This window comes from Panicum virgatum, chromosome 3N, assembly GCF_016808335.1.
Source record: "Panicum virgatum strain AP13 chromosome 3N, P.virgatum_v5, whole genome shotgun sequence".
Taxonomy (NCBI): Eukaryota; Viridiplantae; Streptophyta; class Magnoliopsida; order Poales; family Poaceae; genus Panicum; species Panicum virgatum.
The window spans coordinates 57,689,562-57,759,152 of record NC_053147.1 but is presented as its reverse complement, the minus strand read 5'-3'; the positions used below and the strand labels follow the sequence as shown (position 1 = coordinate 57,759,152).

General features: G+C 46.6%; 4 protein-coding genes and 5 long non-coding RNA genes across 17 annotated transcripts; 4 read left to right on the top strand and 5 right to left on the bottom strand.

The window, feature by feature from the left end:
• Positions 1–10,130: 10,130 nt before the first annotated feature.
• LOC120666312 (heptahelical transmembrane protein 4-like) lies at positions 10,131–14,480 on the bottom strand. 2 transcript variants are annotated; one of them, XM_039946128.1, is made up of 3 exons: positions 13,927–14,480; positions 13,485–13,791; positions 10,131–11,003 (listed from the first exon to the last, which is right to left on the bottom strand). In XM_039946128.1, the coding sequence occupies exons 1-3, from the start codon at positions 14,256–14,258 to the stop codon at positions 10,350–10,352; spliced, it is 1,293 nt and encodes a 430-aa protein (XP_039802062.1). In that variant the 5' UTR covers positions 14,259–14,480; the 3' UTR covers positions 10,131–10,349. The 2 variants fall into 2 exon arrangements, with proteins under 2 accessions (XP_039802062.1, XP_039802061.1); XM_039946127.1 differs by having other exon boundaries at positions 10,131–11,006; positions 13,927–14,478.
• A 15,101-nt stretch (positions 14,481–29,581) lies between these two features.
• On the top strand, positions 29,582–41,110 carry LOC120666310. 4 transcript variants are annotated; one of them, XR_005671653.1, is made up of 4 exons: positions 29,582–30,568; positions 36,990–37,480; positions 38,427–38,646; positions 40,835–41,110. It is a non-coding gene; the product is annotated as an uncharacterized LOC120666310 (long non-coding RNA). The 4 variants fall into 4 exon arrangements; XR_005671651.1 differs by having other exon boundaries at positions 36,987–37,480; XR_005671652.1 differs by lacking the exon at positions 40,835–41,110 and adding an exon at positions 38,732–38,872 and having other exon boundaries at positions 36,987–37,480.
• On the bottom strand, positions 30,761–34,600 carry LOC120666311. Of its 2 annotated transcripts, XR_005671656.1 has the most exons (5): positions 32,851–34,600; positions 32,062–32,194; positions 31,677–31,902; positions 31,116–31,309; positions 30,761–31,027 (listed from the first exon to the last, which is right to left on the bottom strand). It is a non-coding gene; the product is annotated as an uncharacterized LOC120666311 (long non-coding RNA). The 2 variants fall into 2 exon arrangements; XR_005671655.1 differs by having other exon boundaries at positions 32,062–34,600.
• LOC120666309 (LIM domain-containing protein WLIM1-like) lies at positions 37,016–39,075 on the bottom strand. Its single transcript, XM_039946126.1, has 5 exons — positions 38,802–39,075; positions 38,520–38,616; positions 38,374–38,411; positions 37,837–37,920; positions 37,016–37,431 (listed from the first exon to the last, which is right to left on the bottom strand). Exons 1-5 carry the CDS (start codon positions 38,940–38,942, stop codon positions 37,210–37,212), a joined length of 582 nt encoding a protein of 193 aa, XP_039802060.1. The 5' UTR covers positions 38,943–39,075; the 3' UTR covers positions 37,016–37,209.
• Positions 41,111–41,987: 877 nt separating the features above from the next.
• Positions 41,988–45,921, bottom strand: LOC120666308. Of its 2 annotated transcripts, XM_039946125.1 has the most exons (3): positions 45,777–45,921; positions 43,820–44,053; positions 41,988–42,224 (listed from the first exon to the last, which is right to left on the bottom strand). In XM_039946125.1, the coding sequence occupies exon 2, from the start codon at positions 44,042–44,044 to the stop codon at positions 43,838–43,840; it is 207 nt and encodes a 68-aa protein (XP_039802059.1). In that variant the 5' UTR covers positions 44,045–44,053; positions 45,777–45,921; the 3' UTR covers positions 41,988–42,224; positions 43,820–43,837. The 2 variants fall into 2 exon arrangements, with proteins under 2 accessions (XP_039802059.1, XP_039802058.1); XM_039946124.1 differs by lacking the exon at positions 41,988–42,224 and having other exon boundaries at positions 43,557–44,053.
• Positions 45,922–46,063: 142 nt separating this feature from the next.
• LOC120663488 (alanine and glycine-rich protein-like) lies at positions 46,064–47,155 on the top strand. Its single transcript, XM_039942314.1, has one exon. The coding sequence runs from the start codon at positions 46,440–46,442 to the stop codon at positions 47,025–47,027; it is 588 nt and encodes a 195-aa protein (XP_039798248.1). The 5' UTR covers positions 46,064–46,439; the 3' UTR covers positions 47,028–47,155.
• A 9,479-nt stretch (positions 47,156–56,634) lies between these two features.
• LOC120666307 lies at positions 56,635–58,816 on the top strand. Of its 2 annotated transcripts, none has more exons than XR_005671650.1 (5): positions 56,635–56,935; positions 57,037–57,236; positions 57,501–57,780; positions 57,846–58,498; positions 58,601–58,816. It is a non-coding gene; the product is annotated as an uncharacterized LOC120666307 (long non-coding RNA). The 2 variants fall into 2 exon arrangements; XR_005671649.1 differs by having other exon boundaries at positions 57,024–57,236.
• A 3,812-nt stretch (positions 58,817–62,628) lies between these two features.
• On the top strand, positions 62,629–63,631 carry LOC120666306. The gene is made up of 2 exons (XR_005671648.1): positions 62,629–63,226; positions 63,312–63,631. It is a non-coding gene; the product is annotated as an uncharacterized LOC120666306 (long non-coding RNA).
• A 4,235-nt stretch (positions 63,632–67,866) lies between these two features.
• LOC120666305 lies at positions 67,867–68,918 on the bottom strand. 2 transcript variants are annotated; one of them, XR_005671647.1, is made up of 4 exons: positions 68,830–68,918; positions 68,647–68,698; positions 68,244–68,550; positions 67,867–68,142 (listed from the first exon to the last, which is right to left on the bottom strand). It is a non-coding gene; the product is annotated as an uncharacterized LOC120666305 (long non-coding RNA). The 2 variants fall into 2 exon arrangements; XR_005671646.1 differs by having other exon boundaries at positions 68,647–68,912.
• Between the last annotated feature and the right edge of the window lie 673 nt (positions 68,919–69,591).

The window sequence follows — 69,591 nt, the reverse complement described above, 5'->3', positions numbered from 1 at the left end:
CTTGGCCATTTGGATAGCATTCTTGACACATTAGAGCTAAGGCATCCCTCTCTCACACACACTTGCTTAGAGATTGCATTTTTGAGAGTGTGAGAGCTTCCTAGTGCATTGCATCAAGGTTTTGAGCTTTGTGGCATTAGGGAAACTTCAAGCAAGCATCATCAACTTGTTACTCTTGGGAGTTGCCGCTCCCTAGACGGCTTGGAGAAGTGGATTTCGTGGAGCACCTCCAAGGAGATTGTTGAGGAGCCCCGATTTCGGTTGTGAGAGGTTTTGTGCTCACCTCACCGGAGTGGTGAAGAGCAACTCTAGTGGAATCGAGGTGTGGAGCGGTTCCTTGTTTCAAGCCGGCTCAAGATCAAGAGGTTCTTGATAGAGGAGCGGTTGATTCTTGGAATCCACCTCAACGTGGATTAGGGGTGACCGGCAAGTCATCGACACCACGGGATATATTCTTGTGTCAAGCTTGGTTACTTCTCTTGCTCACTTTTATTCTTGTCTTTACTTTGAGCAATTTACTTTACTAGAGCTTGATTTGTGTCTTGTCACCCTAGGTTGCAAACCCATCTAGAGATAGTAATAGCATAACATAGGGCTTTCCTTTGTTACTAATTAAATTTCTCTAGTGTTATTGATTTTAGTTTTTAAACCGCCTATTCACCCCCCCTCTAGTCGGTGTTCTTGATCCTACAAGTGGTACCAGAGCTAAGTACTCCATTAATTGCGGATTTAACCATCTTGGAGTAGAACAATGACTAGTGATCATGGGATTCATGTTGGGAAGCCACCGTTCTTTGATGGGAATAATTATGATTATTGGAAGACTAGGATGTCGGCTCATCTCAAAGCCATGAGTAGAAAGTTATGGAGAGTAGTAAGTGATGGATATGTCATTTTGGACCCAAAGAGTTTGACACCCCTAGATGAGGAAAATGAGACACTAAATGATCAAGGGGTTAATGTGCTCTTTAGTGCTCTTGATGTTAATGAATTTAATAGAGTCAAGAGCCTCACAAATGCAAATGACATATGGAAGAAGCTCATGGAAATTCATGAGGGCACATCAACTGTAAAGGAGGCCAAGTTGTATTTGCTCAAAGGGAATTTTAGTGAATTCACCATGAAGAAGGATGAGAGTATAGCCGAGATGTTCAACCGGCTAAATGACATTGTGAATGACCTCAAGGGACTTGGATTTGAGGTACCGGATGGGGATTTCAACCACAAGTTTCTTAGATGTCTTCCGGAAAGATATGACACAATTGTGACCTTACTTGTAAGGTCAAATGTGAAGACCGCAACTCCCACACAAATATTGGGAGAAATTCTCACCCATGACATGTTCAAGAAGTCTCAAGATGAAGCTCATGGTGGAGAAATTGATGTGAAAAAGAAAAGTGTGGCATTCAAAGCTCAAGATAGCAAAAATGAAGAAGAAAGTGGGTGCCAAGAAGAAGAATCGGATGAGGAGATGGCTCTCTTTGTCAAGAGATTCAATAGAATGATGAGCAAGAAGAACTTTGGCAAGAGAGGTCAATCATCAAGAAAAAATCCTTTTGTGGACAAGACTTGCTTCAATTGTGGTGAAGTAGGTCATATCATTGTAAATTGTCCAAACAAGAAAAAGGACAAGAAAAATAATGAAAAGAAGAAGAAGAAGTTCATCAAGAAGAAAAAGAATGGCCAAGCATATTTTGTTGAATGGGATTCCGATGCAAGCTCCGATGATGATGATGATGATGATGATAAGCCATCTAAGGGAGTTGCCGGGATCGCCATCAAGGAGGCTCCATCACTCTTCTCTACACCACATTGTCTTATGGCAAAGGGTGGTGCAAAGGTACAACAAGATGGTGAACTTGATGAACTTTCATATGATGATCTTGTTGAAATGCTTAATGATGCCGATGAATTCATGACAAAGGAAAAGGCTAAGTTGAGGGACTTGAAGTTGAAGTTTACTTCTCTTCAAGATTCCTATGAGGAGCTAAAGACTTCTCATGAGAATCTCAAAGAAACTCATGAGAAGCTTGAGGAAGCTCACAATACCTTGCTTAGTCATGAAAGAAAAGCAACATTGAGCATTGGTGTTAGTTGTGATTTAATTGATGATAAATCTTGTGGCTCTAGCTCTACTAGTTCTTTGTGCACCAAACTAGACAACTCATATTGCAATAAATCTCTCATTATGGAAAATGATTTGTTAAAGAAAGAGGTTACTTGCTTGACTAATGATTTGAGAAAATGCTATGATAGTAGAGCAAAATTTAATCATTGTTGGGCAAGCCAAAAGTTCACCTTGAACAAGCAAGGGTTTGGATATATTCCTAAGAAAGGGAAGAAGGCTTTTGTGCAAACCAAAACTACCTTTGTGAAGAGTAGTGGCAAGCCATATTGTGAAAAATGCAAGAAGGTTGGCCATGTTGAGAAGAATTGCACCAACAAGAAAGTCATATCCTTTGATTCAAGTTACATGCTTATGAAAAATTCAAATGGCAATGTTAGTGCAAAATTTGTTGGGATACCTATAAATGGTGCTAAAAAGAATGCCATTTGGGTGTCAAAAGTCTTGGTCACTAATGTGGTCACTAACACTCAAGGACCCAAAAAAGTTTGGGTACCTAAAAGAGTTACTTCCTCTTTGTAGGTGAATTACAAGTCCGGAGGAAGACATTGGGTGCTTGATAGTGGATGCACTCAACATATGACCGGAGATCAAATGATGTTTTCCTCTCTAGATGAGAATGTGGGTGGCTATAGTGACATCATCTTTGGTGACAATAGCCGGGGCAAGGTCAAAGGAGTTGGTACAATTCCTATCTCAAGCAATCATTCTCTTTCAAATGTATTGTTGGTTGATTCTCTCAAGTTTAATCTCTTAGCGGTCACTCAACTTTGTGGTTTTGGATATAAGTGTAGTTTCACTAAAGATGATGTTGTAGTGACTAGCTTGGATGGAAAAGATCACATCTTTACGGGATTTAGACATGAGGATGTATATCTTGTGGATTTTGCTACTAAAGAGGCAAATTTGTCCACTTGCTTGTTCACTCAATCATCCTTGGGTTGGTTATGGCATAGAAGGCTTGGTCATGTTGGCATGAAGCAACTCAACCGACTTTTGAAGCATGATTTAGTAGTTGGCTTGAAGAATGTGAAGTTTGATAAAGATAAACTTTGTAGTGCATGTCAAGCCGGAAAGCAAGTTGCAAATACTCATCCCACTAAGAGTGTCATGTCAACCGAGAGACCATTGGAATTATTGCATATGGATTTATTTGGTCCTACAACATATAGAAGTATTGGTGGAAATTGCTATTGTCTTGTGGTAGTAGATGATTACTCAAGATATACATGGGTTTTCTTTCTTCATGACAAGGCCGATACATATGACACTTTCAAGAAATTCTTTACAAGGGCCGAAAATGAATTTGAGCTCAAGGTGAAGAAAGTGAGGAGTGACAATGGAAGTGAGTTTAGAAACACAAGAGTTGAGGAATGGTGTGATGTGAAAGGAATCAAGCATGAATTCTCAACCAAGTACACTCCGGAACAAAATGGTCTTGTTGAGAGGAAAAATAGAACCTTGATTGATATGGCAAGATCAATGCTCTCCGATTACAATGTTTCGGATAGTTTTTGGGCCGAAGCAATCAACACGGCTTGTCATGCCTCTAATAGATTGTATTGCCATAGATTTCATAACAAGACCCCATATGAGTTGCTCATTGGAAGGAAGCCAAATATATCATATTTTAGAGTGTTTGGTTGCAAATGCTATATTCTCAAGAAGGGAACTCGGTTATCAAAGTTTCAAAGCAAATGTGATGAGGGTTTTCTTCTTGGATATTCATCTAATAGCAAGGCTTATCGAGTCTACAACAAAACTCATGGCTTACTGAGGCGCGGACGGTCCGCAGGCTAAACTCAAGTTTGTTCCAGAGACGATGTTAGTCTCTGGTGGGTTGGAACTCTTAACTGCGGACGGTCCGCCACTGGGGCGCGGACGGTCCGCCAGGGCTTAACGGCTAGTTCTGACATGCATTTATTGCACTCTGACTCACTGGTTTATAACGGCGGACAATCCGGTTTTTGAAACGCGGACGGTCCGCGACTTCGCAGAAAAGAGTGTAACGGCTAGTTTTTTGAGGGGTGTCTATATATACCCAATGCCCGGCCATTGGGAGGTTCTCTTGGCCATTTGAATAGCATTCTTGATACATTAGAGCTAAGGCATCCCTCTCTCACACACACTTGCTTAGAGATTGCATTTTTGAGAGTGTGAGAGCTTCCTAGTGCATTGCATCAAGGTTTTGAGCTTTGTGGCATTAGGGAAACTTCAAGCAAGCGTCATCAACTTGTTACTCTTGGGAGTTGCCGCTCCCTAGACGGCTTGGAGAAGTGGATTTCGTGGAGCACCTCCAAGGAGATTGTTGAGGAGCCCCGATTTCAGTTGTGAGAGGTTTTGTGCTCACCTCACCGGAGTGGTGAAGAGCAACTCTAGTGGAATCGAGGTGTGGAGCGGTTCCTTGTTTCAAGCCGGCTCAAGATCAAGAGGTTCTTGATAGAGGAGCGGTTGATTCTTGGAATCCACCTCAACGTGGATTAGGGGTGACCGGCAAGTCATCGACACCACGGGATATATTCTTGTGTCAAGCTTGGTTACTTCTCTTGCTCACTTTTATTCTTGTCTTTACTTTGAGCAATTTACTTTACTAGAGCTTAATTTGTGTCTTGTCACCCTAGGTTGCAAACCCATCTAGAGATAGTAATAGCATAACATAGGGCTTTCCTTTGTTACTAATTAAATTTCTCTAGTGTTATTGGTTTTAGTTTTTAAACCACCTATTCACCCCCCCTCTAGTCGGTGTTCTTGATCCTACACCGCGGCCGGGGATCGGACCCTCCCGCCTCCCTCTCTCTTTTCCCTCACTCCAGAGCCGCTCCTGAGCCCCAGGCCGCCGGCCCAGGGCCGCCGCCGGCGTGTGCCACCCCCTCCCCTGTTTCTCAGCACGAGGGGAGGAAGAAGACAGGGCAAATATGCCCATACCCCCCTGCCCTTTGTCGTTTTTATTTAAGTACCCCTCGACCCTTTAGCCCTTTTGCTAATTAAGCCCTACCCTTTATAATATTTACAAAGAAAACCCCCCACTATATAAACTTATTTATAAATTAAACCATACCCTTTTCCAGAGTAACCCAAACCTTCCCCGAATTCTAATAAGTCCTTTCACTAATTACAAATAGGTCCCTAACTCCTTATTTAACCCCTAAACCTCCCTGTAACCTATCATTTCATGCGCCAATCAACCTCCAATCGATCCGAAACTTTACCACGACATTCCTAACATAGTTTTGGCCATACCTTTAGGAAACCGCCCTAAAATATTACTTCTATCTACATATCTTAATTGTTTCCGATTCGAGCTCAACGATAAAGCTTTTATTTCTTTTTCTTGATTGTGTGTTTGTTTGTATGCGCCATAGATCACGGTGTGAACGAGGGAGAGCCCATCGACGAATAGTACTGCGAGCAAGCGAACGAGGACCAGCTCCGCGACCTCGAACCTAAAGGACAGTACTTCGATCAAGACCTCCCGGAAGGCTTTGAAGACGGCAAGTTCAATCCCATCCTTTGATGCATGTTTTGTCCCAGTTTTTATAAACACGGTCTATTGGCCTATTTTACAAAATTGCATATGTTTTGCCTGCTGAAAACACAGTTGGATAGCCACCCCTTGATTTGTTATAACCATTCCTTAACTACCTAGGTTAATGTCTGAATGCATTTGGACGTTAATCGCTATTAGAACGCTTAGGACCTTAAACTCAATACAATTTGTTTTATAAAGGAAAATGTGTGAGTGTGTGGGAAGGAAAAAATGTGAAATTTCGAAAGTTGAGTTTAGACGGGATGGATGGCATTTCTGTGTGATTTGTCGTTTGGTGTGCTCGTGCCTGTGTGGCAGAGCAAGGAAGGGAGATATCCATCTTGTCACCACTAAGGACCGAGTTGGTGTGTCATCTCACCTAACTCCACTATCGTGCAAACCACTCGACCGTTGAATGAGCAACGGCTTAGCATAAACCCCACTAGTTAGTCTGATAGCCATCAGGAGAGCTGAGAGCAACGGGTGATCAAGGAGAAGGGATTAGCTCTGTGTGACTTATGCCCCGGTTAAAACCTCTGAGATAGATCAATGACCCCTTGGTGGATCCCGTGATGGCTAGTCAGGTCTAGCTAAGGTGGGTAATGGCTTTGTTGGAATCTGCACCGACACTAAGGTGATAGAGTTGCGATACCCCGCTTGTGGGTAAAGTTGCACACCTCTGCAGAGTAAAAATCTATTCGAATAGCCGTGCCCATGGTACTGGGCGAGTTACGGTGTGGTCACATAACTAGTGTTTCTTCTGGGAATGGATGGGTTGGCGTGAGATGTTTTGGAAAAGTGTCCGGCAGTTGTGCCGTGTGCTACGACGGATGAGGAGTCCGGTAGCAGCTTAAAACTTGGATCCTGTGTGGATCAACACTACGTGTTACTCGGTACAAGAAAACTGGTTTTGGAAATCCTTTCTTTCAAATGAACACCTGCATAAAATATTACTTTCCGCAAATTAAACCCTAGCCTTATCCTTGATTTACCCTGTGCATTATACTCTGTTTATTCCCCCTCCGTGGGTGTGGTTGGACTTTCTGAGTATGTTTGTACTCACTCCACTCTTAATTTTTACAGAGGAAGATCCAGAGTTCATTCCCGAGGACGTCGAGTAGGGTACCGTCCTGCACCCAACCTTGCCTGTGGATTAGGGTCACCCGTAGGAGGTTCCGCATGGCGCAAGACTCTGATGACCCCCTTTTTGTATTTAATATCGTTGTGTGGATGTGGATTGTTATCCTCGCGATAGTGGCGCTTCACTGCCCATTACCGCGTAGAGTTGTACGGTTATGAACCATTTGATGTAATAAATGTGTCATCAGCTTCCTAGGACTGATGTTGGTATCACATTTAAGTCTTCTCTTATGAGGGGACGCTTCAGTGGCGCTCCTGCCCGACGAACCAGAAGTGGAGGCGCCCGTAGAGGTCCCCCAGTCGCATGTCTCAGCGGCGGTGCTGGACGGAGGGGGCCCGTCCTCCTCCTCCTTGCCCTGGCGGCAAACTGAGACCAACGCTTTCATACAGCTACAAGTGGTGATGCAGGGAGTAGGAGTAACTCCAGATAGCATGTGGCTGGTGATTTCAAACAGAATGACAGCAATCGGTTTTAGCGGAGTCCCGCGGAGTGCATTCACAAATGGAATTCTCTTGTTGATACTTATGGGAAGATCAAGAAGGCGAAGAGGCGGCACAAGAGTTTGTAGGAGGATCAGAAACGCTGGCAGTATTTCCACGCCATGGAGGCAGTGGAGTTCGTCCGCGCCAGTTGCAGCCATGAAAGGGAAACCTGAACCTGATCTTGCAGGCTATGGATCTTATTGAAAGGGGCTGCGCTTAATTAGACATAGTAGTATGTTTGAAACTTTGAATAAAGATTTTATAGCTGTATCTGTTTTCGAACTCACATGATATGTAATAAGTTGATTACCAGTACGTAACTACCTGGTTTGTTAGCATATCGTGTTTCACACGGTCCCGGGACGGCAGACAGCCAGCTTCTTGCAGGATTTCTGCGCTCTCCGATCCGATCTGATCAGGGGGACACATTTGCAAGCAACTATAGTGGACAAAAAAGCCTGAAAATGATCATAATTACTCAAAGATCATACTTTGTGAAATATATAATGAAAATATATTGATAAAGGTAATAAATAAAAATCAGATTTCTATATCTACACTAGATTAGTGTATTCTTTTAGTTTATATTTATACAATCATCATTATATTTTTCTTGAGGAACAATCATCATTATATATGTATTATAGTAGAATTACACCAAGCTTGGGGGGGCCATGGCCCCTACCAACCCCCTTGGCTCCGCCACCACTTCTTCATGTGATGGTACGATGTTCTGTCGCCTTAAATGATATACAACCGCTCACTCTGCTCCAGCGGGGCGCGCGAGGAGGTGGCCCAAGCGGCACAAGGAGCGGACCAGGCGGGAGCGCCCGTGGCCCAGGGTGATGGAGCGACGCGCGGGTCAGGAAGGGTGAAGATGCGGCCTAGCGTGGCCGCGTGGGAGGGGCTAGCGCAGGTCAAGCTTGGGGGCAGGCGGCCCGTTCTCTCTGCAGGACCAGCCCATCTGCGCCCAAACGTGCAGCCCAGCTGCTCGCTCAAGTAGGCTGGCAGCTGGTTTTGGCCGCACACAAGCTGAGCATGCCGGCTATGGAGCACAGCACAATCCAAGTTCTCAAGGTTTGATCTGTCTCCTCAAGGTTTCCTGCATCGGGAATCCACCAGCGGCGAGAAACAAAGGTCCTTAGACGAGCACATCACCGTAGGGAGAACCTAGACCACACCTAGATCTAAAGATCTAACACGACTCCCTCCATCCCACAATATTTGCACATCTACATTCAAATTTTATCCCAAGTAAAAGTGCACAATGGACTACCATGTTGTGTGCATGCTACTAGCTAGCCGCTACAGTTTGCCCGAAGATGAGAACAAAAAAAAATGAAAAGAAAAAATAACAATTCACCTAAATCCTAAACCCTAAATCTCACCTCCTTCTCTTCTCCTCCTAGACCAGGCTCATGGGTCATGGCACCACATGGACCTGACTATTGTAATTGTTCTTTGTTTTTTCTCCCTCTGAAATTGGTTTTCTTTTCTCCTTTGGAATTGTGACAAGGTGATAAAAGAGGAGGCTCTTTTTAGGGGCAAAAGTGTCATTTTTCATTTATCTTGGTATACGTGCCTAAATCTAGAAATATAAATATTTTAGGACAGAGGGAGTAGCTAGTATACAAAGCCGCTGGCTGACTCGCCAGTCGCCACTCCCCTTCTTCTTCGGTGCCAGAGAGAACTCCGGAAAAGAAGAGGAGGCAGTGGAATCAGCCCCGGTACCGTGTTCACCTCTCTCGTGGTCACAAGGAGCATGAAGGGCCAGAGGGGAGCAGGCAGAGGGTGAAGGGAGCAGGCGGAGGCTGTGGGCAAGTGTCGCCTCCGAGCGTGGCATATTGGTAGACCTAAGGCGAGGTGGCGCGAGCTGAGGGAGGCGAAGAGGTGATGGGAATCGGGAGAGGAAGGGCTGGCGGGCAACGGCAAGATGGCGTGAGTCGAGGGAGGGGTGACACCATGACAGGAATCAGGAGGAGAAGGGAAGGGGGTGACGCTGGCACGGGAATTGGGAGGCGTGGCTCGGGCTCGTGGTCTGAAGGAACGACTGGTAGGTCAAGTACTCTAAGGTTCAGGGTCCAACAACTAGATGTTAAGCTCGCGAGCGGACTCGAGCTGGCTCGTTATACTAACGAGCAAAATGTTGTGTTGCGCTTTTATGGTAAATTGCACCGAGCCGAGCCACTTGCGAGCCGAGCGAGTCAATGAGTCACGAGCATTTTGTCAAACCCTATTCTCATCGAGGAGAATTTTTTAAAGGCTTCCAATCACCATCTCTAGTCCCTTGTTCCGATCCTTCAATTATTGCAAACGAACTGGAATCACGAACTGCTGCGCCTGCTTCATCACTGGATGACACTGGGCAATGCAGAGCTAACTTTAGGTCTGAGACTTTGGGAGTCACTGAACAATCCAGAGCTAACTTTAGCCCTCGTTTATATGCACCCGTAAAGTTTTTGAAAATGGAATTTTTTCACATTTAAAGTATTAAATATAAACTAATCACAAAATTAATTATAGATTACGTCCGTAAATCGCGAGACGAATCTAATGAGCCTAATTAATCCATCATTAGAGCATGTGTACTGTAGCAATTTAGTGTCTAATCATAGCGTAATTAGGCTCATTAGATTCGTCTCGCAATTTACAAGCAAACCATTCAATTAGTTTTTTATTTCGTCTAGATTTACTACTCCATGCATGTAAGATTCTCATTCGATGTGATAGTTTTGGAATTTTGAATTTTGCATCTAAACAAGGGTTAAACTTTAAACAGTATTTCTGTATCTTCGACGACTTCAAGTCTGAGACTGAAACTGAACATGCCTGATATTCAGACTTCAGACAGGGGGAGATGGTATGACACGTACTTAGTATATAGTATAATCTGTTTACACCCCTTGATCATCCAATCAGTGCACAAAATAAAAACAAAAAACAATCATCTCAATGATGTATCTACTACTATTAACCTACCAGCCCAGGTATTCTTGTTTGTATATACCCCACGGCCCATACATCCATCCAGCTCCCTATCAGCGCCACGCCGTCGACGACTCGCCGGCCGGCTAGCTAGCACTTGTCGACGTCCCTCCACTTGAGGTACTCGACCCCGGCGAGGTAGTGCGCGTACGCGCCGGCGACGACGAAGAGGTGGAACAGCTGGTGGCTGTGCCCGACGAGGTCGAACCTCCCGGGCGCCCACCGCTCGGGCACGCGCGCCGCGTACACGGCGACGCCGAGCCCGTAGAGCGCGCCCATGAGCGCCTCGTACGCCGCCGTGGCCACGGCGCCGGGGGCCGTCCCGCCGTAGAGCACGAGCTTGTGCGCGATGGGCACCACCCCGGACGCGCCCATGCACGAGAAGAGCGCGGCGCGGAGCGGGCGGAGCTCCGGCGCCTGGAACGCCGGCACCAGCGACGCGGCCGCCGCCGCGGCGCCCAGCGCCGTGATGGAGCCCATGTACAGGCGCCGCAGCGCTGGGGCGCAGAGGAAGGAGTAGTAGGCCAGCGGGTAGAAGGAGGTGACGATCAGGGCCGCGATGCCGGCGTAGTCCAGGCGGAGCGTCACGTACGCCGTGCGCTCCGAGTGGCACAGGATCAGGTGGCACGCGCTGCTCGTCAGCAGGCACACCATCGCGCCGCCGAGGTACGCGAACAGCGGCCACCGCGTGACGGGGTCGCCGGCGCCGGCGCCGGCGGCGTCCATAGCCGCACCAGTTGTATCCTGCTGCAATCACATCCAAGCTTTCATCACATCACGTGCACAGATGCAGTAGTTCATGTCGGATTGACTACAGCAAAGATAAAACAGTAAAAATTGAATGTGAATAAAAATGTTTTCAAGGGACTGATAGATGTTCTTTATCAGATTTAACAGTGAAACACAGTGGATGATTCAAGATCCAGCAGTTTTCTAGTTAGAGAAAATTCAGCTGGGTTTATTACTCAAACATGATGCTACACAGTGCAATGGATTTGTGGTCCAGTGTCAGGGGAAACATCCATTTACTCTTGTTTGCAGGTCTGTAGGCATCCCCGAAAAAGAGATCCAGAAGGTACAAGGCATGCATGGATGCTATGCCTTATTTGTTGCTCTTTCAAAAACTTATGATGAGGCCATGCTTCAAAGAGAAATCAGTTAACTGAACATGCACTCCATATGAGATGAGATTTGCATGTTGTTAGCAAAATTATACATGCTTGAGTGTTCAGCTGCAAACACAAATCTCAAATTAAAGCAACACCAAGTGTTGCTGTCTCAATGCAGGCATCATATATAGTAGCTACCATGATTATAATGGTTGACCAAAACAAATCAAGGGTTTGCATAAACCGATTTGGTTGTTGCCCATCACATCCGCAGAAAAAGCAGCTACAGTTGCACTACTCACTCACTGAAACCGTTACAGGTACCAATCACTCACATTTGCAAATTCCAGCTGGTTCAGCCTCCAACTAATTTCAGCATGTTGGCATGACTCACAAGTCTCAATTGTTTTAATGCTATAAATAACCTCTAACATACAATCTGGCTGGCACAAACTAACATGAAAAGATTAGTTGGAGTAAAGAAAAACAAGAGTACCATCGCTTGTACTTGGGTACTTGAGATTTATTATTATAAGCCTATAAACTTCTCACATGGAGAGACTTATAATAAGCCTAAATAGATATTTAGTTATCTGGGCTTATAATAAGCCACTGTAGTAGTTAGCTAATGACCTTTGTGCCGCTCATTAATGTTGAAAACTAGAAAGGGATGAATGGATAGAGCTGTGGAGGGGTAGGGGTTGGAGAGTGCTGTTTTTCTAGTGGTGCCTACAGAAAATAAGCCACATAAGTACCCCTTAAAGAGGCTTATGGGTTTATGGAGAGGTTTATAATAAGACTCATCAATCTAGGTGTTTGGATGGAATGGACCTTATTTGAGGCTTATTGGGTGGGGATTAGAAAAAAAATGTGGTGCGCCCCGGGCACATCATTGCGCCTCCGCACTGATGCCCACCACGCGTGAATCTGACGGATGGTGCAGGGATCCCGCGCAGGACTTGGCTTCGGGCTCATTTTCTTTGTGCATAGATAGGTTCGGCTTAGCTTCGCCGTCCGATTATACTGGGACAACATCGGTGCTGGTGCACGGGAGCTTCGGGGCGTTCGGGGCGCACCTCATTTTTTTTATTATAAGCCTTAAGTAACAAAATGTTCCCTAAATACACTGACAAAATTATGAAAAGCAAACAACAACAACTAAAGCAGATTGAAGCATGCATCGACAAGGTCGTTAAGGGCGCGTTTAGTTCCCAAACCAAAAATTTTTTGTTGTCAAATCAACAGTTTGACCAGATGTCGGGAGGATTTTTCGGGCACTAATTAAAAAACTAATTTCAGAACTCATCTGGAAACCGCAAGACGAATCTTTTGAGGTCTTTGACCGCATCATTAGCACAAGCGGGTTACTGTAGCACTTATGGCTAATCATGCACTAATTATGCTCAAAAGATTCATCTCGCCGTGTACATCCAAACTGTGCAATTAGTTTTATTGTTTAACTACATTTAGTACTCTATACACGTGTCCAAAGGGAGATGTACAAATTTCGAAGTGAAAATTTTTTGGAACTAAACGCGCCCTAAGAACCCTATCTAGCAGGGGAAAGTAAAACGAAAGGACTTGGTGTGCGTAAATGCAATTGAGATGCAAGCCTGCCAGCAGCTAGCAGCCCATTAAACAAGCCAACTAACCCAGAAGTTAATATGGGAGCCGCCTACCTGGTATCAGTACTACACTGACAAGCCCCACTAACAAGAGCACATAATCACATGACACTGACAGTCTATACTCCTTCTGCTAATGCATGCATGTCTCTAATAGGGTCAAGTCTAAGACTAAATTAACCAGCATATATATAATTAACTTACTACCCCCTGCCATTCCCCAAAATTAAGAGTGTTGTTTCAGGAATCATTACGGCCACCAGAACACTACTTTGATCACTAACTACTCAATAAAATACATGCATGTATATATAGCAACATCTTACTATTGTGTAAATAATGCTCATTCCCCAGACTAACTTAGCTATACCACTTACAAAGTTCATCAGTTGAGATTTCAAAAACATAATGGTCAAAGTTTGAAATTGTTGAGAACATGCAAAACCCCAAAAGGGACACAATTTGTTAACGAACAAAGATATGATAGTTACCTGGATCTGGATGCCATGGTGACGATGATGAGAGGAGGATTTGTTGGGTGGACAGCTGGTTGGGATCTGCTGACGATCATCTTCAGACAAACCAGGTCCTGCGGCGGCAGATGGTGGCAGCAGGAAACACGCTGCAAGTGCCTCGTGCCTCAGCGCCACCGTGATGTTGGCCATCTCCACCAGATCTCCCCAGTATGCAGAGCTGCTACGGCTGCTCCAGCTGCTGCTGCTGCTGTTCCCATCCCTTGGGATCACCATTGCTGTGAAGATTGTCAGGCACAAGAACAGCAGGAACCCTATCAAATGCCTGCAGCAGGAACAGCTAAATGTCAGGCAAATAAATATGTTCAGGAATTTGTGTCTGAATGAAGAAGATCATCAATGGATGCACAAGAAGGAACTAAATTATTGTGACAAAACATGAGGGGCCGGACGGACTTACGACCAAACGTTGAGTGTCTCGTTGTGGATGGAGAAGATGCTGAGGATGGTCTCCTTCATCGGCCACTCGCACCGGTAGTAGCCATGAATGAACTCGTTGTCCTTGAGCCAGTCGGGCAGTGCCTCGTACCTGATGAGCTCACACTTGCTCTTCTTCTCCTCCCCCTTCTTCTTGTCATCGGCGCCATTCCAAGCTAGGCAGGAGGTAGCGGTAGGAGAGGAAGCCATGATGGGTTCCTCCTCCAAGCTCTTCTTGGAGATGCTTCTCCAACACCTCTTGGTGGCAGGCTTGGCCGCCGGTGCAGTAGTGGCCCTGGCCTTTCTTGCACACATACTAGAGCACAGCAGTGTGGTTGTGCAGCTCGTCAAGACAAGGAACCATGAGTCAGAAGCAAGCTGCAACGCCGGCTGGCAATGGTGGTTGGCTTGTGTGTTGGTACAGAGGTAGAAGTTTTGTGTGGAGAAGTGGACGTATCTTCCTCCCTCTATATATGCATCTCTCTCTCTCTCTCTCTCTCTCTCTCTCTCTCTCTCTCTCTCTCTCTCTCTCTCTCTCTCTCTCTCTCCTGCTAGTAGTCTTGTGCTAGCTTGGAGCCCATGTTGAGCTAGACAAGGAGTGCAAGGCAATTGGGATCTTTTGAGACCATATACTAATAATATTCCAATTTCAGTAGTTGATCCCTCCACGTAGATGCGAAGATTCCCATGGCCGCTGTGCGGCCTAGTAGTTGGGAGAAGTGGTGGTTGAAACTGCTTGTCCCGTATACTCCCACCATGTGTACATGTTCAAGAGGGAGGAGAAATCTGAAACCTGTCACATGTGTGTCCCTTTTCTGTTCTTTTTCAGTACTGTATTTACTATTTAGTGCATATGTTTGTGACTTTCTTGAAGGGTTTGATCTGATTTATTTGAATGGAGTGCCGGGCATGCACTGGCGATATGATTATGCATTCATGGTTTCTTTGAAGAAATCAGAGAGCAAGATCAGATCGAGTTTTCTTCATGGCTCTTGGTCTGTGGCTCGAGGACGACGACGATAGATGGCGTATCATCGGAACACACTATTTCTTTGGGGAAAGAAATCATGGCGAGGATGGGTGGAGGATTAAGCAAGAAAGCTCGATCGGCCGCAGAACACACGCAACCACCAGCGAACAAACAAGAATAATATAATTAGCATTAGGAGAAGTAGTTACCAAACCTTTTCTTCGAGCCCTGTTTAGATCCCAAAACACAAAATGCAAAAATTTTATAAATAGATTTTATTTAGTACTCCATGTATATGTCAAAACATTCGATGTAATGTTTTTTTTTGTGTTTACGGGATTTACGAGTAAAGATCTAAACACAACCTTCACCTCGTGGTGTTGGGCTGTCAGAACTCCCTGAATCGACAGATCTGATGGATGCTGGCATCGATCTGCAGTAAAATGGCATTCTCTGTTTCTGAGAGTACTGTGTGCTGGCGTGAGCAGGGAGATGTTAAGATTGGCAGCAGGTTACAACAGGGTGAAAGCCTGAAAGGAAAAGGGCTGTGTTCGCTTCCAAAATTTCTCACTCCAAACTTCATTATTCACCTATCACATCAAATCTTTTACCTCATGCATGGATCATTAAATGTAGATAAATAAAAAAAACTAATTGCATAGTTTTGATATACATGACGAGACGAATCTTTTGAGCCTAATTAGGTCATGGTAGGACAACAATTACCACAAAGAAATGAAAAGTGCTACAGTGTGCCACAGTGTCCGATGTGGTCCTTTTTACCACTATTTTACGGATCTAAACACAGCCAAGGAACCAGAATGGTCAAGATCTGCAGATATCAGTAAAAAATTTGTGGTGGAAACTAGTTTTTAGACCCTTCTTGTCCTGCTTTAAGTACAAACTAAAGAGAATCAGCATCAAGCATGCCAGCATGCGAGATGAGAACATTCGTTAGTATAGTAGATGTCTAGATGATGTGTGCTAAGTGACGAATGAAATTTGTAATTCTGAAATCATTAGTATGTTTTTTTTAAAACAACTAGCTAGGCTAATATAGATTTACTCGGCGCTACCATTGACTAATTAAAAGATGAGGATCCAATGCGGGAGAAGCTCATCAAACACCTTGTTACCGTCCATCAACCAAAGTCTAGTCCTATGCAAATGGAGCTCTGTGGTAGGAATGGCCGCTGTGGCTTACCCATCTGCGGGCTTTGAACATAGGTGTTAGGAATTTTTTAACTATAAACGTTTAATTATTGAAAAAATAAATAACCTTTTTTTTCTAAAAGTATCTTTGTATTGTTATTTGTAACTGTATTGAATCCTTCAGCTGGACCCTACAATCATGTTGGCCCTGACCGTAGATGTCGTGCATAGTACTGCCCGACGTCTACATATGGTAAATAGCCTCAAATTTTAGTCTAGCCTAAGATCAAATTTTGAAAGGACCGGATTCTTATTTTTATACAATTTAATTTAAAAATATATACTAACTGTCAGATGTGAATTGAGCGCTATATGACTATGATTTTCTTGCTGAACTGGACATTTTCCGTGTGCAATTCTGCATGCAAGCAGAGTCTCTGCCTCTGGGCGAGAGAACGTGATCCGCTGCCGACCACGCCTTGACGCCGAACGGAACGGCCGAAGCACGCCGCCGGCGGCCGCCACGTCACGTCCTCCTCAAAACTCCCGTCCTCTCCCCGCCGCCCACCGGTAACGGGTTACGTCCACCCGACCGGTGGGGAACGCGCCTTGCTCAGGGGGAGCTCCACTGACGAGCGGGCCACGCCAGCCGCACCGCCTCTAGAGGGCCCACGCGTCGGTGGCTACACGAGCCCATCGTTCGAAACGCCTCGTCCACCCGCGGAATCCACACCCGAATATTCGCCTCGCTTCCTTTCCCAGCCGCTTCTCTCCTCTCCTCCCCACCGCTTCTTCCACGCCTCCTCTCCGGCCACCGCCCCATCCCAATTTCCCAACGCGCGCGCATCCAGATCTCACGAGCGACCGCCCGCACCGCCGCGCTAGACCAGACTCAGAGCGCCGCCACCATGGGGAGCTCACCATGGCGGCGGCGGGCACGGCGCTGGAGGACCTGCCGGAGGACCCGCTGCTGTGCATCCTCGCGCCGCCCGACGCCGCCGCCGCGTCCTCCCCGGCGCTCCCGCCCGCCCTCGCGCTCCGCCTCGGCCTGGGCCTGCCCGCCTCCCCGGCGCGCCCGCTCCTCCCGGCCCCGCCCTCCCCCGCCGCCGCGCGCAGGCTCCACCGCCTCCGCCGCCTCCTCGGCCTCTGGCGCCGCCTCCCGCCCTCCGGCTCCCCGCAGCCCCACCCGCCCGCCGCGTTCGAGTGGGCCCCCGCGCGCGCCGCGCTCGCGGCCTCCCTCCTCGCCCCCTCCGCGCGCGGCGGGGTCGCCAGGTCCCCCTTCGTCACGCTCTCCATCGCCGACTCCGGGGACACCGTGGCGGCGCTCGGGGACCTGCCCGTCTGCGTCAACTTCGTCGGCAACAACCACATCGTGGTGGAGCCCGCAGAGCTTGCTCACTTGTCGTTGCACAATGTCCCGGCAGTGCTGCTTCTGTTGCAAAGTTTGATTGTTCCAGTATCATGCTTGTTGAGTGCTCGCGGTGTAGCTGGTGAGAACCGTCAAATGTCATTGCTTGTTCGTGCAATAGTCCATTGATGAGATGTCCGGGACTGCACAATTTGCACGCCAATTCCCATGAAGATGCCTCATTCACTCTGGGCCGTGAACCTCACACTGTTGGGATGGGATCAGTACCTTTGCCCCCCTTGTAAATATTGAGGAGCAAGGAGCCTTCGTGCTTGACGATTTCACCTTTTTGAGGATCTGTATGTAATTCATATTGATTGACACACGTTACCAGCACAGCACAGTTGTTGGACATTGGACTGTGAGGGACCGAAGCCGGCGACCAGAGGAGGGTGAATGGGAGCCGATCAAAATTTCTTCGAAATTTAAACCGTCGGCCTATATTTCGAAAATCACCCAAGCCCTCAAGCGTTCTGACCAGAGTTTGGAATAGCTATGGAAAAGCTAAATCAACACAAAAGGCCTCGAACGAGCGAGCGAAACCACGAAGCAAATCGGAAGCGAATCGGGAAAGCTACATAACTGATCTGTCTGGACTGGTCTGACCGGTTCACTGGACCGGTCTAACCGGTCGCGGCTTGTTCAAAAACTTGGAGACCGGTCTGACCGGTTCACTGGACCGGTCTAACCGGTCGCGGCTTGTTCAAAAACTTGCAGACCGGTCTGACCGGTCTTGCCTACCGGTCTGACCGGTGGCACCCAGAAAACCCCCGAAAACTTGGATTCAAACGATGAATCTCAACCAAACGACCACGAAAATCGATGAAACTTGGGGGATTGCTTCGCCCCTACCCCGTGAACATATCCCCAAGAGATCTCGTCCTAAAGATCAAAGAATCTCGAGAATTCGAGGGGAGATCAAGAAGGATTGGGGTTTTCTCAAAAACTCAAGAAATCCAATTCAAAAGAGCTCGTGATTCTAGAGGGTTTGGGACAGGATCAGAAGCACGAGAATCACAACAAAGAGCTCGTAGAAACCTAGCAATCATGTGCACCAAAAACGAAATCGAAATCTATCACACAAGGGCACAAAAACTAAGGGATTGGATTGATTCAAAAGCCTAGAGGGCACAAGGAGGATGGGGCCTCCTTTCCCAATCAAATCCAATACAAACTCTCACAAATCCATGGACTAATTCTACTCTAAAGAGAAGAATAGAGGGAGGGAGACACAGGGGCGGCGGCCTGGAGAATTAATGAGTCCACGAACAGAATACAAAAACCGCACTAAACCTAACACAAGTGAAGGGGTATTTATACCCGCGGGACCGGTCAGACCGGTTGGTTAGACCGGTCAGACCGGTGCCAGGGACCGGTCAGACCGGTGGCTTGTAGCACCCCCTGTACACGATCTCATTCGACGGCCGAGGTTCTTTCTTCGGAATGAAGTCTTCTCCACGATGCCGCCGTCTTGATGAAGATCCAGTCTGCGGTTTTGGAGGGTCCGCGAAACCCGGGTAGGTGGCCGGTTTTGAAAAAACCGCCAAAACCTCACGCGCGGGAAGATTCCCGCCTCCACGCCGTGGCCCTAGACGCCGTTCCCGCCTCGGCCTTCTGACGGCCCTAGACGCCGCCCGACGCCCGTCACCTCCTCGCTCGCAGCGAGGCCCTAGACGCCGTCGACGCCCGTCACCTCCGTCAGTCCCGAGACCGACGCCCGTGCCTCCACGACTTGGCGTCTTCAACCGACGTCCGCCTCCTTGGTTTTGTGGCGCAAACCTAGAAACCCGCCTTCCGTCACCGCTTGCGCCCTCGATCCAGAAGTGGACGCCACAGCTGCCACCCGGTCCGAGCTCCGGTCCCGGCTGCCCTTCACCGCCGTCCAGCGCACGGTCCATCGGCCACAGCACCTCCACGGCAGCTCCCCGTCGATACTCGACGCCCGTGTACCTGCAATCCAAAGACCAAGCGCACGATCACACCGCACGGTTGACAATTCACTCATCACAAGCAGGATAGAGTACTCAACATTCCTCAATCTCCCCCTTGATGAGTGCATTGTCAACACACCACAAACGAACCAAGAGAAGTGAAACCAGAAAAGAACAAAGAAGCACAAGCAAGTGACAAAAGGCTCAGAAAGGCAGGAACAGTCACTTACTCAAGCAAAATCGATCCCCTAAGACAAGGGCAAAGGCTCGACGCAATCGATCAAAAGCCAAAACATGACTCCTCAAAGACAGAGGTAGCGCTCGACGCAGTCATGCAAGAAGCAGAGGGAAAACGAGGAAAACCAGGAGCCAAGAACAAAGCAGAAACTCCCCAAGCAAAGCTTTTCCCTCTCACAAGTGCAACTCTCCCAAAATGATGCACTCTCGAAGCCCTGTGCACAATAAGTTTTTCAAAAATCAAAAAAGTCTCCCCCTTGTTCGATCACTTCTCTCAAAATTCCCCCCTTGTTGGCACATACACACATCAAGCCTAAAAAGACCTAAAGCTCCCCCTGAAGCTGAAACTCCCCCTGAACAGATGTTATGCAATGAATGCAATGCAGGAGGTGTAAGTGAAAGCATTCAGGGATACAAGGATATGAGCAACATCTAGTCACAAGCACGTGTGCATCCATAAACAAGACCTGCATCTAGCTCAACAGGGTATATCATATCAGTCTAGAGCTAGGCAAGTTCAGTTTATGAGAAATAAAAGCATCACCCATGATCTAGCACTAACAAGTAGGGAATGGAAAGCAGTGCTAATCAAACTCATACAGGTGAGCCAAACCAGCCAAAATAAGTTGCCAACATTCATTTTTTCAATCAAATTTATATCAAGCAATTCTTAATGCCAGGGGTTGAAAGCTTGTCATGCTTTACTTAGCAACAAGGCCAAGCCTATGCCAAAAGACAATCAGAAGATTAAGGCACTCGTTTCAGTCATGCACAGCCTTGCCCGGGTTCTCACAAGTGCAAAGTGAGCCGTCCCGAAAGCTCGATCAGTGCGACAAGCAATCCCACATGGATCTTTTCAATTCATTTCAAGAACAGTTCAAGCAATTTTATCAGATTTAAATCATTTCAAGTATGAATTGTTGAACGAAAAGCCACACTAGCATGAATAAGATAGCAAAGCATATTAACACGCCCTAACATGCTAGTAGCCAAGATAGGGTGATCATGTTTTCAGTTTTTCAAATCAAAATAGCTTAACTCAGATGATGTCATATACACAGTGGAGCAAGCTATACATGATCAAATTTATCAACTCACACTAGCAGGTACTAGAAGATCATAGCAGTGTATATAAGAATGCTAGTGCAAGTGAGACAATGCAAAATGCAAACATGTACAATGCATATGCACAATGCAACTACCAAGCTAAAACTAAGAGAAAGACAAAGACAAGCCAAAAGCTAAGTAAATGAAGCACTCAGTAAATACATAGGCTCAAAGACACACAGGACTAGACCAAATGGATCCAACTGAGTACCATGGAAAAGGCAACAATCAGAAAACCACAAGTCCATCCTGGGAGGAAAACGTACAAGCCGAACGCTCACATACCTCGATGAAGATCCCGCTGGACCTAGAGCATAGCAAGCTCGAGGTCACCTCCCCTGCGTCCTCAGCGGGTCCACCTTCTGCTCGAACTGGTTCGTGTAGAGGTGAACGATCGAAGTGGAAGTAGTGGTACTGGATCGTCCTCCTGAGCTGAGGTAGTCAAAGCAGAAGGGGTTGGAGCCTGTAGCCGGCGCAGTAACTCCGGATCATCATCGGCACCTGAGGTAGAGCTCCCCCTCAACAAGTGATACCTAGCACAAGAGAAGCTAGGACACAAGAAGATAGCAAACACCAAATATCCAGAGCAAGACTCAAGCCAATGGTTAGGTGTTAGTCAAGCCACATGCAAGGGTATATCAAAAGATACTCTAGAACATATCAAGACAAAAGATATCCCTAGAATAATCTAAAGGCACTCAACAACATGAACCAAGGTAGCAAGAGTATATGAAGAAGATACTTGAGCTAGCAACCAGACCTAAGGAGCAAAAACTACACAAGCATGAGGGGACTGGACAAAGCACGCACCCTGAGCTAGCAAGAGTCAAGACAAGATGAAAACCACAAAAACTAGCATACAGAGTGGCTAGTCCACCATAGCACAAGTACAGACCTAGCAAGCAAAGCAAGTAGAGATGTAGAATCTACAACAAGTCACACACAGAAAATGTACAAAGAACTCAAAAGACAAACTCAAATGTACAGAGGATACAACAGCCACCATGGGCTATCCATCAGCCTTGGAGAACCATCAAGTCTTGATCAAACCTGCATAAGACCAAGATCCATGGTGCACTTGTTCTCCAGGCCTCCAACCTGCATCACCATCGAGACAAAGGAGGAGCAAACGTCTCGACACTGGGGTTAGCAAAGTGAGAAGCAAACCAGTGACGAGCCATTTCCTCTACAGAAGGGTAAGCAAAGTCAGGTAAAGCGTATCCCCTGTCCCATCTACCGTGTGACTGATGAGCACTACCGCGAGGAAGACGTGGAGCCTCAAAACCTCCTCCAAAGCCTCGGTCCCGTGGTCCATTGCCGTACTGAAAATGACCAGGAGCACGACCGGCAAAGCGACCACCCACTGGAGCACGGTAACCACCACCGTCTCCCTGACCTCCACCTACACGGCGCGCCCTAGCATCTCACCTATCACCACGCCGAGAAGGACCATGCACCCGAACAAAGTACATGTCCGCGTTCCGTCTCTCCTGCTCTCGCCTCACAGCCCACTTCCTCCTGAAGCAAAACTCCTCCAGGTGACCTTCCCTATCACAGAACTCACAGTGATACCTCACCTCACGCTTGGGAAGTGGAGGCCTAGCCTGCAGACGGGGAGGAGCAGTCCCCTTCTTCTGGGCAATCTGGGCTGTGGCAGCAGGGAGCGTGTCGATGGAATTCCTCAGGTCATTGGGCTTCGGAACCCAAACCTACTTCTGCGGAGGTGCTTTAGGTGGTTCTTTAAGCACACCATCCGCGGGGTCAACAAGCGAAGGCTGTGTGCTCGTGCTAGCAGTGTTTCCAGCAGCCTTGCCAATCTTACCATACAACCTGTCAAAGTCTGACTTCGTGTATGTGTAACCGACCCCAAACCCATCACCACGCTTGAACTGCTTAATCATCATGCCCAACTGCGGCTCACTGCTAGAAACCCAACTCAGAATCGCCCTAAGATAGGTATTCTCATTCTCTAAGTTGGCTTTCTCTACCGCAAGACTATCTAAATCAGCAATCAAACCAGGGCAAACAGAGCAGTCAATAGGTGGGCTAGACTCTACGACCTTAGTCTTTCCAAAAGACTTGATCAAAGTATTCTTCTCCTCTAGCTCCAACCTAAGCGTGGGACAAAGCTTACAAGCGCCAAGCAAAGCAGGCCTAGATCTAAGCTCCTCTAGTTCACAAACAATAGTAGCAAACTTAGACTGCAAAGAAGCTAGATCAGACTTAAAGATAGGACACTCATCGCATTCAAGCACATCACTAACAATGGGAGCGTCCTTGACAAGTTCAAGCTCATGCTTGGCCTTGGCTAGCTCGTGAGACACGTCAGAAAGCGAAGTCTTAGCAACATCTAAGTTCGCGACATTCTCATCATGCTTGGCACGGAGAGCAACAAGATCATTCATGTGAGATATGCAGCCAGCTCACTCATCCTCACTAGATTTCTCCCTAGCACAAGCCAGCTCAGCCCTAAGCTTTCTACGCTATCTAGCAGCTTCCTTAAGCAGCCTCTTCTGGTTGTCGAGAGCGGCGTACAACTCCCTAACCTCTGTATCAAGCAGGACGATCGTGGAGTTTACCTCTGAATCGCTCTCGGATCCAGGAGAAGAGCCGGAGTGCGTCGGTGTAGCATGTCCACCCGAAGATGCATGAGCACCATCGGCTTCGCCCGCCATGGTACAGAAGCTCTTGTGCCGACCGGCCGCCAATCAAAGGCCGATGAAGCCGGTGGCTTCCTTGTCCCGCTTCTTCTTCTTCTTGTCATCGTTGTCGGAGGTCGGTGAAGAAGAGCGGTCGGTGTCGGAGCTCTTGTCGAGGTCGCTGAGCTGCGCCAGGAAGGCCTTCTCCCGCTTCTTGGCCTTGTACTGGAAGCGCTTCTTGAGCGACTCCTTGTCGAAGCGTCCTCCCCGGTCACGACTGCGGTGCTTGTGGCGCCGACGCTCCTTGTTGGAGCCTCCCTCATCGCGGTCACAGTGGCGGTAGTAGTCGAAGGAGTTGTTCTGGCCACCGCCAGACTTCTTGGGACAATCGGCGACGAAGTGGTTCAGATCGCCGCAGTTGTAGCACCCGAGGTTCTTCTTCCTCTACCTGTTGTGGTAGACGTGCTGGAACTTGCTGATCAGGAGGCACAAGTCGTCGTCGCCCAACGTCTCCAGCTGCTCATCTGAAACAGAAGGCAAAGAGGCAAGAGAAAAGCCAAGAGCAGAGTTAGCGTTAGAGCTCGATCCACTTGGGCCAGTCACAAGAGCGACGCTCTTGGAAGGAGGGGCACCATTGAGCTTGGCTCGTGTCTGGTTATCCACCTCCGTGGCCTTGAGCTTGCTGAAAAGCTCGTTCATGGTCAGAGTCTCATAGCCTGCAGACTCAATGATTGTGTTCACCTTGAGATCCCACACAGAGCGGTCAAGTGCGTAGAGCAACTTGAGAGCCTTCTCATGCTCTGTGTACTCAAAGGCACCAGCAGATCTGTTCGCATTGACCTTGTTCACAATCGACTGAAAATGACTGAACATCAGGTCAATGCTCTCACCCGGCTCCTGTGTGAAGTTCTCGTACTCACGCTAGTGAGTCTCGAACAGTTTGGCCTTCACCTGAGGTGTACCCTCACGGTAGTTCTCAAGACACGTCCAAATTTTGTGGGCTTCCTGAAAACCCTGGACGCGTGAGAACTCCGCACGAGAAACGCCAGCGAACAAGGCATTGACGGCCTTGGCGTTAGCCTCGTGCTGGGTCACCTGGAGAGGTGTGGTCCGAACAGCAAGCACCTCGTAAAGGTGGTTCGTGGTAATCTCCCAGACATCGGCTCCCATGCTCTGCAGGAAGGCTCTGATGCGAACCTTCCAGTAGGCATAGTCCTCGCCGGAAAACACCGGGATCTTACCAAGACTCGTCATGGTCGCCGAGTGGTTTTCGAACCGGTTAAGGTACTGAAAACCTCAACCAAACTCTGATACCAATTGAGGGACCGAAGCCGGCGACCAGATGGGGGGTGAATGGGAGCCGATCAAAATTTCTTCGAAATTTAAACCGTCGGCCTATATCCCGAAATTCACCCAAGCCCTCAAGCGTTCTGACCAGAGTTTGGAATAGCTATGGAAAAGCTAAACCAACACAAAAGGCCTCGAACGAGCGAGCGAAACCACGAAACAAATCGGAAGCGAATCGGAAAAGCTGCAGAACTGATCTGCATGGACCGGTCTGACCGGTTCACTGGACCGGTCTCACCGGTCGCGGCTTGTTCAAAAACTTGCAGACCAGTCTGATCGGTCTTGCCTACCGGTCCGACCGGTGGCACCCAGAAAACCCCCGAAAACTTGGATTCAAACGATGAATCTCAACCAAACGACCACAAAAATCGATGAAACTTGGGGGATTGCTTCGCCCCTACCCGTGAACATATCCCCAAGAGATCTCGTCCTAAAGATCAAAGAATCTCGAGAATTTGTGGGGAGATCAAGAAGGATTGGGGTTTTCTCAAAAACTCAAGAAATCCAATTCAAAAGAGCTCGTGATTCCAGAGGGTTTGGGACAGGATCAGAAGCACAAGAATCACAACAAAGAGCTCATAGAAACCTAGCAATCATGTGCACCAAAAACGAAATCGAAATCCATCACACAAGGGCACAAAAACTAGGGGATTGGATTGATTCAAAAGCCCAGAGGGCACAAGGAGGATGGGGCCTCCTTTCCCAATCAAATCCAATACAAACTCTCACAAATCCATGGACTAATTCTACTCTAAAGAGAAGAATAGAGGGAGGGAGACACAGGGGCGGCGGCCTGGAGAATTAATGAGTCCACAAACAGAATACAAAAGCCGGACTAAACCTAACACAAGTGAAGGGGTATTTATACCCACGGGACCGGTCAGACTGGTACGCTGGACCGGTCAGACCGGTTGGTTAGACCGGTCAGACCGGTGCCAGGGACCGGTCAGACCGGTTGGCCTGCAGCACCCCCTGTACACGATCTCATCCGACGATCGAGGTTCTTTCTTCGGAATGAAGTCTTCTCCATGATGCCGCCTTCTTGATGAAGATCCAGTCCGCGGTTTTGGAGGGTCCGCGAAACCCGGGTAGGTGGCCGGTTTTGAAAAAACCGCCAAAACCTCACGCACGGGAAGATTCCCGCCTCCACGCTGTGGCCCTAGACGCCGTTCCCGCCTCGGCCTTCTGACGGCCCTAGACGCCGCCCGACGCCCGTCACCTCCTCGCCCGCAGCGAGGCCCTAGACGACGTCGACGCCCGTCACCTCCGTCAGTCCTGAGACCGACGCCCGTGCCTCCACGACCTGGCGTCTTCAACCGCCGTCCGCCTCCTTGGTTTTGTGGCGCAAACCAAGAAACCCACCTTCCGTCGCCGCTTGCGCCCTCGATCCAGGAGTGGACGCCACAGCTGCCACCCGGTCCGAGCTCCAGTCCCGGCTGCCCTTCACCGCCGTCCACCGCACGGTCCATCGGCCACAGCACCTCCACGGCAGCTCCCCGTCGACACTCGACGCCCGTGTACCTGCATTCCAAAGACCAAGTGCACGATCACACCGCACGGTTGACAATTCACTCATCACAAGTAGGATAGAGTATTCAATATTCCTCAGACCGAATACTGGATGCATTAGTCTGGGTCTAAATTGAATGGATGCTGCAAAGGAGTTACATTCTCATGGTATAGTTCCATGGAGTCAGAGATGTCCAGTCAGGTGAATGTCTGCACATTCAGAGCATCTGCATCGACCTGCTTAGTGCTTGCCATGCACTTGCTTGACATGTTTGAAGTTAGTGTGCTTGCTATGCTGAAGTATAGTTAGTATTCCAGGATGGTTACTTTTGATTGGCTCAATTGAATACCATTGAGGAGAGCATGAAGCTGTTTTTTTAGAGTTGATTATTGCTATTGTTGCTAGCTTGGCCTGTTAATATTTTATCTGTACTTATATGCTCAAGCAGTCATGGGCAGTGTTTGAATCTTCTGGGGTGTAATTTTGCAGACAAAATTTGCCTGCTGGTGTTCATGTAGACTTTGAATCCATTACTGTTACTGGAGCTGCTAGTCGTTAGTCACAAATTAGGCTAGTCAAATTGCAAGTATTGTAATTGAGATGGAGTTTTGTTTGACAGCATGCCAAGTTGTATATTTCATGGCTTGATGACTGCCATTTCATAGCCTTATTGTGATTCTCTTGACCCTAACTTGATATCAACCAGGAAGCATACTAGTTCCCGATCGCAATATGCAAATGGGTACCCAGAACAACCTAGGGATTAGGATATTAGTTTCATTGGATCTTAAAACTTCAGAAGCTTGGATAAATCACTCATGGTCCTTCGAAACATTTCTGGGCACATAATACCCTCCACGACTGGCTAGTTCCTAACACGATTTGTATGTGTCAAAATAATCATGGTTTTCTGGGTTGCTTCTGTCAATGAAAATGTGGAAATTAACAGTTAATTTTTTACAATATCAATATGTTATCAACTATTTTCTTTTATGAGAATCATTATGGAGGCTGGATAGAATTAGGTGCGCCTTTAGCTGCATATTATCAGGGCGGATTAGTTGTGGTTTACGATGACCCTTGTATGGAATCCTACAACATGTTGCAGTTAATGTCAGCTTACTTTCTCAAACACAGTGTCAGATTGTTCAGCTTTTTGCGTCTTGCCTCTGAGATTTGGTGCAACATTTTACTAATTTATAGGATTTGGACAAATACAGGCTTATTCGTGCAACTTTGTACGCGTTGTGATTATCTAGATGTGAGAAACTGAGAACTCACGGAAAGTTATTCATTATCATTGAAATCAATTAACTTTTTCCTCAGTTTTATCTCGTGAATAGTGAATGTCCACAATTTTGATTTTGTTAATGTCCATTCTTTTCGTTTCTTCATATAATTATTTTCATCCTGTTGTATAATTGGTCCTCTGCCATGCTCATAGAATGATGTTAACTTAAGGAAATTATTCTCTGTCCAGTTAGAGGATTACTATCTACATGGTTGTATGATTGTGTTGAGTCAATGAGTCACCTATTCTTTTAATAGTTGAGCATTGCCATGCATATTATGTTAACTTCCATGTTCCCCCAGGGTATATGCGAGGATAGGACTCTGGAATTTTACCTTGTTGCCTATGATGACATTGGTGGAGTAACCTGTCGTCGATTTAGTGATCCAAGGGGCCAAAACTCTGGCTACTCTCCTGTCTTTTGGACGACAGATACTACTTTTCTTGAACCACCGTTCTCCGAGCAAGAGCTGGATAATTACAGCCCTGTCGTCGATTTAGTGATCCAAGGGGCCAAAACTCTGGCTACTCTCCTGTCTTTTGGACGACAGATACTACTTTTCTTGAACCACCGTTCTCCGAGCAAGAGCTGGATAATTACAGTAGCCGCTATCACATCCAAAGTATGACTTCCAACCTTACCTCAAAAAAAAAAGTATGACTTCCAACCATGCAGCCGCTGAGAACAGGGTGATCTCTCGGATATTGTGCATCAATTCCAGTCATGATGTGGTTGATCCTCAACTATCAATCCCCTTAGATGATGCAAGGAGTGTGGAGGGAAGGATTTGGCTATATGAGGATGGAACATTCGGGTTTGGATTTGTTGGCACTAATTCAGTTATAGATCTGAGGCATGTCTCCTCAGCTGGTTGTGTTCTTGATACTTGACATTAAATTTGGGTCTGGCTGGCACATAATTTTTGCCAGCGAACCCCTTGTACAGTACTTTTAGGAAAATTCAATAGTTGGTGTTGACTGTTGAGGCATGTTGCCTCCAGTTGTTGTACTCTTGATGACAAGTTGCTGAATACGGGTACCTTCTGGCATGTAATTGCTGCTAGAAATACCCATGTATCCTGATACTGAACCAAAACTTGGTCCCTTCTGGCATGTACTTGTTGCCAGAATACCAATGTACATTATCATTTCTTCATTGAATCCCAATAAATTGCAACTGTTACTTCCTCATGGGAGCTGGTACATCCGTATAGATGACTGCTATGTCCTTGTTGCCAACTTCACAATCTAGTAATAAAGAGATATTTCTGACTCTCCAACTTTCAAATGTTATTGTCCGGCATAGGAAGTTTGTTAAGTTGTCATTTATATCTTCCCTGGGGACTAGAAAGGTCGTTTGCTGTCTCTTCAGTTCTTTTTGTTGTTTATACTAAGGTTTCTTTGTCCTGTATAAATACTTCTGCATTGGAACTGTGCTGGTAATAGTAGTAGTTCCAGTTCCATAGCTGATTAGCTGTATTTGAACATAATTGATTTACGCACTCGTCTCTGTGAAATAATTGTTGTCATTGTAGTTGCATCTTCCAAAGAATAAGTAAACAATTCAATTTAATTGTCCGGAAAAGCATCTGTTTCTGTGCAATCATTCTTCAGGTTTCTGGTGTCAAAAATTCCTGGCAGATTATTGTCTCATCTCTCCATTATTCGAGTATACAGCTTAAGACTGACTCCAACAAGGAGAGCTATTCTTGCGAGGCAAATCCATCTTTGCCTCGCGTGAACAGTACTTTGTGTTTCCTACTCCAAGCCGTGTCTCCAACAGCCGTTGCATTCCCGTTTGCATTCGCAGCCGCTCTGCCCCCGAACACCGCGCCACAACGCCGCCACCGCCGCTCTGCCCCCGACGCCGGTCCGCCGCCACCCCGTGGAGCTCGCTGGTCCGCCGCCACCCCTGGAGCTCGCTGGGCTGCTGCGGCCGCGGGAGGAGGAGCTGCCGCGGGGCGCACGGCCGGGCGGAACCCGCGGCACGGCGCGCGGCCGGGCGGGGGCCCCGGTGCACGGCCGGCCAGGTAGAGCCCATGGTGCGGCGCGCGGCCGAGCGGGGGCCGTGGTGCGCGGCCGGCCGGGCGGAGGCCCCGGCGTGCGGCCGGGCGGGCGAAGGCCTCAAGCGCGGGTCCATGGTGCGTCCTCGAGCTCCGCCTCCTCAAGCACGCCGGCAGCCTCCATCCCTCCCTCCTCCCTCATCTCCGGCAGCGGGCCTCCCTCCCCGGAACGGATCCGCGTCTCCTCGAGCGGATCTAGGGCGGCGGGGGCGAGGCGGCGTGCGCGCGCGGCGGCGTCTGTAGCGTCCGGGGTGGCGGCGTGCGTCAACGAAGGAGCAAGGTCGCGTGCGCGGAGTGGAGCAGGGACACGGCGCCGCGGCGGCGAATCAAGAGCAGGGGCTGCCAAGCTCAGCGGCGGAGAGGAGGAAGGACGAAGGGGGCCCGTGTCAGACCCGGCCAAATCCGGCGGAGGCAGTGGCTCGCCGGCCTTGAGCTCGCCGCCGCGATCTTCTTCGCTTCCTTCCCGCCCCATCTCAGCCGCCGGCCCGAGCCTGCCGGCGCATCTCTTCCACCCCGTGCCGGAGCCGCCACCGCGGCGGCCTCTGCTCCCTAGCCTGCTGCGCCCCCTCCCGCGCCTCCTCGCGGATGCGTTTGAGGAGAGATGGTTGCATCGCCTCTCTCCTCGAAGGCAATCTGCCTTCCATCGTAGCCTCATCTGTTGGAGACGTTGCCTCGCGTGAACAGTGACTCCCGGAGAGGCAAAAATGCTACTGCCTTCTCTGTTGAAGTCAGTCTAAGGCTAAATGTTTTGCATCCTTGTTCTATAACTTCATCTGGTTTTGATTTTTCCTGGGTATTTTGTATGTGGTAATATGGATGGCACTAACATGTTATTTGTTTCTATTATGGCCTTTGTATTTCTGCGCTAGGTGGAAATCTGATTGGCAGAAACTACTATCCGTAGTCATGGAATCTAATGGAAATCTGAATACACTGATCATTGCTTATGACTTGTTCTGCATCAAATCAGGTGAGCAAATTAAGACCCTTGCTAGTAGTGATTGCTGCTGCACTAGTAGAAAATACTATTGCAAATTTGCAATATTGCTGCAGAACATCTGCCATCTTTTGACTCTAAGCAACAACAACAGTACAGCTAAGGAGAGCTCTGGTGCATACATGATACAAGCTTTATCATTTGTCTGCATGATCCACAACAATATAAATTAAGACGAGTACTTTGCGTGCGCCTTGGCGCGCCTGAGCTTTTTAAGCTAAACTACCAAGTGATATTAGCATTTATTTGTAATTTATTATGTACTAATAAATTACATATGTAGGCATTACTTTGATGTCTGATCAAGGCAAAAGTAAGCTGGGTACAATGTTATTGGACATATAGATGTTGTAGCGGATAGTAAGTTACATAACATCTCTAATTCTTTGGAGCTTCTGGTGGTTGTAGAATATAATGCGGTGATTAGATCGCCTGCAAGTGAATTTTCCATTTGATTAGTGTGGAACAGTGTGTGACATGACTTTCACGAAGTAGAAGGCGGAGCTAGTTTAATTCATACCTGCCTGCAACATGGTGATGCTGTTGGTTTTTTATGATAAATAGCGGGAGATATGCTTTTCGTTGGAAAAACTTCTCGGCAGTTGTTGAGTCAAGTAGCTTTCTAGCAGCCTTCCAACTGTTGTAGTCTTGTAGAGCAGCTCGGCACAGTAGAGAGCACTAGAACATTGTCACAATTCGTTTAAAACCCTCTGCCTGCAACCATAGACCAGTTTTCAGGTAATAGTATCACTCAGTATCTGCATCACCTAGCAAATTAAGTTATAGTGAGGCCTGTTTGCTATAGTAGTACTCATGTATCTCTTGGTGTACCATTATACTACATATGATGTATTACTTCTGAGTTCTGACCATGGTGGGGGACAGCATGGTTTAAATATTACAGTAGTTTTATAACCCGTGACAGGAGTATATTATGCTGACGGATGGAAGCCTCTACAATAGAATTATGCTGGATGATTGAAAGCAATCAAGCAGAGCTACAGGCCATTATTTCATTTTCTAAGAAAAATTAATTTTAGCCGCATAAAACAACTTTAAGCAGTGCCATGCAGACATTTACTTTGTTTGGATGGGTTCTTCGAGTCTTTGATCAGAACATGCAAGCCATAGCTGTCTTTAGATGCAGATGGGCAGATGGATGTCAAAGTTGAAGCATATAAGATACCAAAACAGAGAGGCAAATACTCCCATGTCCCTCACCACGCTTCCGGATATGCCAACATGGATGGTTCCAAAGTTGCTTCTCCCCTGCATGATTCTAACCCTGCTTCTCTAGGGTGTCTAAACTGTAAAAGTTAGAAAATAGGATATCAGGCCTTGTGGAAAATAGATGTACTCCCAATCCCAGTCTCCTTGCTAAATCCACGAATCATGAAATCCTAGTGGGCGCAACCAACTATTTGTGCAAAGATATAAGCAAAATAACCAATTTAGTATCCAGTTACCTATCTGATAGAGGAGAAGGTACGGAGCCGTGAATTGATTGTTCAATCAAAGGAGTTTTGGGCAGATCGACGATGACGAATCAGGAAGATATTAATATCCCTTCTGCTCACGGGACTTAAAAAGATCTACTACCTACACAGACGGTCCACACCTCCATGAGAAATCAAGGAGAAGAGCGGGAATCAGATGGAGGGGATGAAGGGCAAGCCTATGAAGAAATAGGTATATGTACCATAATACACAGTTGTAAGTGCAATAATACACAATTCAATTGAATGGAGAATTTTATTGAGAATTAACTAAAAGAAGAAACAATAAAGGAACGAAAACAAAGGAAAAAAGAATATCAAAATTTAAAGTATATAGGTGATAACAACTAAAGCCAGCCCAGTAGCCATCCTTAATTTGCAATATCTGTCTATTGAGGAAAAAAACATCTATATTCTTTACTACAAATTTATGTAAATGCATACATATATCTAAAGATATATCTATACATTTATCTATCTCTCCTTATGCATGCATGTATCTGTATATATGTACATGTATTGAAACAGAGGAAGCACTGCTTCTTAGAACATACACTGAAACTTACTAAGTAGGTGCTAGTTGCTTTATAAGGGATCAACATTTTGAATAGACTTTCTATAGATTTGCAGGCAATAATTGGGTATGTGAAGTAATAGATTTATCAAAACTTACAATATGTGGAGGGAAAAAAATTGTAAGGCATCCCTGATTAAGGAAGGGAAATGTAAAGTATTCCTGATTAAGAATAGTGTTGTTACCTTTACAATTCATCCAGAGCACAGGAGGGATTGTTCTTTGCAAAGCCAACACGATGCTAGAGATGAATTAATGGGATCAAAAAATATAACATGTCATTTCTAGACAACAAGAGCTGTACATGTAGCTAAACTGTATGCATCATGAAGAATAAAGAATCTAGATATGGCGATATGAAAGAAAGGAGAGTACTCACCCTAGCAAGCCTAGATATGGCACTGCATCCTAACTATCCAACTAAGCAAGCTTAGTTTAGGAAAAAACTTTAATTTTAGCTTAAAAAGCAATTGGATGCTGCCCTTTATGGGTAAAGTTCATAGATTAGTAAAAGAGACCATGCGACAGCCTGTACAATATAGATTTGACTTGGGCAACGTACTATTATTTATGTGACAAATATAATCCGTAATCTTTTTGTTAAATTTAAAATTTCCATTTGTAGCATAGCAATGACAGCGCAATGTATTTGGTCTCAAACAGCCAAATATGTAAAGCGGCAAGCCTCACGGTCGATGAATCTATATAGTAGGAAGCAGCAAAGGCAACAATGCGCAACCTTGAACCGGTACAGCCAGCATTTTTTTTGGGGTTCGAAATGTTGCCACTGCAACAATAGCCCCCAAAACACATTAGAATCAATCTCCACAAAGTCGATAAATGAGATACTTTGTACGGATAGGTTATCTATAGTTAATATTGGTATTATAAAAAGTTAATGAAACTAGCAGGAAATTAGAAAAGATTGATTCTATTAAGCTGAAACTATATCGGATGTGGACATGGTTGCAGCGAGAAAGAAACAGGAAAAGCAGAAGTCATCATAGACAAGCAAAGTGTTTGACAATGCTGTCTCTGGGGATAGGGCGTGTGCTCAGAACCAATAGTGTATGAGCTGATGTCATAAGCAACGATCATAGAAAATGATCAGAAGCCTAGGATCAAGAAGAACATATCTATCACTTCACAGGCAATAAGCAGAAGCTCAGATTGCACAATTATATTAATTGTGCAATTGACATCACAAGCAACGATCATAAGCAAGTATGAGTGCAAAAGCAAAAGCAATGATTATATTAGGCAAAGGGATAAATCATAAGAAACAATGACATTAGAAGGTGTAAATTTCAGTTCGGGCTCCTGCGAACTGAAATTTCATAATTAAGAGACGACCCCAATAAATAGTAGGTCCCATTGGTGGCTCCAGAGTACACAAAATAGAATAGGTACAAACAGAGGGGAAAAATGAAACCAATCAATTGACCATTGTTTCAGTTATCATAGAAGAAACAGAAAGTCTCCAAAGTACATAAAATAGAATAGGTACAAAGAGACGGAAGAAATGGAAGCAACCAACTGACCATTGCCTCAGTTATCATGGAAGAGGCAGAAAGAGTTGCAAAAAATAGAATTAGCACTGCTGATGGTCACTGCGTCAGCTCTGAACAGTTATATAGTAGAGAGATGCAAAAGAAACCATGAAAAAAAATAGAACCAATCAATTGACCATCGCCTCAGTTGTCATTGAACAGGTAGAAAGAGACAGAAAAAATAAAATGAGCACTGCTCATGGTCATTGCATCAGTTATGAACAAAGTAGATAGGTTTGAAACGAAGAATCATTGTAGTTCATGAGTAATGCCACAATTATATAGAAAAAGAAAGAGGTATAAATTGTGGAGCGATAGCTCATGATCACTGCATCAAACATTAAACACATTTATTGTGTATTCATCGCAGCACTACTCCATTCTCTCAAATCCAGCCGAACGGAGCAGGTGGCATGGAAGGTAAGAAAAAAAATGCAGCAAGGCAGTAACCGTTGAAAAAAAAATGCTGCAAGGTAGTAACCATGTAGATTGATAAGAGAAAAATGGGGGGGGGATAGAGCCAGGGTCAAACTGACTCTGGCTTGTTGAATTGCCTCCAAATCGAAGAGCAATGCAACTACAGATAGCAGATTCACTGTATAGAGTACCCGGGGAGGGGGGAGCGTGAGAGAGAGAGAGAGGCAGAGCAAATCAGTGAGCGGACGGATCGAGAAAAAATGGAACCGCGCGGACGGTGTACAAGAGGCCGTGCGGGGGGAGCGGGACATCGGGTAGTCATCACGCCGGCGGCCGTCGCTAGGGTTTCGCGAAGCACATCATCAGGCATGAAACTACGGGCGCCAGCAGCACCGGGCGGGGGGGGGGGGCAGCAACACCGGCGGCCACCAGCGTGGCCCGCTCGCGCAGCGCAGCGGCTGGTGCCGGACACCGCCGGGGCACGCGCTTGGCGCCACACCGCAGCCCGGTGGCGCCGTCGCTGCCCGCCACCGTCTCGCGTGGTGTGGCGGCGGCACGGCGATAGGGCAACGCCGAGAAGGAGGAGAGAGCCTATGGGGAGAGGAGGCCGCGCGAGCGCCGCGCTGCGCAGGAGCGCTGAGGAGGAAGGGAAAAGGAGGACGAGGGCCCGCGTGGCGTGAGCGGCACCGGCGCCGACCTCTGTTGCCCTTGTCAGCGGCGGGGAGGAGGCGGTGGGAAGGAGGAAGAGGAGGAGGAGCCGGGGACGGGGATGGCGACGCGCGAGCGGCGCGCTGTGCGGGAGCGTCGAGCTCGCTTGCCCTGTGCCGGCGGCGGGGAGGAGGAGGGGGAAAAGAGGAGGATGGCCCGCACGGCATGAGCGGCGCCGGCACCAAGCTCGGTTGCCATGTCAGCGGTGGGCAGGGGGAGGAGGAGGAGGAAGAGGAGGAGGAGCCGGGAACGGGGATGGCGGGGAGGGGGAGGAGAGGTGGGTCGGCGGCAGGGAGGAGAGCAAGGGAGGACGGGATGGCGGTGGGAACTCCAGACGCGAAGATTTTTACCGCTACAGTACTGTGCGGGTGGGGTGAATGAGAGCCGTAGATTCACCATCTGACGCTGTAAAAAAGTTTTACTATCATGGATAGGCTCAGAGCCCACCGAGCGGTGCGCGTTTAACATATAGAAAAATGTAGAGAACTTGTGCCTTTATCTATTTTTATATATTCTTATAATCACACCTTTTTGTTCCCTTACAAATAAGCATAACAAGGTAAAAAAAAGATCTAAAATCCGTCTATTGGGGTTTCTGACTTCAATACATCCTAAAATCAGTTAATCTCAGGATGATGTTATGGTAATTTAAGTAACGAGTTGTACTAAAACATTTATGTTCTATATTAATTTTGCGTGACTTCCACATTATGCACTGAATCTTCATTTTCCTCGGTCCTCACAGATATCTACTTGCTGTATTTTTACTGTACTGCATCATTCATTCGTTCTGTACACTGGAGTTATGGTTGTCCCGGAGCATGCTTAATTTTGGTACTATGTATAGCAAATTCCTTACGTTTCTCCCATTATTTTTTTGCACATGCCAAATTAGACGTGCAGTCCAATTAAGGGCCCTCACAATAATTGTTACTGTCCTGTTTGCAAGAAAACAAACCAAAACGGTTGATGGATGGGAAGTTGTCATGTTAGTTGGTCTAAGGGACAGTTACAGAAGGAAATTGTCAGGATATTCAAGCTGGTGCTGGGTGGTCTCAGCAGCTGGGCAGTGACTGTCATGATTCATAAAATTAGTGCCACCTTGGATCCTCTCAGCTTTATTTTTCTTGGAACAGGTTTATTATCCTCTCTGGGATCCTGAGTTCCTGACCTATTTGTAAATAATGCATCTGAAACAATAAAATATGATGGTTTTGCCAATTTTTAATTCGTTTAGGAAATTAAACTCACAGGATGTGCTTGTTGTTGAGTACTGTGTGTGATATTGGGTATCATGCAATGCTCTGAATTGTCATAATGGACTTGTTGACTTGCTTTACATCTGCATGAAAGCGTTTCTCTACCTTCTGGCATAAAATTCAATTACATTCACACTACACCTTGGATCGTCTATTCAATACTAATTATTAATTCTGTTTGGATCTATACCTCTTGCTTTTGATGCAGTGCCAGCTAATCGATGTTCTCTCTTTTTTTAAACGTTTGCTTGTTCAGTTTTTTCGTCTTCCCCCCTTTTTTTTTGTTGGACATGTTAGTTTTCTGTTGCTATGCATCCTTTAGCCAAATATTTTTAAAACAAAAGTGTGGATCAGTAATTAACAGTTCTATCGGTCTATCTTGTGTAGCAGATGCATCTTCTAATAAGCAATGAAAATGGTGAAAACTGGGTAGAGAATTTGACTCAGATATAACAAGGTTTACATGAAGATACAAGATGACGTATCATTGTTCTCTGAGTGCTCATGACCTCCATTGGTAAAACTGAAACCAAACCGTGCCATAGAAAGGTATATTGCTCTCGAGCAAATGCAAGGAGATTCATTATTCATCTGTGGAAATGCTCAAAGATTAGTACTCTGCTTCTTCGTCCTCCAGCGATCCAGCCTGTGATGTCTTCTCATGATCATTCTCGAGCTGGCTGAAGTTCCCCTTCTCCTTGATCAGCTGGATGTGATGATGCTTGCAGTAGAGCTTCCCCTCGTGCGCGATGTAGTTCGAAGGGCTGATGGTGCATCCTCCATGGCAGCACTTGAAGCAGCTCTTGTGATACATAGTGTTGTTGACAGTTACCTGAAGAATTGGTGTGAGTGTTGTTATCATGCAAATTAATACTCAAGAGGTACGATATGCCTGTCACCTTTCTTACATTTCAGCAGAAAGTATCAAGAATCAAGCTTCCAACATGGAAATGCAGCAAATGCTGTCTTCATGAATAGACTTTCTATTATTTTTTTAAACACATTTGTATGAGTCACGAATGTGAATTCAGATACTGTTGTCAATCATCAATAATTGAGCATCCAACTTGGAAATACAGCAAATGCAGTTTTCATGGATATAACTTTCTACATATATATTTTCTCATAAACATTGTATTTGTATAAATGATGAATGAAAATTTGGTAACAGGTTGTCAAGTAAAGGACACTCAACACTGCAGACAAATAATTGAGATAGTAGAATATAGAATCGTACCCTCTCAATTGGATAGACTGTCTTGCTGCATCCAACACATTTCTCTCTGGTGCCAGCAAAGGCACTGGAGACTTTAATAGCATTCTGCCAACATACCCAATCATGATGAGCATCACCAAGTGCCAGTTGTTCATAAAGAACAAAGGATGAATAGTGCCAACTGTATGGTATGAAACATTGAAAACCTATAACACTGATATAGTGATCTATTTCAGGGGGCCAAGGTTTTATCAATATTTTCCTTCTTCCTATATGTCACTTCTTACTAGCTAGACTTACTCTCTTCAGATCCATGCGTCATTCATCAAGCTCTGAGTGCCTATTTATCTCACCCTTCTTCTCACTACTGTGCATTTGCATGGACTAGATCTATGGTCACTTCAGATTTGAGTTCCTCTGCATATATTATGATGAATGATTCAAATGCCTACTGTTTTTTTTCCCTGTGTACCTTAATTACTGAAAAAAACAGTGCAGTTTAACATTTACTCGACCTGCTTCTACTCTGCAAAGCATGAATCACAGTTTGTTGCATACCTCATTCTTTCTTTCTGGCTTGACAACCTTGGGGGTTCCTGAACCATTTGCAGGTGGTGAGGACAGGCTAATCAGCCTCAAGAACCACCGGATCTCTATGTATGTAACGCAAAGGAATCAAGGGAACATGGTGATCATCATCGTACCTTCGAAGCTCTTGTCCAGACTCCCCGTCCTCTTGAACAGCTGGTCGAAGTGAGGCCTGCAGTAGAGCACCCCCTCGAAGGAGTTGTAGTTCGCAAGCTGCAGCAAGAGAGATCGCCACGCACACCGGTAAGTCTCACCGCCTTATTGCACATCCCAGCACCAGCAGTGAGACAAATCTTAAGATGAACTTCTATATTGAGCTTAAATGTAGGGACCTGAGCTTAAGAACTCAACTTTGCAAACTGAGTTGGTTCAGTGTGGTGGGATAGGCTGTACTGTACCTTGAGGGTTCCCTTGCAGTGGTGGCAGCGGAAGCAGGCCTTGTGGTAGACGCGGTTGTCGGCGGTGAGCTTGTCGACGAGGTACACCGTCTTGTCGCAGGCGGTGCACTTGGTGGTCGTCCCCTGGAAGGAGGTCGCCATTGCCCTCTTCCCTTCTTCCCCCTGCAAACAACACACTCTCTACCTACAGAGGCAAGGCTCCGAGTGATGCCAGCGCTCCCAGGCTGCTGGTGGTGGCTGGCTGGCTATATGGGAGCTGGGAACGGCGTGGGCGAGTGGTTGGTGGCTGGCGGGATGCAGCCAGGCATTGACACCTCGCTGGGCAGGACACTGGACACAGCCAGTGAGTGCTCCCTCCATCCCAAAAATAAGTGCTCATCTCCTATTTCGAGAAGTCAATAAATTTTAAATTTGATATATATATAAAAAATAATATTAACAAGTTTGTCATGAAAATAAATGATGTGATTAATTTAATAATATTTGTTTAATATTGTAATCGTTAATATTTTATAATATATATTTAATCAAACTTTAAAGTATTTGACTTCTCGAAGTACGAGATGTGTATTTATTTTGGGACGGAGGGAGTAGGGGAGAGAGAGAGGGGCAGGGAATGTTGGGGCCTGGCAGATCGGCGGGGTAGGGGTGGAGGAGCAAGGGAGGGAGGGAGGGGTGCACGTACGAGGCGGGGGGCCGGTCTGTCCGTCCGGCATGGACGGGAGGAAATGGTGGTGCGGTGGTTGTGGAAAATTTGCGGAGCGGCGAAGCAAAATCCGGCGGCAAATGAGACCGACAGTGACAGAAAAGGGAGCGAGAAAACAGTTTGCGTCAATAATTAGAGAGAGAGAGAGAGTTAGCTAGAGAGAGTGAGAGATGATTTGGGTGCGTGTTTTCAGAACAGGGGAATGCAGGTGGGTGAAAAGTGGGGTTCCAGAGGGTAGTGGGTGGCTTGTGACCTTGGCAAGGCTTTGTATTCCTCCTCGGGTGAAACCGGTTCTGGGGATCTCTGCTTGGTTGGAACATGGTGCCCTACCACACCATGTGCATTGAACCAGAGCCTTGACGTGGCTGCAGCCTTCTGTCTTCACTGCCTCTGGTTGCTTCTAGTCACAGTCAAAGCTAAACAGTCAAATCTTTTCAAAAAAAAAAGTTAAACAGTCAAATCTTTTCAAAAAAAAAAGTTTTTCGCTAATTACCTGTGCAGCAACCATATATCTATTATTTTCCATCATTCTTCATATTCTACTCCATATGATGCATAACGTGGTTAACACTCAAAATTAACCAAGCACTAAACTCAATTCGTATGCAAACTGCGTAGCATATTTGGCCCGTTTACTTCGGCCCTGTTTGGTTCCAAACTTTTTTCAGAAGTCCCTATCACATCAAAAAGAATTTTACTATTTTATAGTATTAAATAAAATCTATTTATAAATGTTTTTTGACAGCTGAGTGTTTTTTCGCGAGACGAATCTAATGAGCCTAATTAATTCATAATTTGCTACAGTGATGCTACAGTAACCATCCGCTAATCATAGATTAAGATACATCATTAGATTCGTCTCGCAGTTTTGCCCCAGGGTTCTGCAGTTAGTTTTATAATTAATCTTTATTTAATACTTCTAAATACTAAAAAGTCTCTGGGACTTTTTTTTAAGTCCCTGGGACTTTTTTTAATCTCTGTTCCAAAACACCCCCGATGGAAGGTATAAAATACAAATAGCAACATCAATGCGTGTAAAAGGGCAGGCAATGTTTTACATATTCGTCTGTAAAGAGAAATTTAATTCCCGTACTTCTCTATAGCTAAAGTGTTAACTGCTCGTGTCCCTCAACCTCAGGTAGGCACGGTGCAGGTTGCATCTTCTTTTCAGCTTTGCCATTCCGCCTCTTTAATTTGTCGGTAGTTCCTTAGGATGCTGGCAAGCTCATGACAGAAGAAATCTCACAGCTAATGTCGAAAACATATGTCTCAATTAGGTCAAACAGAATAGAACTTTCTTGTTACTTGACAAATATATGTTTTGCAGGCATAGGCGCATAGCTATTATTAGCTCAACGGATCTAGACGGCGAGCTGGCCTGTTTACTAAAAGAAAACAAATAGATCTCGACGACAAGGCCACCCCAGCAAACATGGAAAAGTAAGCCTGCATAAGCTCCCCGTCAGGTCAGATTTTTTTTTTTGTGAAGCAAATCCCTGTCAGGTCAGATTCTTCTGTTGCAACCTTCAGCCTTACTCATCGGCCATGATTTGCTCTCGTAAACACTGGCGGAGCTTGACCTCTAATTTCAAAAGAATGAGGGAGGGGCATCTTTTTACTACAGTAATGAACAGTAACCGTTTTACTATTCATGCAGTGGAGATTTTCATTGGCCAGGGAGCCATGGCCCCAATGAAGCTCCGCCACTGCTTACTGATCCTGATTAAGATGGATGTTGTTGGCACGTAAATCTCCATGTGTGTGGGTCCAGCTTACTAATTGCATCTTGCAGCTCTGTCTGCAGATCCATCGTGCTGCGCATGCACGAGGTGGTGATGATGATAAGCTTTTTCCTTCATTTTTTGGTGGAGAGAACACAAGTGATTGTGGTTTGATGGACGTGTGAGGCACTGAGGAGGACATCTTTGTCGCGTCTCTGGGCTATACGTTGGTGTCGGCGCGGTGCCAGTGTGCGAAAATGCAAAATTGATAGGATCGGTGCAAATTTATATTGATGATTTAATTCGGTGCAAATGTACTCCCTCCGTGCTGGTAAAAGAAGTCGTTTAGGACAACAACACGGTCTCCAAAACATAATTTTGATCCCTTGTTATTATAAAAATATTTATAGAAAAGTGAGATATGTATATTTTTATGAAAGTATTTTTCAAGACAAATCTATTCATATAATCTTCACATTTGCAAACACATAATTTAAAAGTTATTGATGATTTATATTCCCAATATTTGACTCAAAACATGTCCAAAACTTCTTTTACCAATACAGAGGGAGTATGTCTGTTCCCCTCAATTCAGATGGATGTTTCTCTTTTTCGTTTTGAGTAAAAGATACTCCTTTGATGACGTTACTTGGCTGCCATACAGTCACTGCCACATCATCACACCACTGTAGCCAACTTTGATCATTAATTTGAGGTATTAAATAAAAGTAGTTTATAAAACTAATTCCACAACCCTTGCGTTACTTCACGAGATGAATTTTGACCTCATAATTAGAGGATAATTATTGTAGCATCACTATATGTAATTATAGATTAATTACCGTCATTAGATTCGTCGCGAAAAGTTACACCCATCCGTGAAAATGCTTTACAAATAAATTTCATTTAGTACTTCATGCATGCAAAATTCCCTCGTAGCGCAAGTTGCGCTGGCCATAACCTCTCGAGAAAAAGACTGTCCGGCTGATCGTACACCTGCATATACCATTAATATAAGCACAACCAATTGATGAAGACACATCTTATCCCTATAGCTTTGATATGCTTGTAGTCTATCATGAAAAACTAATTATCATAAATTTGGGTTCATTCAAAAACTTAAACCAGGTGAGTAGGTTTCGCTATTAAAGGTTGCCAAAAATCGAAAACAATTTTTACTATCTGTCTGCATTTCAAGGTTTCACGGACCAATTCAGTGAATAGTAAACGTTATTGGGATCGATTCAGTGGTTAGTTCAGTGATCATGCCCTTATCTCATGCACAATCATTTGTACGGCAGCAGTCCTGTGAAACAACTTGCATTGTTCGGGTGCAACTTTCCCCCTTGAGCAACCGATCAAGAGGGACTCACACTGGCATATGAGTTCGAGTGTAGTGGACTCACACTGTTCTGCTGGCTTATCAGCCAACCAGCCAACCAGCCAACAGTGTTTTTCCCTTACACCAGATCAGCACTAGCCACCAGGTAGTCAGCAATATTTTTCTCTCGCAACAAATTAGAACCAGCCACCAACCACAGCTAACCGAACAGAGGTGAGGCGGAAGTGAAAGATAGACAAAGGCGATGATTTTGCCAAAGGTTTGGAATTTTCTTAGGTGGAGCTGGATATAGTGAATGAAAAAAGAAAAAAAATAAGTGAAAATTTTATGAGAAGACCAAAGTAACCCTCACTTTTCCTTCCACCCTGTACTCCCCTCCTGAGTCCTGACTTGTGCTGCCAAATGCCATTTGGGTAAATCTACTGCGGTGGAACTTCTGCTGGTGGAAGCTTTGCAATGGAGATGATTTGGTGGTCATCTGTGTTTCGTTGGAAGAAGTCTAGGTAACAAACGAATCTTCCCGTACAATTTCAGTAAAATGAAACTAAATGTTATTCGCGAATAGCGATGGATATCTTTCAACACAAACAGCTACAGTGGTTGAAATGTATACAGGTTTGTGAGAATGCACAAGAATGTTAATATTTTTGGGGTGCCACATGTACACGGGTTTGTGCATGCATGCAACTTATAAGTGTCCTCGAAAGAATACATAAATTCTACCGGCAGTACAACATATAAAGACTATACACTCATGTGACATAATAGCCATTGATAAGGACAGCTTAGAGTCAGAGCCAAGCACTATCATCCAGTTTGAACAGAAAAGTGTAAGACAAATATGAACTTATGAACTTGACCACGAAATTGCACCAGCTAATGATCCTGCTCATTCACAACTAGACACCAGATACTGGAATCCGGGTCCGCGCAGATCAGGAAAGACGAGCATCAAACATAACACAGGAAAGGATCCGAACCATGAATGAATCTCAAAGGTGAGATCAGAAATTAATCCATCGATGATTTTCTTGAGCCTTTAAGGCAGAATAGTAAGTACTAGTTTGCTCAAGAGTCAGGGCAGCCAGACAGGCATTCATAACGAAAGAGAAGAAACCACTACATTGGGTTAAAACCCAACAGTGATGGAAGCATAGGAAAATTCCATCGAAAATACAATTCCATGAGCAAAGTTCCTTAACTAAAAACTTTCAGTCAACAAAAGTGCTTAAGGTTACAGAGACTATACCTCCTTTCAATCACCATCCTACTTTTCCTTGTTTTCCTCTGCTTCCTGCTCGTATCGGCGTTTGAACTTCGCAATCTGACCAAGGCTCTGAGCCATTTGACGTTTGGCCCTCATGTGGTACACTTTGCCAGTATGGTTCACCTTGGTCATCATGATATTGATCAGCCTACCACTCTGTGTCACATAAGAAATCCATTGCATCTGAGGATGCAGTCCCTTCCTCATCCTTCCGATCTAATGAGAAGGAATCGGGTGAGCATGATCATCAGTTAGAAAAATAAAATATAATATCTATTCCTGGAGTGGCAGTCGGCTGGGTGTACAAGAAAGGGAACAAAGGCTGGGCAGAGCATGGCAATAAGGGTGACCTGAGGTAGGAGCCGGTGAGAGTAATTACTAATTAAGTAATTAGCAATCCCCTAGTCTGCTGCGCAATAGGTAAAGCATGGAATAAAAGCAATCCCCTAGTCTGTTGTACAACCAGATTTGAGATATCTAACTCTTTGTATTTATACTTTCAACAAATATGAATTACTAGGTCATACTAGCCTACTAGAGAAGGTAACAAAATAATGCTGGAATAAAAGCATGGCATCAGCGGTGACATCGCCGCTTTAGTCAAAGCAAACGAACATAATCAGCATAGCAGCATTACTGATTAGTCAGTCACTCAGGAAAATAACTGTAAGCATAGACCAGATTTGGATGTATCCATTAGGGATCACCATTAGTATACTCTCCTTACAACTCGATGATGTAACACAACTGATTCAGTCTTGTATCTTAAATACCATCCCAAGTACCACAAAACTGATGAGCTTGTATAGTGTGAGGTGAAAGTTATTTGGGCTGCACAAAATGAAAAAGTGTAAATAGCTTTTTAATCCCCTGGTGCCCATCGATAATAGACCCAAGTAAAAACTCTTCAATATATAAGAATGCATCAATAAAGCTACGAATTTTTTTCCCATGAGAGATAGCTGACACCATAACCAGAACATTTATCTCCACAGGTTATTTCGGTTCTGAATGGAGGTTATGCCTGGTAAAATATTCCGCTCAGTAAAAGAATTAAAGAAAGGATACCAAGGAAATTAGACAACTTAGAAGCCAATGCATTGGAGTTAAAATGATGTTGGTATATCAAGCTACCAGAAAACCATAATTATTTTTTTTAATAAGGAAATACAGATGATTCTGCTTCTTAATTGGAAAATCTATGAACCAACAGACTGTACTCTAATTTAATATTTTCCACACCAATATCCAGACTCTTAGACAGTACAACTAACCAAATTGCTAAAACTAATAACCAGAGCAGTCATCGCTCATCAGTCACTCACTTGCAAGAGAGGTCCCGATCAATATGTCAAAAATCCAGTACAGGACTCGGTAACGCAGAATACCGAATGATGATATACCCAGTTGATTCCTTCTAAAGTTCCAATCAAATATCTTAAACCAGGTACCACAATACTGTAAATGCACTAACAAAGCTAGCTAGCTCTTTCTATGAAAGCAGAGATGAAAATGATTCCCGGCTGATTCATTTGTGAATGGAAGTCATGCTAACGAAACCAGACACTGTTCAGCAAGCAACGCGCTGCTGGTCAGAAGTACAGGATACGACGACCAATCAGCCACCAACCGAATCAGCAGTCCCAACTCTCAAAGTGGTCACTAAATAGGACAGTTTTCCTCAGGTAACCCCACATCTTCTTACACCAGGAAAGAAAACAGCGCACGAAATGTGCCCTCGGAGCACGCATCAGGCACCCTAGCACTAACAAAGAACGCAGAATCCTACAGGGCGGGGGCGGATCCAGTACTGTAAAGGACACGTTCATCTAACTGGGTCAGATCCGAATACAAACACATCACGATAGAGTTTGGGGCGCTCTGCTTCGCGCGGAGGGAAGGGGAGGGGAGGGAAGGGAAGGGAAGGGAAGGGGTATACCCGGTGGGGGAGCGCTCTTCGCCGGAAGACGAAGACCTCGTGTCGATGGGCGGCGGCGATGACTGGTCGAGCGGCGCCGCCAGGAAAGAAGGCCACGGCGACGGCGGCTCCAGGGGTCGCGAGCGTCGTGGGGGGCACCTGGGCCTCAGGGCCTGGGACTCTGCTGACCGTTCCATATGGGCCGGTCCGCGGCCCGGTTGGAGCCCAGATACGAGGGCCAGCAAGCAGCGCACGGGAAGCTCCTCTTCGCTTCGTCCTCCGTTCGGCCCACACGTGGGTGGCCACGAGCGCCCGCCCCCACGGTGAGGTGGCCACCACGCCCACCCACGCGCGTCGTGGCGCGGCGTCTCACGCGTCTTCTCCTCGGGTCGGGCACCTCGCCGGCCGACGACTCGACGCACCGCCACGGCGGCACCCCGCACTTTCCTGTCCCCCACCCCACCCGCTGCGCTGCAGCTCCGACTCCGATCGCTAGCTATTTGAGCGGCCGAGCACGCAGCTGCCCATCGCTCATCCTCACGCGCTTGCCGTGCAGCTCCATTTGACCACTTGAGCAGGAGTAGAGCAGGGCAGGGCAGCATCTCAGTCTCAGGGGCTCGTGTAGCGGGATCTCATCGGTGCGGTGAGGGTCAGGTCGTGCATCTTCTCCACCACCGGTCCTCCATGCTCGGCGGCGGAGGCGGCAGGGCGCTGCGGCGGGTCGGCAGCTCGCCGAGGGCGCCGCCGCCGCCGAGGCGCCGGCTGTTGTTCTCCAAGAGCGACTCCATCAAGAAGAGGAGCGCCACCGCCGCCGCCAAAGGGTCCAACTCCAAGCGTGCGCGGCTGCGCGCGGGGCTCGCCGCCGCGCTGCAGGAGCTCAGGCTCGCCGGCCGCGGCCGGAAGTGCGGCGGTGGAGCCGGAGCAATGGCCAGCGCCGGCATTGGCGCCGGTGGAGCCTGCAGCTCCAGCCCCGGCGCGGCTGCTGCTCTGCCCGTGGCCGCGGGAGCCGACGAGGGGTCGGCGAGCAGAGCAACGGCCGGCGGTGCCGGTCGCGCGGGCTGGCCGCAGCTGGTTCTGCTGCTGGCGGTGCTGGCCCTGGCGTGCGTGGTGGCGCTCGGCCGGGCGCCGGCCGTCTGCTGCTGCACCTGCGCCGCCACCTGGTTGTGCCGCGGCACCTCTTCCACCCCCGCTGGCGAGCGCCGGAGGAGCGGCGCAGTGCAGTCTCAGGCCGGTGGTGCTAGCAGCAGCAGCCGCCGCCGCCGCGGTGGGTGATTGTTTTGTCCGAGCTAGGCTGCAGTTTCTTCGTCTTGTTGATTGCTAACAAAATCACCGAGATGTACACTTACAGTTACATCAGGAATGTTGCCTCACTAAAACTAAAAGAGTTTTGGATTTTGTTAGACGATTCCATTCTCAACATGAGTTTCACGAAAAAGGGCGGGCTTAATTTTGAGAGTGCCATTGTGCTAAGCATTGGTGTTCCTCTCAAGATTGTTGCATCCAATAAGAATTTTGAAATGACAGGCTGTGTAGTAGTTCATGGCAGTCTTCAGCATGGAGTGTAGGCGTAGCTCCAGCCTGCAGCAGCAGTCGATGAACTCGATTCAAGTTTAGTTTTCTGCAGCTGTTAGCTTTGAGCATCTTGGGCTTAGGCACAGCCTCTGATTCAAGCTGGAGTGGCGACTCTCGAGTTCAGGCATTGCCCATGCTTCAGGCATCTTGGAGCGTTCTCAACTTCTGACACGATCAGACGAGGCATCATCGCCCAGCGTTTTCCGTGGGCTCTGCAAGAGAAGAAAAATTCTCTAAGAGAATTCTCCAAGAGAAGAAAAACGCTGGAGTGGCCCGTCAGTGCACAGGCACAGCACAGCACCTGAGCCCACCACGGGAAGGCTCGCGCCGCACCTGGGCCCTGGCCAAGCATTCAATTTAAATTTAGATTGCACCACTAGATTTTTTATGATAAAATCATCATAACACTATACTTGCCTATGTTTACATAATGTTTTTTTAAAATATTTTAATAATAAATAATTACTTTCGGCTACTCGAACAAAAGTTTTAACAACACGAATAAATAATTATTTTATACGAACAAAAAATTAAACATATCAAATAAATAATAATATATTACAAACAAAATATTAAACATTATGAACATTAGAATTTTATCCGATAAATGAAGGGAAATGCATATCACGAATAAATAGTGAACATCAACGAATAATTTATCTAAAAAATAAATAATTTTGCACGACGAACAAATTAGTTACACGTAGATAAATAACTACGTATATAAAGAAAACTAAATAAACATAATGAAAAAAGTAAATAAATATGTATATAAAGAACGAGAAGGGTAAAAGAAAAGAAAAATAAAAGATTGGTAGGAAATAAATGGAAAAGGAGTAAAAAAGAAAAGAAGGAAGAAATTAAAGATGAAAAAAATTCGGCTAAATCAGCAGATAATCAGATGAGAGGCACAAAAAAAAAACTACTTCCACTAGGTCGTTTGCTCGAGATCTCAAGGTTCACATACTACAACAACAACAAAGCCTTTTATCTCAAGCGAGTTGAGATAGGTTAGAGATGAAATCTAAAAGACACAAAGATCACGGTTTAGACACGTTGATAGCTAGTCTCTAAGCGCTCCTATCCAAAGTTACTTCCTCAGAGATATCACAATCTTTAAGCTCTCTCTTAACCGACTCGTCCTAAGTCAGTTTAGGTCTACATCTACTCCTCATTATCTTATCGACACACTTTAGCACCCCACTACACACCGTCGCCTCCGGAGGCCTCCGTTGGACATATCCAAACCATCTCAACCGATGTTGGGTAAGTTTCTCCTCAATTGGTGCCACCCCTACCATTTCTCGAATAAATTCGTTCCGGACTCTATCCCTCCTTGTGTGCTCGCAAAACCACCACAACATCCGCATCTCTGCTACACTCAGTTGCTGGACATGTCGTTTTTTTGTAGGCCAACATTCAGTATCGTATAACATCACCGGGCGAATCATTGTCGTATAGAACTTACCTTTTAGCTTTTGTGGCACCCTCTTGTCACAGAGGATACCAGAAGCTTGATGTCATTTCAACCAACCAGCTGAGATTCTATGCATAACATCTTCATCAATGTCGCCATCCTTTTGTAGCATCGAACCTAAATACCGAAAAGTGTCCTTCTGGGCCACCACTTGCCCACCGAGACTAACGCCATCATCCTCATGCCTAGACGCTTCCTACTAAGTTTGAACCCTTTTGACTCTAACGTGCGTCTCCACAGCTCTAACTTTCTATTAGTCCCTACTCTACTCTCGTCAACTAGCACCACATCATCAGCAAAGAGCATACACCAAGGGATATCACCTTGTATGTCCCTTGTGACCTCATCCATCACCAAAGCAAATAAATAAGGGCTCAATACCGACCCCTGATGTAGGCCTATGTTAATAGGAAAGTCAGTGGTGTCGCCACCACATGTCCGAACAAACGTCATCACATTCTTGTACATATCCTTGATGAGGGTAAAGTACTTAGTTGGAACTTTGTGCTTCTCTAAGGCCCACCACATGACATTTCTCGGTACTTTGTCATACGTCTTTTCGAGATAAATAAAGACCATGTGCAAGTCCTTCTTCTTCTGCTCCCTATATCTTTGGGTCAGTTGGATCCATGCCACTCCAACTTCTTGAAATTGGATTTCATGTTGAAATCCATGCCATTGAGTGGCATGATTTTGAACATGAAACCCAATTTCATGGGAGTTGTGGTGGCATGAATCGAATTTTCTCTATATCTTTCCATCAATTGTCGTATTAGGAAAATTGCCTCCATGGTCGACCTTTCAGGCGTGAACCCAAATTGATTTGGGTTAATTGGATCCATACCATTACAATTATCCGAGTTCACTGATCTGCCATTACAATTCATCATATTAGAACCGTGCCATTATAATTTTACAAATCTTCAAAACACACCACTACTTACTCTTTCGCTGTGTTTCTAAAAAAATTTAGACCAAAATGCTCTCGGTCTTCTTCTTCCTCTAATCCCAAATCTCCTTCTCACCCCATCGCGTCCGGATCTCCGATGGCCGCCGGCCGCCCGATAGCTAACTCTCGCGGAGGCGAGGTTGCGCTCTTGCATAGTTGCATTACCCGCGTCCAGCGCGTCGCTCCCACGCTGGTGGCGACATGCCCGTGCGGCTGCAGCGCCGCCGCGCACTGCTACCAAGTGCCTGCGCCGCACAGCATCCCGGTCTGCTCCTCATCGACACTCACTGCACAGCTACAGCTTGTTTCTTCGGCTGCGCTCATGCGGCGGGCTCTCTTTCCCTCCTTAGGCAGAGGCCGTATTTCTCTGCTGGCGCGGATAAAGAGTTGCCTTCTTTAATTAGGTGCCTCAAGCTTTCCGTGTAGGGAGAATCAAGCCCGGGCCCATGGGGCGTGCGGCCCGTGCGCCCTCACAGGGCCCCCAATTTTCTGGGGCCCCAGAATCTGAAATGGCCCATTAACTAGTTATGGGTATAGATAACTTGTTCTGAGTTTCTGACTTGCTTTGGTCCCACCTGCGCAGCCCAAACACAAATGATGCGCAACCCAAAAGAAAAGAAAGGTCCGGCCAGCCCAAACACAATCTGCAGCCCAAAACAAAAAAAAGTCCGGCCGGCCGGCGGCCGCCTGTTCAGTGCCCTCCGAGGCTCCGACTTTGGCGATTCTGCCGATTCATCTTCAGTTTCGCTCGACAGATGAGACGGAGACGCCGACCGAGACTCCGGCCAAGCAGACGGAGACGACAAGTCGGCAATCCGCAGGACCAAGGCGCGCCGCAACCTACCTGCAAACACTGCCGCCGATGCCACCGGGGCCGCGGTAGGCAGAGCGCCAGAGCCGGAGCGGCGGAGCCGCAATCCACAGCCCACAGGCATCAGGGGTCAGAGCTGAAGGAGAAGGTAAATAGTTTTCTTTTTAATTTCCGATCGCCAACTATATTGATCTACATGTACTTGTATCCTTTAAATCTTAATAGATTAATTATAATTTTGTTCTTTAATCTTTTGTGTTAGAATGATCGATTGAAGTCATAACTTCTGCAAATCGGTATAGAAAATATGATTTCGGCAGCCAAAAACATAAAAACAAACAAAGATTAGATGATTTAATTCAATCTCAAAAAGAGCTATGGATAGATTTATTATAAAAAAAATCGCAAGTGTCCTCTAATAATCAGATACTTGATCAGAACCCTGCACTTGATAATAATATTTGACTTATCTAGTAGGCTCCACTTTATATTTTTGCACAGGACCCCGATTTATGCCAGCATGGCCCTGGGGAGAATACATGAATTTCTTTGCGTTGTCGACGTGCACACATGTCAACTTGATAACCCTTCTTCCTGTCCTCCATTTCAGCAAGATCTTCATGTGAGTCTGTTCAGGCCGCTAATACGAGCATCCGGTTGTAAAATACGCAGCCTTGCCAACCACGCCGCTGGCCTCTCCCCCGACGACACCGCACGCGCCCGTGAATTCCGACCACCCGTACCCACGACGAAGGTCTCCATGGCACCGATTTCCGCAGCGAGCTCGTCGGGGATGCGCCAAGATTGGGTGATTTTCAGTGGGGCAGAGTCACGGCCGCCGACCGGCGCTGGCGAGCCGCGCGACAGGCGAAAGCGCTGCTCTTACCAGACTTTCGCAGGTGAACGATAGCAGCACCTGGACGCCATGGGAGAGACAATGGAGAGGGGATTAGAGGAGGAAGAAGAAGACCGAGGACATTTTGGTTCAAAATTTTTCAAAAACACAGCGAAAAGGTAAGTAGTTGTGTGTTTTAAAGAGTTGTAAAATTATAATGGCACAGTTCCAATATGACGAATTGTAATAGTAGATCAGTGAACTTGAATAATTATAATGGTATGAATCTAATTAACCCAATTGGTTTTGGTCACAATTGTCACTCTTCTTAGGTGGTGCTCGATCAGTTTAATACCACGGTAGTTAGTACAACTCTGAACATCTCTCTTGTTTTTTTAAGATCGGTACTAATATACTTCTTCTCTATTCTTTAGACATCTTGTTTGAACGAAAAATGAGGTTAAAAAACTTAGTTAACCATATTATCGCTCTATCACCTAGGCATCTCCACACCTCAATGGGGATACCATCAGGGCCCATCGTTTTCCCCCCTTTATCCTCTTTAAAGCCTCCCCGATCTCTGTCTCCTGAAATTTCCCCCCTTTATCCTCTTTAAAGCCTCCCCGATCTCTGTCTCCTGAAATTTCCACACAAAACGTCTGCTTGTATCGTTAAATAGGAAAAAAATAATAAACTAAGAAACATATTCTTGCCCACATGCACCACCTCCTATTGGTCTAACCAGACTCGTCCTTTGCCCCCTCAACGTTCATATGTTGTGCAGGCTACAATGAAATTAACTAAATTGGATCGCATTCTCGCTCGCGGTCTTACGCCATCCCTAACCCATCGTGTCTATAAGTGGTATATGAGAGTAAGAAACAACTCATAGGCACTACCTCCCAATACATAGTTTTTATGATAAATGAAGAAAATAAATTTCATCCAATCCTCTTTTTTCTCTTTTCTTGCCTCATTCTATCACTCTTCTCCTTTTTTAGTTCTTGTGTAGACATGGTGTCTTACATGAGAAATCATGTCTATCTTTTCCCTCATTAACTCTCTTGTCACATCATCAAATTGTTTACATGACATCTTCATTAATTCTTAATTCTATGACACTATCCGGAGGGTTGAAACTGGTCTTAGCATGCATGCGTCTGCGAGTATTATAACACGCATGCACATGCCCAACAAAGCTGCTTGCTGCATGCAGCTAACGAAAAATGTTATTGGGCTAAAATTGATCCCACCGGCCCACTAATTGCTTTCAGGCGATGGATTCGTGAATTGTAGCAAGAGCGATATATAACCATTTGGCCCTGCACGTCTCCAGTGACGGGCTACATGGTAGCAAGGGTCGCAGGGGTCTTCAAGTGATAGTATATATATGAATTAAAAATAAAAATATTACACAATATAATGGGTTTCGAAACTTCTAGTTTCTACTTGGTGCTAAAATCATAGTAGTTCATGTCCCACCTCTCCCCATCCAACGGTCCGCAGTCCCATAAGTGATCAGACAGCCAGTTGGCTAGCCTGACTGACTGACTAAGTGCTCGTGTGCCCCCTTGGTCCCTCAATTTCCCAATCCCCAGCCGCAAGATCACAACCCTAGCTCCTCAAATCGACGATCCTGACGGCAAGGACGTGATCGATGAGGCCAGATGAAGGTGGGGACTCGTCGGTCGCGAAGACCATCGATAGTAGGGGCTTCGCGGCCAAGCAGACGATCGGTAGCACGGGCATGGTAGCTGGGCGAGCCACGGGATGCGGACAGCAGCCAAACCAGCGCCACAGCTAGGGCACGGCGTGGAGCATGTGGCCACGGCGTGGCGCTGCTACTTCGCCCAGCGTGGTAGGGCCTCCACAGCTCGGCCGCTCTAGCAGTTATGCTCATGTGGGGCATGGACGAGAAAGCAGAAGTAGGTCTGAGCGAAATCAAGCCTGAGCGTAAGATGAGAGAACTAGTGATAAATTTGATCTTTGTTTTGAAATTTATCATTGTAATTTATGAAATTTAAGCTGTCAAAAATATTACATCTTTTGAAATTTTGAATACCCAACTCCCAAATCCTGAGTCCGCCCCTGCACGTCTCACGCACTCCACTTCCCTTGGACGACCTCACCACTGCCAGTAGGCACATAGGCCCCGTTTGATATCGCTTCACATTCTCCTAATACTACTGGTGAAGTAGCTCTCTGGTGAAGCGAAAACTGTTTTAGAATACGTTTTGCGAAACAACTTATTTCTATTCTTCATGAGTGGATAGAAGAGGTGAAGCTGGTGAAACTAGTATTTTTGACTTCTTCTTTGTAGTGTAAGTTGTTTCCAGCTTCAGGAGGTGCTTCATACATGAAGCTATTTACAAAATATAATTTCGACGAAGTTAGGAACATGAAACTCATTTTGACTATCTTTGAGCAATTATATGGCCTCAAAATAAATTACCATAAGAGTGAACTCTTCTGCTTTGGTGAAGGGAAGGAGGTAGAATCTGACTACATGAACATTTTTGGATGTCAGGTAGAGGAAACTCCTCTAACTTATTTGGGAATACCGTTACACTATAAGAGAATAAGTAATAAAGACTGGAAGATCATAGAAGACATGTTTGAATGTAAATTGAGCACATGGAAAGGCAAGTTGCTCTCCTATGGAGGCAGGCTAACTCTCATAAACTCAGTTCTAAGCAATCTATTTGTCTATATGCTTTCTTTCTTTGAGGTCCTTAAAGAAGTTCTAAAAAAACAGAATTTTTATAGATCTAGATTCTTCTGGCAAGGGGATGGTCACAAAAGAAAATATAGATTATCTAAATGTGATATATTATGTAGACCAAAAGAACAAAGTGGACTGAGAATTATGGATTTAAAAGTCCAAAACATATGCCTTTTAAGTAAATGGTTGTTCAAACTTACTAATGAAGATGGCATTTGGCAATAGATACTCAGGAATAAATACCTTAAATCCAAAACCCTTACTCAGGTTGAGAAAAAACTTGGTGATTCTCAGTTTTGGTAAGGACTTATGTCAGTAAAACAAAAGTTTCTTAAATGGATGAAATTTAAGGTACAAAATGGGAAACAAACCAGATTTTGGGAAGACAAGTGGTTGGGGAACTCGGCCCTTAAAAATCAATATCCCAATTTGTTCAATCTGGTTCATCGTAAATATGCTACTGTTCATAAAGTGCTTAATGACGACTCTTTGAATGTCTCGTTTAGGAGACACCTTACGGGAAATAACCTGAGGGACTGGATGGATTTGGGACATCGCATTGCAAACATACAACTGGGAGATAATAAGGATATCGGAGTCTGGCAACTTCACAAAAGTGGCCAATTTTCAGTTCGTTCTATGTACTCAGCTCTATTAGATGTTCAAGTTCTACTCATAAACAAGCCCGTATGGAAATTGAAAATTCCTTTGAAAGTAAAATTTTTTATTTGGCTACTCCACCGTGGGGTTATCTTGACAAAGGATAATTTAGCCAAGCATAATTGGAAGGGGAGCAAACAATGTTGTTTTTGCATGAATGACAAAACAATTGTGCATCTCTTCTTCGGGTGTCATATGGCTAGGTTACTTTGGAGGATAATTTTTATCACCTTCGGTCTTACAAAACTTAATAATATTGTGTATTTATTCGGGTCGTGGGTGCAGGGTTTTATGTGGGAAAAGAAAAAAATTATGTTCACGGGTTTATGTGCGCTTCTCTGGTCAATCTAGTTATCCAAAAATGATGTAGTTTTTCATAATACTCGAAAACAAACTGCTCTCCAGATCTTTTTCAGGGCCACTTATCTTACCAGGACTTAGGCGATTTTGCAAAAGGAGGAGGACAGAGACTTGATTGCAGATGCATGTCGCGCCTTGGAGGTGACGGCGATGGACATCTTTGCGCGGAATGGGTGGCAGTTTAATAATAGGCTTTGTGGCTTGTAATTTGCTTCCTGTTTAGCTCTCAAAATTTGTAATAAGGGCTGGATATAACTCTCTGACATAGAGGCCGAGATATTGTTTAATATTCCTTTATCTAAAAAATACTCATTTGGCACAGCTTCAAATGAAGCTCTCAGTAGAGTCATTGAAGAAGCTTTAGGACCCCTACCCGGTAGCCTAGGTATAATTTAGTCTTTTTTTTTGAAAAAAGTTTTACATTTGAATTTCTATACGAAAGACTTGCAAAAATGACATCCGACACGGTGCCAAAAATCACGGTGCCATTGGTTAACATCACGGCGACCTCTGGCGCCGTCTTTTTCCACATGGATTCCTACGTAGCGATGGCCACCGCGCCAAAATCCCGGCGCCATGATGTTACATTTCTATAGATGAAAGTTGGTTCCCTGCCTCGCTCTGTCCACTCCACCGCGCCACACGCCACTGCCCCTCCGTCCTCGTTCAGCACCGCCAACGCCGTCACCCCCCTCTCCGCACCGCCGTTGCCATCCATGCGGCGAGCCGGAGCTCCGCCACGTCTCCCGGTGGAAGGCGGCGGCCCACTCTCCTCTCTCTCTCGCTCTCTCTCTCTCAACGACGGGGCTGAGCGGCGGCAGCGATGGGGCCTCCACTGCTCCTCCCTCTCTGGCCCTTGCCTCCCCGGAGCTCCCTCCTCCCGGCGCCAACGACGGATCCAGGCGCCGCCCCTCCCTTCCTCTCCGCGTCGGGTACCCTGCACGAGCTCGCCGGCCAGATCCCGCGGCTGGGCGGAGCCTCCACCACGCGGCCTCTGGCATCCCCTGTTCCCTCCTTGCCGGGTCGGCGGGTGATGAGGAGCTGCGGTGGCCTCCCCTGCGCCCTCCGCGCCGCCCCTCCACTGCTCCGAGCGGCACGGGTCCGCGGATCCGGGCGGCCGGGAAGGACCGGCGGCGAGCAAGGCCCTCTTCTCGGCATATGGCTGCGCGGCCTCCTCCGGCGCGGCTGCAGCGCCCGCGATGGCCTCCCTGATACCGGCGGTAAAAGAGGTGCGCGGCGGCGGCATCTGGCCAGGCGCGGTGAATCCCCATGGCGGCGTCCGCTCGTCTCCATCTCCTCTCTCTCTCTCATGCGCGGGGCAGCAACGGCCCTGCTCCTGGCGCTCGCGCCAGCCGTGACGAGCAGGGCCGGGCACATGCGGCGGCCGCGGCCCTGCTCTCTCCGCAGCGGCGGCAGAAGAGAGGCGCAGTGTGGTGACCAGACCGGGCAGGCTCCGCATCACGCCGCCTCTGCTCCGGCCGTCAAGGGGCGCGACGCCCTGCGCCTCCTTCTCCGTGATGCCCTCGTCACCTCCGGCTGCCAGATTTGCGCTGCTCCTACGCTCCGCACATGGATCCGCGCGCAGCGAGACCCAGGCGCATGCGGGAGCAGGGGTCCGACGAACGCATCAAATCCTTCGCACCCATCGACTTTGCCCCCAACATCCCTGCCGAGCTCTTCCTCCAGCGCTCCACCGTTGATAGCATCGTCGGTGGTGGCGCGGCTCCGACGCCCCCAATGCCACTGTGGAAGGCCGTCGCGCTCCTCCCCCAACGAGCTGCGCAACTACAACTGGTATGTCCCTTCTGCATACTTCCCATCCCCAATCAGCAGCCTCTCCTTGCTACCAGTGAATGGATCCGCTCATTCTTCCTCTAATCAGGGTTCAATTCAAGGTCCAAGTTCAGATCTTTTGTGTTCCGTCCCCAACGCACAAACGGCCAGGGCAACAAGAACAGCGACGGTGCCGGAAGGGGTCTGGATTGAGCTCTCTTGATGCAATTACTCTCATCCTTCATGCAGTTTCACTTGATGACGATGGAGCCAAGGAAGCAACATCCGAGCATCAGTCATTTGCCAAATTCATCGCAGTAAGGTAATTAACTACCCAATTAGTCTTTGGATATGATGTACTTCTATTAAGCATGTGTGAATCTATTAGTTCATTCTAGCACCTGTTTGTGTCGTTTTAATGTTGGCTGCTGTGTAGCATAGAAATTAATTTTCATTTGCAGGAACAAAAAACATGCTTGATTACTCTTTTTTCTAGAGTGGTTGTTTTTTTATGCTGTGTAGCATAAAATTGTTGTTTTTTATGATGCATTCTGTTCTCTCTCTCTCTTGCCATGCATATGCATAGGTGCTTCCACAATTGAGATGGAGTACACGCCTGGATGGATTGTTTGAGCAATGTAGCAAGCACAACATTATGAGGGCCAAGGTCTTGCTCAGGTTGTCATCCGGGAGCAGGCCTTCGGCACTGACACTATAACCATCGAGGCACCCACCACCGAAGAAACATGAGATCAATTTATGTAAGCTCAGTTATCTTGAGAAAATGGATCTGGGTAGCCAAAGATTTTTTTCCATCAATTGTCATATATCAAGTTAGACTTCCTAATATTTATTTTTCCCCTGCAGTTTGTTCAGTGCAAACTCCAGGTATGAATAAATGAATATGTGAATTCTACCACAGAGGAAAGAGGTTTGGGTTCTCTCATATTTTTCATGTGAGATTTGCGCTAGATTTAACTTTTGGGGTAAAATTCTCACTTGATCTGGGTTGTTCATGTATTCAGTTTGTGCATTAATTACTAGCTGCAGCAAAAGGAGTGGTTCTATTCTTTTAAGCCTCTATATTATCCTAGGTATGGAAGATTCATATTATTACTTGTGAAGTATATGTGTTGCTTTAAGGGGGTCTTCTATTTACTGGCTATGCTCTGTTCTTTGGAGTTGCCATCCTTGAATGGTTTCCTTATGATAAAAAACAAATGGTGGTCTGAATCAACAATGACTTCCTGTAAGTTCCAGCATTATTAATTTTTGAACAGTATATATGGTCATGTTCATAATTTCTACACCTGGTAGGTATGTTCATAATTTTTTGAAGATTGAGAGTTGGCTCAGTTCAAGGTAGGTGTCATGTGTTTTCCAGTCAGTAGTATTGTGAGTTTCTTGATTATTTGTGTACACTTGAATAAAATGATCATGCAGGCCCACCTTATATAATGGAGGCAGCATGGTTCACGTGTGAACCTTTTTTTATATTAGTATGGAAGAAAATTGCCAACTGCTTTAGGAACATTTGAAGCCTAAACTTTGAACTGGAACAAAAAAAAATGTTTGCCTATGCTGGTACGTCAAGAAAAGCCATTTATTGATGCATTTACATACCCTACAATTTATATTTTACTTAGTTGGACTAACAACACTCTTGTACATGTTTCCTTCTTGCAGAAATATGAAGCCATGTCGGGAGTCAAATATGACATCTGTTATTGTCAAAGCCTATAGATATATTTAGCTTGAATGGCGAGTTATGCAATTGTGGAACACTTATCATTTTGCTAAGAATCAAGTGCTCTTTAAAAGTCTAGCAGTGTGCTGTATTGAACCCGCCTAGCCTTCAATTATGTGAAGGCTATCGCCAATGAACACCTCCCTTATGCTGTAGCCACTAATGTGCTTATTTCTCCGCTAATTAGGGACTGCTTTAAGATGTCTACATGTTTACTGTATAAACCATTATTGTTACCATGAGCCCATTAAAGTTTTTATTTGTCTCTGATATTTGTAAAGCGTTCTCCACTTTTCTTACTGAAAATGCTAAGAACTTTCGCTTGAGTATTGATCATCATTCCTGTGCTTCCATATACTTACAGCATATTTGCTTAACTTTCTTTCCAAAGCCAGCTCAGATGGCTTTCCGACGGATGGCGCACTAATCAGCTCTTCCTTGGCTCGTTTCCTTCACGCGACCGGCTCGGCTCAGCTTCTTTTACCGGGCCGACCTCCCCGTCGACCCGAGTCCGCCGTCGGCGCCTCCTCCCCACCCACGCCCGCGGCCGCTTCCCCTCCGCCACCGCTGCGCGATCCCAACCTCCCTGCGGAGCGCACCGCCGCCACCCGACCTCCCTACGGAGTGCCCATCGCCGTAGGATTCCGCCGGAGCGCCGCCGCTGCCGCTTCTCTGCTCTGGTTCCGGTCCGCTACCCCAACCTCCCTGCTGAGCCCGTCGCCGGATCCCGCCGGAGAGCCGTCGCCTCCGCCTCTCTATTCCGCAGTGAGACCAACGCCGGCGACAGGCTCATCATCGTCGACTTCTTCTCACCGCGCTGCTCGAGGACGTCGGCAGTCCCGCAGTCGCGTCCTTCGATAGACACCCGAGCGGGTCAACGGCGACAACAACCGACGCACCTGCACGACGAGCCTCTGCGCTGCGCGTGACCTTGCCGTGCGACCCTGCGCCGTGGATGCCGCGGCGTTCGATGCCGCCATAAATAGCGAGCTCGCCGGGTTTCCAAGGTCATCCTGGACCCCAAGAGGCCATGCCTGGACCAGGAACGCCCTCCTCAAGCTGAAGCATGCCCAATGGTGAGCGACAACATACACAGCTTCAAGTAGTTGTGCAAATCGATTACGGAGTCCGGACGCGGACAGGCTTCAATCGTTTCCGAATGAGTAATGTTCGGATTGCTCTGCATCATGCAATGCTTGTCAAGTACTGCTCTCTGATCTCAACTCTGAAATAACTGCAGAGGTCAGTCAGGGTCAGGAATGCAGCTAATTTGGCGCTGAATTTTCAATCGCAGCCAAATTTGGGGGAAATTTGGCGTCTTCTATGATCTCGACTCAATCGAGAGCGAACAGCGCTGAATTAGACACCCGGCCGGGACCATCGAGCTCTAGCGGCCGGAGCAAAACACCGTGCCTCAGCTCATCAGCATCGGCGTTGTGCACGAACGCATTAGTACAGGACGGCGTCGGCGACGATGGCTACAGGATGGTCGCCCCTCGCCCGTGTTGGAGGCCAGTGCTCGCGCCTCTAACCACTCCGGTGGCCAAGTTTGCCATAGACGTCAGCCTCCGGGAGCAAGTTTGCGGTGCCGCCGCCGCTGCCCAATCCCAACCTCCCTACGGAACGCCGCCGCCGCCCGACCTCCCTGCGGAGAGCCCGTCGCCGCTGGATCCCGCTGAAGCGCCGCCGCTGCCGCCTCTCTGCGCTCTGGTTCCGGTCCGCTACCCCGACCTCGCTACAGAACCCGTCGTCCTGCACTCCTGCTACTCGTCGCTGCCCACTTCGTCCTACTACAACAGCATCCAGAGGAGCATCAGCTCCCACTTGCTCCTGATGCACATCCAGCTTGCCGACGACATGGCCTTCGACTGCGGCAGCAATGGCTTCTTGTCGCTGACCTCCACGTCCCAGCACGCAGGAGCCGAGGCCGCCAAGAAAAAAGGCGGAGCCGAGGCTGCCGTTATGAGCCGAGCTGTATGTGCGTGAGGAAACAATCTGTTCACTGTGCCATCCGTTGGATTAGAAGAGGACGGCATCGCGGGAGGGTGCGCACAGGACCTGCCGTGCGCACGGGGCGTACCCCCATTTTCTTCCATAATACATGGGGTCAGGTAGTACGGCACCATACTTTAACTACCAGGCTACTACAGAACAGGCCTTTAGTCTAGACTATTTATCCCGATTGTCGTTGGACTCGGGACCAAATGGGGCTTTTGTCCCGAGTCCAACGGCTAGCCCGGAAGAAGGAGAGTCAGGGGCCTTTTGTCCCGGTTGGAGCCACCAATCGGGAACAAAGGGTACTCTTTTGTCTCGATTGGTGGCTCCAACTGGGACTTGGGCCTTTTGTCCCGGTTAGAACCACCAATCGGAACAAAAGAAGTGCATCTGTCCCGAGTCTAGCCAATCTCCGGGATAAAACACTCCTCTCCTTCTATTTTATGTCTCTCTCCTCTAGAGCTCTGCCGCCACTCCACACCATCCATTAATTTCTTGTCTGCCTTATCTTCTTCCCTCCCCTCTCCTCCTTCCTCCTCTAGCTTGGGGATGAGGTCGATATGCGCCTGCGGTGCAAGGCGGCGGCTCGAGCCGCGGCGGCGTGGGACCCGGCGAGCAGCGCCCGACGGCCATGGCGCGGGGCGCGGCGAGCTGAGGCTGCGGCGAGCGGTGACTTGGGCGCGCGGAGGCGGCGCTGGGCTATGGCGAGCGTTCCTCTTTGTTTTCTTTTTTCTTCTTCAATGATTCTGGGATTGAAATCATGTGAATGATTTGGGATAGATTATATGCATGATTTGTTTGTGGATTTCGATTGTGATTGGTTTCGTGAATGATTTTGTCAATGAGAATAAAAGATTTGGAAAAGTGGGAGACGGCATGTGGACGAGCCGTAGGCGAGGTCGGGCCTGCGAGTTTTTTCTTTTTAAAAAATATCATTGGGCCTGAGATTTTTACCCGCGCCCACTCTTCCCTCCCCTCCCCTCCCCTCCCCTTCTGTTCGTCGGAACAAAATAGAGACCGGCGGCCTCTTCTCTCTCCCTCTCACCGCCCCTCTCCCAAATCTGGCCATCTTGGGCCAAATCCGTGGGGGCAAGCACCGGATCGGGGTTAAGCAAGGTGAGCTCCCTCCCCTCCCTCGATTTTGTCCGATGGAATGCATTCATTTGAGCACATTTTGCAAAAGCCTAATTGAAACCGTGATGGTTAGAAATTTGGATTTGTGCCGTTTATGGATGAATTAGTTGTTGTAGGAGGTTGTATCTAAACTCATGGTTTACGAAAAAAAAAGAGTCGTATCAGGTTACAGATACACGTCAGTTCTAACTTCTAAGTACTCGTCGGCTGCCTTTCTTGACCCCCTTTAGGGAGCTCATTTATGTTCCAGTTCAGTTTAATCTCACTTTTAGACCGTGTGTGCTTTATCGATGTTTGTATGACGATGACTTTAGTTTTTCGGGAGATGTTTGTATGATAATGACTTTAGTTTTTCGGGATTTACAGAATTGAGGATAGTTCTTCTCTTATTGTATTGATATGGCAGACAATCAATGATAGTTTTTGGTACAGGGTGCTTTCGACAGAGAAGTTCAGAAAACAGCGAGTGAGTTCAGATTCAGAAAACTAGTTATCCATATTCTTGTATTCATATACTAACAAAGTTTGAAATTAACCTCATATATATATAGAGTGATCCCTAGATTTTCAAAGCAATGGTGGCCCGGTACTTGGAACCACTGTCTCTATGATTCGAGCAGTCTCCCCAACGCTCCCACTTCTGTGCTCATCGTCCTTTGGGCACTATGCGCCCTGTTCGGCTGGACGTTTTGCCGCGGATGATTACTGTAGCGGCTGGGTACTGTAGCAAATACATGTGGTATAGGCTCGATTACACGAGAGAGTGAGCAATATACCATTACTGTAGCTACACAGTGAACAGCCAAAATCAGCCAAGTGCAGCCGAACAGGCTGATGATTGATGATTCCTGAAGCCAAGCCCCACACTTCGCTACGATAGATCAGAGTTGGTGTAACAAGCAAAGGATGAAAACAAGAGTAGAATCACCTTTGAACATTCTAGCAAGAACAAGTGAACAACAATATAGCATGTATTTAAGATATTAGCACAGGAAAAAAATAAATTTGAGAATACAACTGCCGGGATTGGGTGCTGCATATGTTCGGACCGGTTCTGTTTCCCGACGGCAATGGTGACGCTGCTTCGTGGATGTACATACATTGCCTTCGAGACTGGGATGAGGCAGGTGGCTACAGCTGGGGATCAGCTGTCCTAGGCTTCCTTTACCGCCAGCTGTGCGAGGCACGCAGACAGCATGCACCGACCTCCACTATGTCAGGCTGCATCTTCCTTCTTCAGTAGTTCAGTTGTGGATGTGGAGCCGACTACCGGTGGGTAGACCCAGGGTGTTTCAGCCTCTCCCCTAGAGCCCTGTTGGTGTGGACGAGTTAGATCTGACGGTGGCATACCTTTGGGACCATGTCTCCTCTCCATACGCCACCACCCAATGTGCGTATGTCGACTATAGCAGTTGGACGTTCTCAGCCCTTCTACAGTGAGTTTCGAAAACTCGTTTCATACACAATATTTGAAATATCCATTACTAATGGATTACTTGATTGTATTTTTTTTTGCGACAGGTTGTGTGGGAGCGGTATCTAGACGAGCAGGTACTTGGGACGCCTCTAAAACCAATGTGCAGGCAGACGAGGACCTGTGGAGTGTTAGGTGCCCTCTAATTTGCTTCTACACCGTCAATTCACTTGCCTCACAGGGTGGCCCGCTAGTTTGGGTCGCTGCATAGCTGCCCCCTGAGGAGGTTTCGACCTTGACCGACTTGCACAAGTACATGTTTTTGCTTTCTATCTACGGCTTCGTATTGTTCATGTGGCTTACAATTGTGGTTCAACTCTGAAAGTGATCTAATGCTCTAGACTAAGAGGAGGAGGGGGTGAATTAGACAACTTTAAATCTTTAACCTAGGACCCCAACTAGTTTGCACAAAATCTAAACTAGAACATGCTATCTAAATGTGCAATTACGCTAATCATATCAAGATACTACTCTATGAAGGTAAAGACATACAAAAATTGCTAGTATGAAATGCGAAAACGTAAAGACGGGATGGGAGGAAGCAAACTCTCGACATGAAGATTTATCTCGTGGTTCGGTTAGCCACAAAATCACATTACATCCATGTTGTTGAAGCACTCACAAAAAGTATCGCATTAATTAACATATATAAACTACACTCACAATGCCTCCTCAAACAGCTTCAACCTTCACGATTGACTTATAATGCCGTACTTAACATATATAAACTAGACACGATTTAGTTTATCTAACCAGACTTACAGTTGTAAAGTACTACCACTATGTCTCTGCTTTCACTTTTATTATAGACGCATTCCAAATTTTGTGCTTGACTAGGTGTGTGTGCCCGTGTGAGGAATGTTGAGTACCTTCTCCTAGCTGTGATGAGTGAATTGTCAACCGTGCGGTGTGATCGTGTGCTTGGTCTTTGGTTGCAGGTACACGGGCGTCGAGTGTCGACGGAGAGCTGCCGTGGAGGTGCTGTGGCCGATGGACCGTGCGGTGGATGGCAGTGAAGGGCAGCCGGGACCGGAGTTTGGGTCGGGCGGCAGCTGTGGCGTCCACTCCTGGATCAAGGGCGCAAGCACCGGTGGATGACGGGTTTCTTGGTTTGCGCCACTGTAACGAACATGGCACTATTTATGCCATTTCGAGTGATTTTGGTGATCGAATGACAACGCAATCAATGGGACTAATGGTTTTGTTAAGAGAACATTTCTAGATCCCAGGGATGAAGTAAAAAGGTCATGCAAAGCAAAACACGAAGAAAGAACTCAAAGAAACGCTGAATTGGACGAGTTCTGCAGAAATCAGTAGCACCGGAAAAACCGATGCCTAAGCATCGGTGCATCAGATGGTTGTCGGAATATCCGATGCCCTGGTGTTTGATGCAAGTCTGAGCGTCTCTGAAGCTCAAGTGAAGATCATGTGAGGCACCGGTTAAACCGACGGCATCACGACAGGCATCGGTGCATTGGCATACTATGTTCCAGAGACGATGTCAAGCGCGCAGGAGCCAAGTCTTCAGCACCGGTTGAACCGGTGATGCATCGGAGCATAGCATCGGTGTAATGATGTCAGCAGAAGAGGGAGGTCCAATAGGTAGTCCAGTTGCTGTGTGTGACCGGTTGAACCGACACCCCAAGCATCGGTTCAACCGATGGTCCTTGGAACTGCTGCAACTGTGTCAGGGAAGCCAACGGCTACTTCGGGTCTGAGAGTGACCGGATGAACCGACGCTACCACATGCAGAGGCGTCGGTTCATCCGATGGTACGCATATTTTTGCTGACCGTTGGAGCAACGGCTCCACGACTTGGAGGCATATATATATGGCATCCCCCGGCCATTTGGAGTTTGCTGGAGTTGCTAGAAGTCACACACACATCCAAGATCATCTCCAAGCCATACAAGAGCTCATTGATCATATCCTTAGCCTTTAGCACTAGCCTTGTAAAGTGTGAGTGCTAGATTAGCTCTTAGTGAGTGAGATTGCAAGGCCTTGAGCCTTTGTGCTGTGGTTCTTTAGTGAACCAAAAGAAGAGCTTGGTGCGCTGGCCCCTTGGAGCTGTGAAACTCGCCGGCAACGTCATCGACCCTCCGACTTGGTGTGGAGCGGCGACGACACTTTGTGCGGGGGACGTGGAGACCCCCATCCTTTGTGGAGAAGCTCCTTAGTGGAACCCGGGGCCAAGGTGACCGTGATTGTGTTCACGGAAGAGACTTGGTGGCCGAGTAGCAATACTCTTAGTGAGTGCTACAACAACGTGGATGTAGCTGTGCCTTTGTGGCTAACTGAACCATGGGATAAACACCCGCGTCAAGAGTTTGCTATCTCGTATCCCGCTCATTAAGCTTTCGCATTTCATACTAGCAATTTGTATTGCATTTACTTTCATAGAATAGTTTCTTGATAGGAAAGGCTATAGGTTGCTAAACTCTTTTTGGATAGGGGTTTCACACTAGAACAACCATAATTGCACATCTAGATAGCTTGTTTTAGTTTAAGTTTTGTGCAAACTAGTTGGAGCCATAGGTCTAAGTTTTTTTAGAGTGCCTAATTCACCCATTCACCCTCTTAGGCTAGAGCACCCGATCCTTTCAGCCACAAAACCAAGTTGGCGGACGGCGATTGAAGACGCCAAGTCGTGGAGGCACGGCCGCGCGTGGAGTTTTGGCGGTTTTCTCAAAACCGGCCACCTACCCGGGTTTCGCGGACCCTCCAAAACCGCGGACCGGATCTTCATCCCCACGGCGGCATCGCGGAGAAGGTTTCGACTCGAAGAAAGAACCTTGGCCGTCGGATGAGTCCTTGTATCTTTTTCCGGTTTTGCCCCTACGGGCTTTTCTAGTGTCTAGTTATGTCTAGGGGTAGTTTAGTCTTTTAGTTCTAGAGTTAGTGGGCTTAAATATCTCTCACCCACTCTCTCCTCAGCGGCTCTCCTTTCCTGGCGCCCAGAGCCCCCTCTCCTCTGTGCGCCTCCTCCCCCTCTCTCTGTTCTTCCTCCCTCTTTTCTCTAGGGTAGGATTTGGAGTGTGAATTTTTTAGACTTTGTACTGAGATTGGATGGGAAAGGAGGCCCTTCCCTCCTTGTGCCCTCCGGGGTGTTGATTTCGTCTCAATTTCATATGTATCGTGCTTTCTTTGCGACGAATTTCGAATTCGCTTTGTTGATTCTTGGTGCACGAGTTTGTGATGATTGTGTGACTCTTTGAAGTGATTCTAATCCACCTAGCCTAGTGCTAAATCCTACGGAATCACGAGTCTTCTCAAATCGAAGCTTTTCACGTTCTAGGAAAACCCCGTTCTTGCTCGGGAATTTCTCGATTCCTCCCAAACCAAGGAGTGATTCGTCGATTCTTTTGGTGGGTATGTTCACAAGGTCTTTGTGATCGTGCCTGCAAAATTTGAGCCCCTTTGGACTTGTTTTGATCCTCCAATCATCAAGTTTTCCAAAGGTTGCGGGCTGTGAAACACCAGTTCTGCTCGGGTTGGGTTTTTCGTTTTCTCCGGTTGAACCGACGCTTGAGATCAAGATCGTCGGATCAACCGGTGAGTAGAAGTTTTGGCTTTTAGGGTTTTTGGCCTTTCTGCTTGGTTGCACCGGTGCATTAGTTCCACATGCATCGGTTCAACCGGTGAAGCTTCACCAGCGATCCCTGCGTGCTGTTTTGCTCGTTGCACCGGCGTATAGAAGTTCATCAACGTCGGTTCAACCGGTGCTCAGTGCCATTCGTTTTGTTGTCTCTCTGGACAACTGCACCGACGCTAGGGCTTTGTTTTCATCAGTTTAACCGGTGCTCTTTAAGTCTGTTTTGAGGCGTCTCTGGACAACTGCACCGACATTGACACTTGATTTTGTCGGATCAATCGGTGCTTGCTTTTCTCTTGCTGCCGGCTTTGTGACGTCGGTTAAACCGGTGAAGACCTTCACACGTTGGTTTAACCGGTGCTCATATACCGTGCTTTCTCTGTTGCTTGATTGTCGTTCTTGATTCGATCTCTTCGCATCTTGTTACTAGGGTTTGTGCTTTGTGTCTAGCTTAGCTATAGCTACACTGTGCACACTCTAGAAGAGAGAGCTTGTGGTGCGCATTTGGGATCGTAGGTCAAACTTTCCCTAAAGAAAGTTTTAATTGGCTCCCATTCACCCCGCCCCCTCTGGTCGCCTTTTCGGTCCCTCACCGTGCGTTGCTACGGGTGAAACAATTTTTCTCCATGAGCATCAATGTGTATGAAAGCATATTATTTAGCTTTCCTGCAAGATTGGAAGAATAAAGTGTACAATACCACTTACAAAAATAACCCATGATAACACTGACTGATAAAAATGAAACTTGGTAACAATGATCGAGAGATTGCATTGATCTATAATTTGGCATGAATACTATAAACTTCAAAATTCTACAAAACAAAAGAAAATTCTGAAGGGGTGGCAGGCCGGACCATGGAAACAAAATAGCAATATATAGACTCAACAGCTTGCCATTGTCATGTGGTTAGACCAACATTATTTTCATAACAGCAGAACTAAGAAGTACAATATTTTGGAGCTCAATACCCATGAGTCTTTCAGTTTCTAAAGCCATAACAGATAGCAAATTACCAAAGAAATCGCAATCCAGTATTCTCTTATGATCTTTAAATATAGTGATAAATAGTCCAAATAGAGTGTTCCCCTTCACCTAACTACTTTAATCTTCCTATAAAAAAACGTTTCAAAGTTGTAGTATACCATATGGAGCTACATAACACTAAGCCGACCAATTTCTACAAAAGATAGCATGAACAGAAGTATCAAAGAAGACACCATGTGTGGGTCTCCTGCCAGCTCGTTGGATGGCTGCACAAGCGTTTCGGCTCCTTCCTGAGCTTCATCTGCAGTTAACCCAGTATGCAAACACCAAGTTGAGAAAGCTCAACAGAACAAAATCAGATTGGATCAACCAAACGAACATTAGGCTCAGGGCACCACCCACATTATCCTCGCGAGCACATCACATCCTGGCATCGATCTCCTGCAGTGTGGTGTCAAGGAGAGTCCTATGCTGATGCAGCCCCTCCTTCGCATGGACCTTTCTTGTCGTCTCCACCTTTAGTCAGGCAGTCACCCAACAACTCCCCTCTAGGCACCTCTGCAAATGAAGTAGCTAGTAATCATGTACTTATGTCATATATCGCAAGGTGAACCAAACAATTAATGAACTAATCAAACTATCAAATAAACACCAGAAAAGAGGTAGATAGCAACTGCAGCAGCTTCTTGCAAAAATTTCATCAATTACCCTGTAATCAGATTGTGACAAAATTTGAAATAAAAGAAGAAACATGGAACATCTTTATCTGAAACACTAAACCAAAGGAAATATGATGATTATTTACCTGCTAAATTACACCATGTGTATTGAGTGTTCCAATTGATGCTAGAGCTTGCCTGTAGTTCAAAGATTTGTTGGCTAATTTATCTTCCCCTTCTTTTGCACATATGCAAATGTCACAGAATAAATGAATCATAATCTAAACTGAACCTAAAACGCAATTATTAATATACAATTTATTTCTGACCGATTGCACTCCCAGCTTGGTGCCAAACATAAACTTTTGCATATTCAATTGCGTAATGGAGACCTCTTTGACAACAGGGTAGAAACCTGAAATAAGGACAGAAAAATAATCCATGTAAAGTATTTGGAGAACTAATAAAATACGCACTGTCAAATATTTAGCTAGCTTGACACCATCATTCGATCACATGCCTGCAGTGCCTGGTTTGCATAGTATCTTACATCCACGTCAGGATCCTCGCTGAGCTCACCAAGGCATGGCCTCATGGTCTTCTCCACAACCTGCAGTGTAACCCATTGATGATACTCCCCAATGGTAACTTGAATTATATGCTGCATCGCCCACTAAGGATCAAACTCCTCTGCATGCCGCTTCAAGTTGTTAGCAATTAACAACATCTCCGATTGACAAGACCAGGAAATTCAAATTGTTGTTAGTTAATCACACTGATCCAACCATCAGTCAATACATTACAATGTCGTATATGCACAAGGGATACAAGTATAGATGCAAGAGAAATCCACATGGAACTATAGTTGTGATATCGAGCACATCCATAGCTGTAATAATACAAACCTTATCTTCCAACCATTGCATGCAGAGTGCACCCAACTTGTCATCAACATACCCCACACCTAACTGACTTGCCAACAATGGGATGTACTCAATTGTTGCAAGCCAGACTCTCCGGTGCCTATCCTATGCAAGTTGTACAATGGCTGGTAGCAGTGATTGATACAGCAAATCAATTCCAATAACCTA

Excerpts from the sequence above, each read along its gene's own strand:
- LOC120666312 (XM_039946127.1), bottom strand. The coding sequence starts at position 14,258 with ATGTGTGCAAGAAAGGCCAGGGCCACTACTGCACCGGCGGCCAAGCCT. Across the intron at positions 13,792-13,926 it reads GAGACACTCAACGTTTGGTC|GCATTTGATAGGGTTCCTGC; the intron begins GTAAGTCCGTCC and ends TTCCTGCTGCAG. Across the intron at positions 11,007-13,484 it reads ACCATGGCATCCAGATCCAG|CAGGATACAACTGGTGCGGC; the intron begins GTAACTATCATA and ends ATGTGATTGCAG.
- LOC120666309 (XM_039946126.1), bottom strand. The coding sequence starts at position 38,942 with ATGGCGACCTCCTTCCAGGGGACGACCACCAAGTGCACCGCCTGCGAC. Across the intron at positions 38,412-38,519 it reads TCTGGACAAGAGCTTCGAAG|GAACCCCCAAGGTTGTCAAG; the intron begins GTACGATGATGA and ends CAAATGGTTCAG. Across the intron at positions 37,921-38,373 it reads AGCCAGAAAGAAAGAATGAG|AATGCTATTAAAGTCTCCAG; the intron begins GTATGCAACAAA and ends GTATGTTGGCAG.
- LOC120666308 (XM_039946125.1), bottom strand. The coding sequence starts at position 44,044 with ATGAGGAAGGGACTGCATCCTCAGATGCAATGGATTTCTTATGTGACA.
- LOC120663488 (XM_039942314.1), top strand. The coding sequence starts at position 46,440 with ATGCTCGGCGGCGGAGGCGGCAGGGCGCTGCGGCGGGTCGGCAGCTCG.